Source organism: Helianthus annuus, chromosome 15 (genome assembly GCF_002127325.2).
Source record: "Helianthus annuus cultivar XRQ/B chromosome 15, HanXRQr2.0-SUNRISE, whole genome shotgun sequence".
Taxonomy (NCBI): Eukaryota; Viridiplantae; Streptophyta; class Magnoliopsida; order Asterales; family Asteraceae; genus Helianthus; species Helianthus annuus.
Genome location: NC_035447.2, coordinates 29353267 through 29425355, shown reverse-complemented (window position 1 = coordinate 29425355; position 72089 = coordinate 29353267). Strand labels below are relative to the sequence as shown.

At 36.8% G+C, this 72089-nt stretch overlaps 1 protein-coding gene and 1 long non-coding RNA gene across 2 annotated transcripts; one reads left to right on the top strand and one right to left on the bottom strand.

The window, feature by feature from the left end:
* The first annotated feature begins 38481 nt into the window (after window positions 1-38481).
* Window positions 38482-39162, top strand: LOC110909531. The gene is made up of 2 exons (XR_002575427.2): window positions 38482-38782; window positions 38864-39162. It is a non-coding gene; the product is annotated as an uncharacterized LOC110909531 (long non-coding RNA).
* An 8012-nt stretch (window positions 39163-47174) lies between these two features.
* Window positions 47175-57351, bottom strand: LOC110911168 (CRM-domain containing factor CFM2, chloroplastic). Its single transcript, XM_022155762.2, has 14 exons — window positions 56389-57351; window positions 55773-56265; window positions 54555-54685; window positions 53061-53372; window positions 52092-52248; window positions 51174-51466; window positions 50986-51045; window positions 50832-50885; window positions 50635-50730; window positions 49450-49644; window positions 48902-49094; window positions 48192-48322; window positions 47862-48105; window positions 47175-47454 (listed from the first exon to the last, which is right to left on the bottom strand). Exons 1-13 carry the CDS (start codon window positions 57085-57087, stop codon window positions 47872-47874), a joined length of 3048 nt encoding a protein of 1015 aa, XP_022011454.1. The 5' UTR covers window positions 57088-57351; the 3' UTR covers window positions 47175-47454; window positions 47862-47871.
* Window positions 57352-72089: the final 14738 nt, after the last annotated feature.

Here is a 72089-nt window from a genome sequence, read left to right as displayed (position 1 = left end):
AAAACCTAGTCCATGTGTCATAATAAGACAGGGCCATGATGGTAGTTCCTTATTAAGATGCAGATTCTTGTTAACATCTGAAAACATGTTAACACTCCTGGCAAAATGTGATTCGATAAAATCGCATAAGTCATCCTTATATTGGATTCTTCCAGTTTCTATTATTATATTAAACATCCAATAGGGATGTAATGCCTACGGGCTATACCCATTGTCATATAAGACAAAAGACAGTTGTGGTCTTCGACCCCCTGTCAAGAAGAGGTAATAAACTATGATTAAAACCTCAATACCTTGATCCTATAAGATCATGAATAAAAATTTAAAACTGTCCATGTGACTTGACCTTTTGTGCGAATAATATATTTTAATTATAACTAAGGATTATTATAATGAAAAATCCTGAATATATATGCTTAACAAATTAATCAAAATGGTTTCTTAAATACCATGATTAATAAATCATCTAGAATGATAGAACTGTTATAGACCTCTAAATAAATTAAAATCATTATTTTATGTAGCAATCAAGCTACATGCCTGGGTCAGACGAAGTCAACAGCCACCCCAGGGATAATCATGACACTTCCAGAGTCAACATAGCGGGAGCGGAATTACATGCATTGATAGATAATGCTATTACGCGAGCTCTGGATAGACAGTTCAAAGAATCCAGTGGTACCCAGGTCAGGATTCAGACAGTACCACACTCTAGAATTCATACCGCTCACAAGAGTGATTCTCATCACTCATCAAACCAGAGGAGTGTTCTATCTAAGAGAATTGTGTTAAATCAAGAACCACGTGCTAAGGGTTGCACCTATAAATATTTTGTCTCCTGTAAACCCAGGGATTTCACTGGGGAGAAAGGAGTTGTCGACTGTATGACATGGTTGGATGAAATGGACACCATGGTTGATATCAGTGGTTGCGCTGATAAGGATGTTGTAAACTTTATATCTCAGTCATTCAAAGGTGAGGCACTAGCTTGGTGGAGATCTTTGATCCAAGCCACTGGGAAGATCCCATTGTACAATCTGACATGGGATCAGTTTGTTGCTCTCATTAAGGAAAACTACTACCCTCAACATGAGGTTGAAAAGATTGAGGCTGATTTCTTGTCACTGGTTATGAAAAACCTGGATTGTCAAGCCTACCTTACAAGCTTTAACACGATGTCAAGGTTGGTGCCTTACCTTGTGACACCAGAACCCAAGCGGATAGCTCGTTTCATTGGGGGTTTAGCCCCAGAAATTAAGGCGAGTGTGAAGGCCTCTAGACCAGCTACTTTTTGGTCTGCAGCTGATATATCATTGTCTCTTACTCTGGACGCGGTCAGGCAGCGATCGCTAAGAAACACCGATGCTGAAAAGAGGAAGCGTGAGGATGATAACTCACGACGTTCAGATAAGAAACACAAAGGGGATTCCGACCACAAAAAGGGTTCTGGATCTAAGAAAGATGGTCAACAGACGGGTGACAAGCCCAAGTGTAAAATCTGTAAGAAGCACCATTTCGGGAAGTGCAGATACGAGTCGAAATCCCAATCACAGCCAAGGGCTTGTGGGATTTGTAAATCCTTTGAGCACAAGACATTAGATTGCAAGAAAATAAAGGACGCAACGTGCTACAACTGCAACGAGAAAGGGCACATCAAGTCCAACTGCCCGAAGTTTGCGAAGAAGGCTGAGGATGGGAAAAAGACCAATGCTAGGGTCTTTCAGATGAACGCACAGGAGGCGATCCAGAACGACAATGTGATAACAGGTACCTTCCTTAGTAAGCAAGGTCATGGTCCCTTCACGTGTCCGAGATACTCGTTTTATTTTAAAAAGGGCGTTACGGTCAACTTTTAAGTAATTAACGGAAATGCGTAAAAGACTCGGACAAACAACGAACCGGTCACAGAGGGTGATACCATCACGTGACCTGGTCCTAAGAGAGTCCTAAAGCATATCTACATGTCTAAAACGGGTCAGAGCTGAAGTCAAAGCAAAAGTCAAACTTTTGCGACATTCGGCTCCGAACTGGGTCAATATATCAAATGGCCGAATCAAACGAGTTTAGACAAGTTTATATACTTAATATCATGTTTTATGAGTGTTCAAACAGGTTTCATATCATCTATATTACAGATTATGCAAGAATCGCAAAAATGACTTTCTGTTGACTTTTTAAGTATACGTTTGACTCGGCATTTGAACTAGTTAGAGTGGTGATCAGGGGGAACCATTTTAGGGGTTTATTGCCCACATAAATACCAACACATAACTACTTTCAATTCGAGATATGACTGAGCCATTAAGGATTTATCTCGAAGTCAAACCGTAGTTACGACGGTTTGATTTTTAGCTATATTACTAAGTAAAACTAAACCACAAAAGCTTTAAACAACTTACAGAAGCTTGAGCACTATTTAGGATGATAGAATAAAGCTTGGAAGCTCCAGAGATGATCAAGAGAATGTGTTTTTGAGGTGTGGTGAACTTATGCATACAATAGGCTTATTTATAGTACACAACTTGCCTCTAGATCATTACAACACATACTACAAATGAGTATGGATGAATGGCAGGTGTCCTAAGGTGTTATGGGTCGAGTAGGGGACGCCCATACCTCTGGGAAACCCATTCTTAAATGTTTTACCGCTTTAAACAGCCAACAGCCAACTTTCTGTCGCTGGGCATCGCTTACGGACCATATGGCTTGGGCCTTGCGGTCCGTAAGCCTGTGGCGGAGACAAGCTTAATCATTCACCCCTTTACGGTCCGTAAGGCAGGACCCTTGCGGTCCGTAAAGGTTGTTTTTAAATCTTTTTCAATCGTTTTGTAATGATTAACAAAATCTTGTAATTAGTAACGAAATCTTTGGTAATTAATAACCTGACCTTTCGGGTTTGAAGGGGTAACTTTGCGATTTGGCCCTCGATTATTTACAACTAAGGGCCTCGTGTTATTTACCCGCACTGTTAAGTCCCCGGTTATCTTGTTAATTATTCGGAAAGCCTTAACTTTCATTGTTGACGCTTTTAACCCTTCTCGTACGAATTTGATCATAACTTTCTCGTTTTAAAACGGAACTTCGCGGAATTTATACAGTATATTCTAGTGAGCGTATTTTACTGTTACAAAGCCTCGGGTACGTCAAAGGGTCACTCAGAGGTATAATTAAACATGTTGACACAGTTAACCCCTGCAGCTTGTAATCTCTCACTTTCTTCCGCGTTTCGCTTCCGTACGATCCATGATTTATTCGTTTGAAGGTACGAGCATCGTTTAGGGTTACTATACAATATACTTACCCTTGTTTGACATTTATAACCCTCGAATTTACATACTTTCACGGTTTGTCAACATTAGTCCTTTATTTAATATTAAATGCCACGTGTAAACTCAAGACACGTGTCAATACATTATTGGACACAAAATTTCGAGGTGTTACATCCTCACCCCCTTAAAATAAATCTCGACCCGAGATTTACTCAAACAAATAGGGATATTTCTCTTTCATCGTGGATTCAACTTCCCACGTGAATTCGGGACCTCTCCGGGCATCCCATTTAACCTTTACTATCGGTACATGCTTTCTTCGAAGCTTTTTCACCTGTCGGTCTTCAATCGACAAGGGCTTCTCCACAAACTTCAAGCTCTCATCTATATGCACATCTGTGTGTGGGATCACTAATGATTCATCAGCGAAGCACTTCTTTAGATTGCAGATGTGGAACACATTATGAATTCCATTGAGCTCTTCCGGTAAGTTCAACTTATAGGCAACTGACCCGACACGTTCGATAACCTCAAAAGGTCCCATGTATCGCGGGCTCAGTTTACCCTTCTTACCGAAGCGCATCACCCCCTTCCAGGGTGATACCTTTAGAAACACTTTTTCACCTACATCGAAGTGAAAATCCTTACGCTTTGGGTCAGCGTAGCTTCTCTGCCTATCACGGGCAGCCTTGAGACGTTCCCGAATCTGGACAATCTTGTCCGTTGTCTCGAAAACTATCTCTGGTCCTGATAATTGGACCTCTCCCACTTCCGCCCAACAAACAGGCGATCTACACTTCCTACCGTATAATGCCTCGAAAGGCGCAGCCTTTATGCTGGTATGGTAGCTATTGTTGTAGGAGAATTCGATTAGGGGTAGGTTCTTATCCCAACTACCACCTAAATCGATAGCACATGCTCGCAGCATGTCTTCTAACGTTTGAAAAGTACGCTCACTCTGGCCGTCTGTCTGAGGATGGTAAGCCGTACTAAAGTTCAAACGTGTGCCCAAAGATTGTTGGAAACTCTTCCAGAAATGTGACGTGTATCTAGTATCTCGATCAGAGATAATAGACACAGGTATGCCATGTAAGGCGACAATCTTATCAACATATAACTGGGCCAATGTATCGGAGCTATAAGTCTCCTTGATGGGTAAAAAATGAGCTGACTTAGTCAGTCGATCGACTATAACCCATATTGTGTCGTTTCCTTTGCTCGTTTTTGGTAACTTGGTGATAAAATCCATAGTTACGCACTCCCATTTCCATTCAGGAAGTTCAGGCTGTTGTAGCAAGCCAGATGGCTTTTGATGCTCAGCCTTGACTTGCGCACAAGTCAAGCATTTGGCTACATAAGCGGCTACAGACTTTTTCAAGCCTATCCACCAATAGTTTGCCTTTAAATCCTGATACATTTTATCTGCTCCAGGATGGACAGAATATTTGGAACTATGGGCTTCCTGGAGGATAACATCTCGTAGTCCTCCATAAATAGGAACCCATATCCGCCCATTCAATCTCAAAAGTCCATCCTTGTGAAGAGTTAACTGCTCCTCAGTTACTCCTAACTTTTCCTTACGATAATTAGCTTCCAACACAGCCTCTCGCTGTGCAGCTAATATCCTTTCAATCAAGTTATTATTTACTTCCATTCTCCTAGCATTGATTCGGATGGGTTTCATCCTTTCTTTCCGGCTCAGGGCATCAGCGACTACATTCGCCTTGCCGGGATGGTACTTGATCTCACAATCATAATCGTTCAAGGTCTCCATCCAACGGCGTTGCCTCATGTTTAGCTCCTTCTGATTGAACAAATGTTGAAGGCTTTTGTGATCTGAATAGATCACAAACTTGATTCCGTATAGATAATGCCTCCACAGTTTTAGCGCGAATACAACGGCACCCAGCTCCAAGTCATGGGTGGTGTAATTCTTTTCGTGCACCTTTAACTGTCGTGAAGCATAGGCAATCACCTTGCCTTTCTGCATGAGCACACACCTCATGCCAGTGTGTGACGCGTCGCAGTAAACTACGAACTCTTCGGTACCTTCTGGTAGCGTCAACACAGGAGCGTTGCTCAGCCTTTGTTTCAAAATATCAAAGGATTCTTGCTGCTTAGGGCCCCAAACAAACTTTTCCTTCTTCTTGGTTAGAGAAGTTAAGGGCGCAGCGATCCTTGAGAAATTCTCAATGAATCTCCTGTAGTATCCTGTCAATCCCAGGAAACTACGGATCTCTGTGGGCGTCTTTGGCTCTTGCCAATTCATGACCGCCTCTACCTTAGCGGGATCCACCTGGATACCACGCTCGCTTACGACATGTCCAAGAAATTGGACTTCTCGTAGCCAGAATTCACATTTAGAGAATTTGGCATAGAGTTTCTCACGATGCAGCAATTTAAGAATACATCGTAGATGTTTCTCATGGTCAGCTTCGTTCTTTGAATAGATAAGAATGTCGTCGATGAATACGATGACGAATTTGTCCAAGTACGGCTTACAGACGCGATTCATGAGATCCATGAACGCAGCCGGTGCATTTGTGAGCCCAAAAGGCATCACTAGGAACTCGTAGTGACCGTAGCGAGTCCTAAATGCTGTTTTATGCGCGTCTTCATCTCTGACCTTCAGCTGATGGTAGCCCGACCTTAAGTCGATCTTCGAGAAATAGCTAGCCCCTTGCAATTGATCAAACAAATCGTCGATCCTTGGCAATGGGTACCTATTCTTTATCATGACTTTATTAAGTTCACGATAATCGATGCACAGACGCATCGATCCGTCCTTTTTCTTCACAAACAGGACAGGTGCTCCCCCGGGAGACGAACTAGGCTTGATGAAACCTTTTGCTACCAGTTCATCCAGCTGGGTCCTCAATTCCTTCATTTCAGTCGGTGCTAGCCTGTAGGGTGCTCTAGCAATGGGAGCTGCTCCAGGGATGATATCTATTCTGAATTCCACTTGCCTATCTGGTGGCAACCCAGGTAGATCTTCGGGGAAAACTTCTGGATACTCCGAAATGACAGGAATGTCCTCTATCCTTGGTTTGGGCTCTTCGATAATCATTTGTGCCATGTAGATGACAGCCTCTTTTTAAGCATCTTGAAGCCTTGAGCATAGTTACGTTCTCGGGCAATCCATACTGTGTATCCCCTCGAATTGTGAGCGATTCACCAGTCAGGGTCTTTAGCACAATTTGTTTTCAATTGCAGACGATCTGGGCCTGGTTGTGTGATAACCAGTCCATGCCCAGAACGATGTCAAAACCAGCCAGATTAAAGGGAAGTAGAGATAGAGGAAAAGAATGGTTCTTAATGGATATCATACATCCCTCTAATATAGTGGAGACGGTTTCTACAGTGCCGTCTGCTAGCTCTACCTCGTATTTCACATTTAGGCTTTTGATAGGCATGTTCAGTATTTTGCAAAATTTTTGATCTACAAAGGATTTATCAGCGCCTGAATCGAAAAGTACTCTTGCAAATATATTATTCACGAGAAAAGTACATGTGATTACGTTGTCGTCCTGCAACGCTTCCTTCACATCCATTTTGAAGACTCTAGCGTTATTCTTTTTGGTTTCTTCAGTCTTCTTGGCGATCTTGGGGCAGTTGCTCTTGATGTGCCCCTTTTCACTACAGTTGTAGCAGGTCGCGTCTTTAATCTTTTTACATTCCACAGTCTTGTGGTCTCTGGACTTGCACAGCCCACAAGTATGCGTCTTTGACTGGGACTGTGAGTTCGGCCCAAACCTGCATTTCCCAAAGTGGAATTTTTGGCAGTTTTTGCATTTGGGCTTCTCTCCGGTTTGTTGCCCATCTTTTCTCGATTCTGTTCCTCTCTTGCCATCACCGTTCCCACGGTGCTTCTTTCCCGACCATCGCGAGGTATCATCCTCACGCTTCCTCTTTTCGGCCTCTTTGTTCCTCTGTGATCTCAGTCGGACCGCGTCCATCGTGAGGGACAAAGAGAGGTCAGTCACAGACCTGAAGGTCGTTGGCCGAGAGGCCTTCACACTAGCCTTTATCGCGGGTTCTAACCCCCCGATAAAACGAGCAATCCTCCTTGGTTCCGGGGTGACTAGATATGGAACCAATCGAGACATCGTGTTGAAGCTCGTTAAGTAGGCCTGGCAGTCCAGATTTGTCATCACCAATGACACAAAATCGGACTCTATCTTCTCCACCTCATGCTGAGGGCAGTAATTTTCTTTGATGAGAGAAACGAATTCCTCCCACGTCATGCTGTAAAGCACAGCTTTTCCCGAGGCCTGAACCAGCGCCCTCCACCAAGCTAGGGCCTCGCCCTTAAACGACTGCGACACAAACTTCACTACATCCCTTTCCGCGCAGCCACTGATGTCCACCACTGTGTCCATCTCATCCAGCCATGTCATACATTCGACGGCACCCTTCTCCCCCGTAAAGTCTCGGGGTTTACAAGACACAAAGTACTTGTATGTGCAGCCCCTGGCACGGGAAGCATCAGTATACTCCCTTTCGCGACGAACACTATTTTCGTTTGACGAGTGATTGTCGTCGTCCTTCTTGGGCTTGGACGAGTGGTTATCGTCGTCCTTCTTGGGTTTGGATGGTGGTTTGCTGTGGGATTTTGATTGTGTCTTTGGTTTTGATGGTGGTTTGGAAACTGTTCTGCTTCGAGATTCTGTATATTGTAGATCCAGAGCTGCTTGCACAGCGTTGTCGACAAGAGCCTTGAGTTGAGCGCCCGTTAGATTTATTTGGGCATTATCATAATCATCTTCATTTGTATGACTATTTCCTCCATTAGGATTCGCCATAGTAGCTTGTATCTGCTGCAGAAGATAATGAAAATTCTATTTAGGAGTTTATTATTGAATTGTCTTTTATGGCAATTCATTAACCATGGTAACGAAGACCATATCCGGTTAATCTGTTACTCACTTTTATTTAGGATTTGAACATACTTATCCTAATCATAATTAATATTGCTTGTGGCATAAAAGCCTAGTCACGAGGACGTTATTATAATATTAGCCGAGATTTCGGAGAATCAAGGTATGAAGGTTTGAACCGTAGTCCTTTTACTCCTTCTGACAGGGAGTCCTAAACCACCACTGTCTTTTGCCTTATTATGACAATATGTATGGCCCGTAGGCATTACATCACTAACGGATGTTTGATAGTTCGGCCCGTAGGCGCTACATCGCTAATGGATGTTTAAACGAGTGATCATATTCATTGATGATTTAACCCATGATTTACTATATCATTAATTTGGGCTTTGGAATCCTTTTAGAGGACTCTTGCATAAGAATGGCGTGTGTAATTTTAACGAATCACATCTGCCATGATTTTTAACATGCTTACAGAGGTTAACAGGGGATCTGAATCTTTTAATTAGGTCTTACCATCTTGGCCGGATCTTAAAAGACACCTGGCTAGGTTTCACTCTGAAGATTCTTTATTTGGGCAGATCAAATTAAAAGGAATGATTTTGATTTATTTCATATATAGTAATAACAAAATGAAATTCATAATATAACATTCCATAATTTTAATACGATTACACACCGCCCTAAACGGGACTTTTAAATAGTACATACCTACATAGAGGTTTTAAAATAAGTGACAAGTCCACGCAGGGACTAATACAAGATAAGTGTCCACGCAGGGACTAAAAGATAAGTCCACGTAGGGACTGAAATACGATAAACGTCCACGTAGGGACTTATTTAAAATAAACATTACATTAGAACATACATAAGGACTAATGGTCACGTTTCTTCTTCTTGCCCTTCAGTAGGTTTGCTAAGCCCTTGAGGAATCCTCGGTGGCTCTTACGTTCTTCCTCGAAGTCTCTTTCCACACGGCTCAAACGGTGGAGTATTTCTTCTTGTTCAGGAGGAGAGAAACGTGGTTGTGGCGCCTGTTGCGGAACTGGAGGTCTGGGAGGTGTTGGGTACCCATGAGCTGAGTAGTCCGGTACTCCCATGTTTCCATGAGCTCCGTCGGGATAGCGAGCATTATACCTAGCCGCTACCACATATGGGTCGCGCTCATAGTTGTAGTTGTAATGTGCTTGCGATGATGGTTCGAACGGGTTGTAAGTCGACGGACCCATGTATGCAGGTATTGGGTGGTCATACCCAAATGGTGGCGAAGCTGGTGCAGCCGGTGCGGAGTTCGCCTCCTGTACAGGACTTGAAGGTCCTTCTTCTTGTAGTGGCGGGTACTGGCTACTACTAGAGTGTCGAGGGGTGCTGAAGTGGAAATCCCCTCCTCCTCGTGTGGACATACGGGCATTTGTCCTCCTACGCCTTGGCGGATCAGGCATTACTGGCTGTACCGGTGGCGGAGGTGGTGGTGTAACTGCCACGAAACGTGGATCCTCGGAGGGATCTTGCGGATGTTGCGGCTGTTGTGATGTCTGTGGCGTGTGGTACCACTCGTGTTGATTAAACAACGCCATGAAGCTATCTGGTCCCTGATAGGGTGTACCATGAAAGGATGACCCATCAGAGATTTCTATTGGATGCGTGGGCGTACCACGAGCAGGTTCTGTCGGATCAGTATCCTCGTCCATATGATCTTCGGAGAAGTGATCTTGTGGTCCTAACGGAACAAAGCCTGAAGGTTCCTGGATGTAGTCAGCTGGATTAAACTGACCTCTGAAGTATGGAGTAGGGTCGTCAAAATTTCGGTGCGATACCGAACGCTGTAGAGGTATGAAGGAGGGTTGCGGGTTGTTGGGATCATTTTCGGAATTTGGCCCGAATGAGTGCCGGTATGATGGCGTCGAGCTATGCGAGGTGGAATGCCTCGCAGGTTCATAAAGGTCTCTTCGCCTTTGCGGTTCTTCACTCCTTGTGGTCGAAGGAGCTCGCGTATTTGAAGGTCCAGCTTCGTGATCGTGGTGAGTAACGATCTCCCCTCTGCCTCTTCTTCCCCTTCCTTTTCCTCGGAAAATCACTGGCGGCATATTTCCTGCTTTTTAAAACTTTAAATAACAATAATAAAAGAAAAGACAACTTGGAATAACAATTCGAATTTGTCCTATGTTCTTGTCTAGACTCAAGTATGTGCAATTGTGTCACTGAGATTAAACACATTAGGATAGTGTTTAATTCACTCAATGTTGGCTCTGATACCAACCTGTCACACCCCGATTTCCACGTGTATCACCCGTGGGCCCGGTGGGGGATTATCGTGACGTAGTTGGCAACAATATAGTCAAACCACAATATATGAATGCACAGCGGAAGCATAAAGATAAATATAATTCAACCATTTACTGTAATATCGAATGTATCACAAGTAGTTGAATAGTATCCACAGGAGGAATCAAAATAAATAAAAATGTTGTTCAACAGATAAGACATCAAGCTTGCGAGACTTCTTAAGATGCTAAGGAGCTATTGCCAGCCGATTACGTATAGTACCTGCACTTAATCTTTTTGGGAAAATATGTCAGTTTACACTGGTAAATACATTCAACCGACACTTTTGTAAAATGTTTATTAAAATTGATTTGAATGCACGAGGCACAAATTCTTTTATAACTTGGGAGAATTATTTAAAATTATAACCTTGTGAACGATTTACATGTTCCTTCTTTGCGTTCAGTAGCCGGGATCTATCCCGGGTTAAAGATCAATAGACACACCACATTGCGTAAAACCGAGGTGGGTAAACCATCGGCTACGTCTTTTAATAGTATAGACATAATACCGGGTGTACGCCTACACCCGGGTGTCGAGGTCGTAGCCATTTCGTAAAATGATGCCTAGGATATCCGGGACATGGTCATTAACCCCCCAAAGGCTTTTAAGTAACAAGACTGTTTAAATGAGCCGATCAAATTATTCAATTAACCACCTAAGCGATGGAAGATTTAATGCTCAATCAAGCGGTATTTTATATACCGTAACCCAAGCCCGTATAAGGGAAAATAAGTTAAAAGTATTTACCTTTGCAAGTATTGTCCTTAATCAGTTAAATCACAGATATCTTTTACTGGGGCTCCTATTCTGGAACGAAGGTTTTAAAATAACCTATTAGAATCCTAACGGGTCTTTATATTAGCCGTAGCCTAGACCGGTTAGTTTCGAGGGATAGATACGGTTTAATCGTGTGAAAGGCGAAAACCGAGAATGGAATGTGATTCTGACCCAACAAGTTCGGAGACTTGTTTTATACGGGTTTAATATTCACACTCTGAATCTTGGGGTCAAAATGATATGGTTTGACCCGTATCGGCTAATTTATGTAAACTAGTTACATAAGCCGAACCGTGCGCGCAATAGGCGCAACGGGTAACCGTAGGAGTCCTACACTGTTTTCCTAAGTAAATATACTTTAAGGAGGTTGTGGTATCAGTATGATACCTTCCATAATGCCCGTAACGAGTTTTAGTTCATTATACGCCCCGTAGGGGTTTTCCGGTCATTTTAAAGACTTTTAAAGGGATTTCTGAGTTCTACAGGAAACCTGAGTTTCCTGATCAGTTTAATAAGTCTAAAATATCTTATTTATTATTTAAAATCAGTAGCAACTGGAATCGGGTCAAAAGACCTTGTAGAACTCAAGTTTTGGCCGAAAAGGGCATATTCGGTATTTACCGAACCGTAGCCATAACCGCAGGTTATGAGCAGCTTAAAATTAATTAAAAATCTTTAAAAATCCCAAAATATTATTTTACTACAGTGGTTAAAAGTTTTGGTGACGAAATCTTGGTTTAGGTAGGCGTTATGATAATTGCGCCGTTTATTTCAAAAGTTTCTTATAAATGCGCTATTTAGCATAACTCCCATTCTAGACCTTGGATTGGCGTGAAACTTTAGGGACATGCTTAGAAGTTAGTAAGCAAGGTTATGGTCCCTTCACGTGTCCGAGATACTCGTTTTATTTTAAAAAGGGCGTTACGGTCAACTTTTAAGTAATTAACGGAAATGCGTAAAAGACTCGGACAAACAACGAACCGGTCACAGAGGGTGATACCATCACGTGACCTGGTCCTAAGAGAGTCCTAAAGCATATCTACATGTCTAAAACGGGTCAGAGCTGAAGTCAAAGCAAAAGTCAAACTTTTGCGACATTCGGCTCCGAACCGGGTCAATATATCAAATGGCCGAATCAAACGAGTTTAGACAAGTTTATATACTTAATATCATGTTTTATGAGTGTTCAAACAGGTTTCATATCATCTATATTACAGATTATGCAAGAATCGCAAAAATGACTTTCTGTTGACTTTTTAAGTATACGTTTGACTCGGCATTTGAACTAGTTAGAGTGGTGATCAGGGGGAACCATTTTAGGGGTTTATTGCCCACATAAATACCAACACATAACTACTTTCAATTCGAGATATGACTGAGCCATTAAGGATTTATCTCGAAGTCAAACCGTAGTTACGACGGTTTGATTTTTAGCTATATTACTAAGTAAAACTAAACCACAAAAGCTTTAAACAACTTACAGAAGCTTGAGCACTATTTAGGATGATAGAATAAAGCTTGGAAGCTCCAGAGATGATCAAGAGAATGTGTTTTTGAGGTGTGGTGAACTTATGCATACAATAGGCTTATTTATAGTACACAACTTGCCTCTAGATCATTACAACACATACTACAAATGAGTATGGATGAATGGCAGGTGTCCTAAGGTGTTATGGGTCGAGTAGGGGACGCCCATACCTCTGGGAAACCCATTCTTAAATGTTTTACCGCTTTAAACAGCCAACAGCCAACTTTCTGTCGCTGGGCATCGCTTACGGACCATATGGCTTGGGCCTTGCGGTCCGTAAGCCTGTGGCGGAATCTTTGGTAATTAATAACCTGACCTTTCGGGTTTGAAGGGGTAACTTTGCGATTTGGCCCTCGATTATTTACAACTAAGGGCCTCGTGTTATTTACCCGCACTGTTAAGTCCCCGGTTATCTTGTTAATTATTCGGAAAGCCTTAACTTTCATTGTTGACGCTTTTAACCCTTCTCGTACGAATTTGATCATAACGTTCTCGTTTTAAAACGGAACTTCGCGGAATTTATACAGTATATTCTAGTGAGCGTATTTTACTGTTACAAAGCCTCAGGTACGTCAAAGGGTCACTCAGAGGTATAATTAAACATGTTGACACAGTTAACCCCTGCAGCTTGTAATCTCTCACTTTCTTCCGCGTTTCGCTTCCGTACGATCCATGATTTATTCGTTTGAAGGTACGAGCATCGTTTAGGGTTACTATACAGTATACTTACCCTTGTTTGACATTTATAACCCTCGAATTTACATACTTTCAAGGTTTGTCAACATTAGTCCTTTATTTAATATTAAATGCCACGTGTAAACTCAAGACACGTGTCAATACATTATTGGACACAAAATTTCGAGGTGTTACAAACGACATATAGTCTTTCTGTCCGTAAGTTAAAATTTTGGTATGACAATCATAATAGGCCCATTGGTAATGAAATTACAGACGTATAGGAAAAAGAATCACTAAAAACGGACTTACGAATCACAAGTTATGGCCATTTTAAGTTGGAAATTGAACAAACATGGAGCTAGGTATGTACAACATCAGCACAAACAACATTCTGTGAAAACAAGGGCTAGGCGTGACGCCTAGGCCCTTGGCGTCACGCGGCGCCCCCCCCCCCATCCGAAAAAAAAAATAAATTTTGACTTTTTGACTCTTGGAACTTGTTTATATCCATCCTAACTTTATCAAAACTAACATTTGTTGTGGTTTTGATCTTAGGTGATGTTGGAAATTAACCGGAAGATGATTGAGCTAGCTTTTGAAGAACCGAACACAATTTACAAGCTTCCGCAATATTTTAACTCTTAATAGACTATGTTATGGAATGTAATCAAATTGTTAATCAACTTTTGAATGTTTTAACTTGGTCATTAATTGACTAAGGTTTTTGCTACTAATTAACTTGACTTATGAAATCAATATTAATTAGGCATCTTTTGTATAAAATGGCATGAATTATTATTAAATTCAAGTAAAATTAGACGGGTGTTACAATTTGACCTTTAAACCCTATGTGAAATTATCAAAACGCCCCTTCGGTGCATAATTTGGTTATAAATGATAAATTTCACATATATGTAATACCCTACTGATATAACTTATTAAATTGAGTATTTTTACTGATTATATCAGACCTGGAACTCAGATTAATATTTAAACCCTTTTATAACCTTTAAAATGACCAAAATACCCCTACGGGGCATAATTTGAGTTTAAATTCGTTTTGGGCATAATGGAAGATATCTTACTGATGTCACAACATATTTAAGGCATATTAGCTTAGGAAACCTGTATATGATTCTTATGGTTACCCGTTATGCATTTTTGGCTTTCGGTTCGGTTTATGTAACTAGTTTGCATAAATTGACCGAAACGGGTCAAACCTTATCATTTTTGTCTCAAAATCCAGAATGTGTTTAGTTTACCCATATTATACAAGTCTTCAAACTTTTTGGGTCTAAATCATGTTCTATTCCGGTCTTCGCTTAATCGTGCGTTTTAACCGTATAGCTTCCTTTAAAACTAACCGGTCTAAGTTTAGGCTTAATTAAGACCCGTTAGGAATCTAATAGGTTATTAAAAACCTTCGTTCCAGATTAGGAGCCCAGTAAAAGCTACTTGCACTTTCTGTTTGTGATTTATACTTGCTCGAGTAAATACTTTTAACTTATTTCCCCTTATACGGGCTTGGGGTACGGTATATAAAATACCGCTTGGTCGGGCATTGAATTTTTAATCGTATGAAGGTTAATTTATTGAAAAATGATCCGTTTAAATTGTTTTGTTTGCTTAAAGCCTTTGGGGGGTTAATGACCATGTCCCGGATATCCTTGGCATCATTCATAGAATGGCCACGACCTTAGCACGGGGTGTAGGCATACACCTGCCAGTGCATATATATATATATATATATAAAGGTATATGTTTTGGTCAAAAATTACCGAAGCAATTAAGTGATCAAATTAGTTAAGTGAGGTAGTGTTCTAAAAAGTGTGTTGAAAATATGCTAGTTACGTTGTTCGGAAAAACAGTGTTCAGGATACAGCTCAGGATATTGAGCTGTATCTATGATCAAACAATGAGAAAAAAGTAAAGGGGGTTGACACGAGATGTACGAGGAAAGCCCTTGATCAATCTAGATCGCCGGCATAAAACCTCGGGAGCTGATAATCGCAGCTGCCTAGTTCTTCTTATTGCTTCAAACTTCAGGATACAGTGCAGGATATTGACCAGATCGCTAAGTGTTACAACGATTTGTGTAAGAGTGCAAGTTGCGAGAGAACAAGTGTGTAAGTGTAGTGAGTGTAGCTGTGGTGTCCTATTCGATCCGGTATACCCACCTATTTATAGTAACGAAATACAAACTGGAATTCCTATAATTATGGGATGCTTTCGAATATTCCATTGTTAACGTTGTAGACCGAGTAATGCGGCTTCAACGTCTTCATTTGAACGACTTGGACCGAGTCTCCTGGAGAAAGGGTCTTTATGAACGTTGGGCACCTGGACGCGTACTCCTGCACACAACCCGTTAGTAATCCTGAGGATACCATTCAGGATGTTACAAATATCCTGAATGAGCATCCCGGATATAAGCATATATCATTTAATCAAGATATAACTCAAGATATTTCCCAGGATATGAGGAGCTCAGAATTTTACCCATAACAGTATACCCGCCGGTTTCGAGAATAACTCGCCGCGGGACTATATCATGTGGTATGTCTATTAATCTTTAACCCCGTGTTCAACCCGGGCTACTGAACGTATAACGAACATGTAATTCTTTTACAAGTTTATATATAAAGAATTATCCGAAGTTATAAAATATTTTGTGCCTTATGCATTCAAATCAATTTTCTTAAACATTTTCAAAATGAGTCAGTTAATTGTATTTACTAGTGTAAACTGACGTATTTTCCCAAAAAGGCTAAGTGCAGGTACTAATCGGAATAGGCTGGCCTCTCCTAGCTTAGATGCCTTTAAAGTCTGTTGAACAATGATCTTTTTATCTTTTGATCCGCCTATGGATCCATTACAGTCCAGTTGTGATACTTTGATATTACTACTTATTCGGTTTGTAATGTGATTCATCTTTTGCTTCCGCTGTGCATTTAAATTGTGTTGTTTTGACTATGACAATATCAACTACGTCACGATACTCCCCACCGGGCCCACTGGTAATACGTGGAAATATCGGGGTGTGACAATACGGTTTGTAAGCGATGATGTTATCAAGATAATCTTTTCTCAAGCTTTCATCTGCTCTTTTTGATAGTTGCTGACAAAGTTTTTTTGCAAACTGCTCCAGTGTTCTGACTTAAGTTAGCAGGTATTGATAGTATCTTTGTATTTCCTTATCAGATTTACCATGTGAATTCCTTTTAGAGATATCCTCTGCTTGTTGAGCTTTTAACCTCATATATTCTTCAATATTGTTTGGCCTAGGATATCCTTCAAGAGATGGAAAACTCCTTTTAGCAGGGTCATCTTCAGTGTAGAAGGATTTAATCTCCTCTCTAACTGCTATAAGCTCTAAAGAGTACTGAGCACTTGCAGGAGTGATGGCAGTGTTTGGTTTTTCAACTTGAGCTGAAGAAAGAGGAACAGGGTTTGGAATAGGTACAACTGGCAGTAATTGTGTGGATGTTTGTGGTGGTGAAGTGTCATCATCTAGGACAACATTGGTTACCGTTCTCCTTTTGGGTTCAGGAGAGGTTGGTGGTGATTTGATGGATTGAGTGGTAGTGATTTGAGTGGAAGGTTGCTGACTAACAGTTGTTGGAACAACTGGTGTTTCAACCACTGTTGTCATTACAACAGATGATGTGTCATCTGAAGTCTTCTGCTTTTTAGTAGGAGATGATGATGGTGATGAAGTTGTTTTTGGTGGTGAGGTGATTTTTGGTGGTGATGATGTTTTTGGTGAGGTAGTGGTTAAAGTGGGAGCAGTAGTTGTTGGAACAACTGGTGTTTCAACCACTGTTGTCATTACAACAGATGATGTGTCATCTGATGTCTTCTGCTTTTTAGCAGGAGATGATGGTGGTGATGAAGTTGTTTTTGGTGGTGAGGTGATTTTTGGTGGTGATGATGTTTTTGGTGAGGCAGTAGTTGAACTGCGAGCAGTAGTTGTGGTGTGTGTTGAAGTGGTGGCAATTGTTTGGCTAACAGCTGTTGAAACCACTGAAGTACCAACAGTTGTTGATACAACAAGAGTTTTAACATCTGTTGGTTTGGGAGATTAATGTCTAGTGGGCTGCTTTCTTTTGACCTTAGGATTTTTTTCATCCTTTGGTTCTGAAATACCCTGCTCATTCATTTCCATAAAAACTCTCTTCTCCTGTTCAAACCTTGCTTTGTCCTTTGCCTCCATATCCCTTTTTACCCTTGCCTTTGCATCAGCAATGGCATTTGTGGTTACATCAATCTTTTTGGAACCATCTGGCTAAGGGATGTCTGTAAGCATATTTGAATTGCCTGGTGCAATGTACACTCCATCTTCATATCCCTTCTTTGTCAACTGCTTCATTTTTCCCCCTTTTTGGCATCAGCTGGTGGTGGGTTGTCCACAAAGATAATAGAGGGAGGAGCAGTGCCAGTGGTGTTTAGTAAATAGGCCTTGATTGCCTTGATATCTGCCTAGGTGTCTTTAAACCTTGCTTCCATGAGATTTCTGAACTTTTGAACTTGTATCTCATGTTGCCAACCAACTAATTCTCTTTGCTGGTGTAGCAGAGGTTGAAACAAACTCCACAGCTCATTTGGAGTGGGAGAAGATGAAGGAGCAGCTGCTGAAGTTGGTGCAGCAGTGGGTGGTACCTTTTGTGCTTTCAACAACTGTTGCAGCATGTCTTTGATTTCTGCAACAGATGTATCAAGCTTGTCAACTCTATTCATCAATTCTCGATACATTAAACCATCACCCAACTTAATGGGATCATCTGATTTCCCACTAACAGTGGTTGTATCAGTGGTTGCCTTAGGAAAATTTCCCAAAAAGGTATCCAATGATGCCCCTTGTTCTCGGTATTGAGGACTTCTTTCCTCAGTAATTGATAACCTTTTAAATGTACCAGTGGTTGGAACAAACACACCAATGGTTATCAGAGTTGCTGCAGAGGAAATTGCCTTCAAGGAAGTCTGATTTATGAAACAACTGGCCAGGTGTAGATCAGTACATCCAACACCTATAGTTGCTGCTTCGCTTGAACTACTGACAGGAAGTACTTGTACATCCTGCAGTGTAACCTCCTTTGCTGTTGTTGGTGGGTTAGCAATGATAGGGAGTTCAGACTCACTCACTTGTGGTGGCATGCACTCAGTGATGGGTGGTTGAGAGGAACTGATTTCTAACTGAGCTATATCCAGTGTTGTAAAAGTTGGATTCCAAGGTCGAGTACTCGGCGAGTACTCGGTCCTCGGAACCCCTCCGAGGCGACTTCCTCCTAGGCGGACTCAATTAGTCGGCCTCGGTCAAACTCGGTCAAACTCGGCGCCTAGTCGGCCTAGTCGGACGTAGTCGGAAAGAGTCGGCCTAGTCGGTCTAGGCGGTCAACGTGGTTTGTTGACTTTTAATTAGTCAAAATCGGTCAAAATCGGCCTACTCGGATTTGTACTGAGAATATTTGAACTTTAAACATGTTTCATTTTAAATTATACTCAGTTGACATGAATTATGCTTATTTTAACATATGTATAATATTTAACAATTAATTTTCTTTATAGTTACCATGTCCGCGTACTCCCCGAGTACTCTCCGAGTACTCCGATTACTCCCAACTGCCCAGTCGGCCGACTAGAGACCGCCTAGCGACTTTTATAACACTGGCTATATCAACTGCATCCAACAAAAGTTTTGTTTGTGCAGCAATTTGAGAGGTGAGTATGAGTGTGGAAAGAGAATTTGCCCCGGGAAGTGGGCTGTGAATGATAGTATCAAGTGATTCTAGAGCATCATAATTTGGTGTCTTGGTTCTTACAACCTGTTCTTTTTGAGAAGAAGCAGGAGGAGTTTGAGGCTCGGGTTGAGATCTTTCTACCATCTGCTGTGAGGAAGTAGCAGCAGTGGTTTCTGGTGACTTTGTTTTAGGTTTGGGGGGCTTTTGTATTTTCTTTTGTCTTGGTCTTTTGGTGCATTTAGGTGTGGATTTCACAGCAGTTGTTTTTCTACTGTGATCACCTTGAGCAGTGGGCTCAGCAGTAGGTGCCTGAGGAGCAGTGGTAGCTGCTAAAGTCTGCTCAGGAGCCTCTGCTTGTGTTTTGGACACTTTTGATAGCCTTGTAAATGTTACAGGTGTAAGGCCATTTATTTGAAAAGGTTTACCCTGCATGAGTACATGAGCATCATCCTTTCCGAATTTCTTTTGAAAATAAAAGCTTAGGAACCTTGGAAATAGTAAAAATGATTTGCTAGTAACATTTTTGACCAAGTTATCAAAGATCTCATGGGAATAGTTAAAGTTTTCCCCATGCAAGATAGCATAACCCAGGTATTGTATCTTTAATGGAATTTCATTGAAAACAGTGGTCTTATTAGAAACACACATTAAGAGGGTATGAAACAAAAACCTTGTGGCAGGGGGAAAACTGCCTTTTTGCAAAGTGTCTTTTTTCATTTCCTCTGTAAACCCTCTTTCTAAAAAATCTGTTTGATACTCTACTTTTGGGAAAGAAGTTTTACCTAGAAGATCATTGAGTTCAAACACTTCAGAGATTGTTTGTGGTGTGATTTTAACTTTAACACCCTTTATTGAGGAATTGATGGCTATGGGTGTTTCATCTTGAGATTCAAGTTTTGCATTTTTCCAAAATTCCCTCTGGGTTGCCAAGTAAATCGGAGCATCAGAAGTCAACAAAGTTTTGTACTTTGAAGACGAAAGAGCAACTATGACGGAATTGAAGGTTTCAGTGTTACTTAGTTTTGTCAACAGACCCAAGTAGTTATGGGGAGCTTTGTATGGAATTTCTATGGCCTTTTGAGTGGATTTCTCAGATGATGAAGACGGTGATTTTGCCATTTGAGGAAGAAGGACGATGAGGAATTTTGAGAGCAATGGAGGATAACTGCTTTGAGAAAGGAATTTTGAAATCGATTCGACAGTAAAAACCCTGTTTGGGGGGTTTTGATCAGGGTTTTATAGGGGAAAAGTGAATGCTGACGTGGCAGCGGTTACAAAAGTTCTAACCGCTATATACTGTCCACGAGCCAACCCCTGATGAGTAATGGAAGACAGTTGTTTTATGAAGCCAGTGATGAAATAATATCAGTGGTTGTAATGGATACAATGAAAACAGTGGGAGACTTTAAGCCATCAGTGGATAGCCTATCAGTTCTGATGGTGCAATGTTGAGATTATTAAAATAAACTATTACAATGGGATTTTTTGATTTCCTGAAAACATTTTGATGCTTATAATTCATGAAAAATTTTCATTTTAACTATTTTTAAGATGCATGTTGAGATTATTAAAATAAAGTATTACACGCTAGAGTTAACACTTGTTAGGATTTCGTAGGTAAAATTGTAACGATTAGGTAAAATTGTAATTTCATTGTAATTCAATTTTTTTTAACTATCAATGGATAGCATACATTGATTGAAACACAAATGTTTGGTCACTCAGTGGTCAACATGAAAAATGAAAAAACAGAGGTTGTCTTTCAAGAGTGGATAACATTTAACAATCAGAAGTTTGGACCAAAACAGAGGTTGTAACTATTTTGAGGATGTTTGACGTTAAACAGATATTTGACCTTAAAAATCTGTTTGGACGTAAACAGATGTTTGCGCTTAAACAAATAACCCTTTGAGAGGAAGCAAGTGTCCATCTATTCATTTGAGAGGACTCAATGCATTACATCCCTATTGAAATACAGAAACCATAAATTTAGGGAAAATGGATTTGATGATAACCCAACAGTGCAGGATCTCATTCTACAGCTCCGATCAATTCAGGGGTATTCTCAAATAATAGTTCCTAGATGTATAAAGAACGACAAAGACAGCCAAATGTACACAGTGCTGCTTCTTTGAAAATTTGTCGGTCTTCAAACATCTGCTAATCTACGAAGCATTATCTCATTGGAATGTAACGATTAGGTAAAATTGTAATTTCATTTTAATTCTAGTTTTCATTTGATAATTTCATTCTATAATTAATTAACCACATCAACAATAAAAATGTGAGCAGTGGATGTTTTTTAGGTAAACCAATGATTGTCAATATCAGTCGATGTCAACAATAAAAAAGTGAGCCGTGAATATTTTTTAACTATCAGTGGATAGCTAACAGTGACTGAAACACAGATGTTTGGCCAATCAGTGGTCAACATGAAGAATGAAGAAACAGAGGTTGAACATCAAACCAATCCTTCACAATATTAAACGTCTGTTAACTTACCAAACAGATGTTCAGACACAATTCAACATCAATATAATCCAAATCTTACTCAAACACTACATAATAAGTAAAAATAAAACACAACTTATATTCATAAAATTAAATTTATTCATTTATTCATGATCTTAAAACTAAAAGTCCAATAATTACATCACATACTGAACAATATTAAAGTTCAAATCTAAGAATAACAGTAAGAATTAAGAAAGTTTAGTTTCAACTCCAACGATTGCTGAACCTCTCAATGTATGTCCTTCAGCATCGCCATGAACTGCACGTCTCTATCACCGCACTCTATATTACTGACAACACAAATAAGAAACAAACCTAAAATGAAAATGTCTCTTCTCAACTATTGTAGCACATCTGAGTTTCCACAATATTGGATGAATCTATACTTTCTATAAAAGGAGAAAATCTTCCTGACGCAAGAAAACCTAACTTTCGATTTAAATACATATCGTCCGTTGAAGCTGCAACTTTTCACGATAGAAGATACATATCGTCCGTTCAAGCTGCAACTCTCACATCAAAGAAGGTAGCACGTGCAACTTCTCACGATGTTGCAACAATGATACTACAGCATCGATATTGAAACGTTGATGTGGGATGCGAATTTTCATTGAAACGACGATGTTGGAACAAGGATACTAGAACGATAACATGTAAACATAAACAACAAACATTCGAACAAAGAAGTGTAATCGGAGATTAGCAGCTGAATCACGAGAAAGATGCATTTTTGAGAGAGACAGATACGCTCACATATATGAGCGAGCGAGATTTGAATGTGACACCAGATAATTATATCTTATTTATAGGATTAGAATATATGGTTTGAATTTTGAATTTCAAAATTACTGATATTATCAGTAATTACTGATCTGATTTGAAAGCAATTGTCATGATGTTTATTGGGAACTGAAAGGTAAGTAGTGTATATCCTTATTTCCAGCTTTATTAAGCTAAAAAATATTAGAAATGAAATGCAAAGTAGGAAACAAAAGAGAGAGAACATCAATTTTAAATTACCATTTTGCATATTTTGAATTTCAAAATTACTGATATTATCAGTAATTACTGATCTGATTTGAAAGCAATTGTCATGATGAGTTTTCTAATTTTTATTTTAACTTTAGTTAAGAGATAATAACCATCAGTTTGAAATTCATATTTTCAATATTTTACATGTCCAAAGCTCAAGAAATTGTCATTAATTACTGATTTCATTTACAACAAATAGTCATCAAGATTTTTTTTATTTTTTAATTTAACTTTAAATTTTATCACGAAAACAATGTTGGAGGAACTCTTATCTCATTGGAATGTAACGATTAGGTAAAATGGTAATATCATTGTAATTCTAGTTTTTATTTGATAATTTCAATCTATTACTAATTAACACCATCAGTAATAAAAATGTGAGCAGTGACTATTTTTTAGGAAAACCGCTAATGGTCAATATGAATGGATGTCAACAATAAAAAAGTGAGCAGTGGCTATTCTTTCCTATCAGTGGATACCCATCAGTTTTTTAAACACTGATGTTTGGTCAGTCAGTGGTTAACACGAAGATTGAAGAAACAAAGGTTGTATTTCAGCAGTGGAAAACTTTTAACAATCAAATGTTTCAACCAACACAGTGGTTGTAACAGGATTTTAAACAGAAGTTGGGCCTTAAACAGATGTCTCGCCTTATATATCAGTGGAATGTACGATTAACAGAAGTTTGACCTTAAACACATGTTTGCCCATAAACAGAAGTTTAACCATAAACAGATGTTTGGCCTTAAACAAATGTTCGAGCTTAAACAAATGTTTGCCCATAAACATCTGTTTGCAAAAAAAGATCAATTTCAAGAATAGTATACCCAAATAATCAAAATGAGGAGCTTAATAAACACAAAGACTGTTATATCAAATAACCTCTGCTCATAAAACAACCTCTGCTACCCATATGAATACAAAAGCATCTTAAAGCTAACATCTGCTGTTGAAACAAAGGTCTACAAAACATAACATCTGCTGATCATTCCACAGTATAAATTGCTAACATCTTCTGTGACTTAACAGTGATAAAGTTCAACAGAGGATTTCAAATATCTGTTTACACACGCCTCATGATGAACATCTGCTGATAAACACCGAGACGGTTCAAGCAAAGGTCTGCCAAAGAGAACCTCTGCTATGGACTAACAAATGAGGCAGTTCAACACAACATGTTTAATAGCAGTGCTTGAACAGACCACGATCAACAGATGATAATATAATAACAATAATATTCAAAGTGTAGCAATTACATTTTCATAAATCTAACAACCATCATCGAAGCTGTAACAAAATCTAAACACCGATACACTAAACACTGTTACATAAGAAAAACTGATACATAAATACTGATGTTGGATCCGCTGTAGACACTGAACCACTGCTGTTACTGAGCAGTGGTTTTCCTTTGGTTGATAAGGCCTTAGGTACATAAGTGCCTGTCTTTAACAGCCTTGTCCTCAACAGTGTCCGTCTATTCAATTGAGAGAAATTATTACATTACATCCCTGTTGAAAAACAGAATCAATATATTTAGGGAAAATGGGATTGAAAGATGATAACCCAACAGTGGAGGATCTCATTCGACAGCTCCGATAAATTCAATGGTATTCTCAAACAATGCTTCCTAGATTTTTGAAGACCGACAAAGACCAACAAATGTCCACAGTGATGCTTCTTTAGACATTTGTCGGTCTTCAAAAATATAGGAAAGATTATTTGAGAATACAATTGAATTTATCGGAGATGTAGAATGAGATCCTAAATTGTTGGGTTATCATCTTTCAACCCCATTTTCCCTAAATATATCAATTCTGCTTTTCAGACCTCCCAAATCCATCTATCAGCCTCCAAAGAGATCAAGACAGCTTGAAGCATAAGCTGGACTTGCTGTCAATAACCAGTTGAGTATTTAATCCAATATATACCACATTCAAATCAATCTACTCGTAATCACATCTTTGTTCAAAGACAAAATCAAAGCTACAAACATATCAATCAAATTTCATAGAATCATGATTTATTTTAAACACAAAAAGACATTACCTCTTCATCAATAAAATTTTGGCTCCATTTTATAACCTTGATCACATTCAGAAGCTCGGCCAACGAACTCTAGACTTCATCACCAAATAAGAAATCCAGCAAGATCTACCTGAAAACATTTAGCATACAAACCTTCAGTTTGTGATAAAAAGAAAAACTAAAAAAATATCTATTTTTAAACTACTATTCAAATCTATGTTAAATGCAACGCCTCTGTCATCTTCATCCTCTTCTCTATATCTACAGTTTTAGAGAGAGAGAGTTGAGAGAGAGTAGACAGAGATATTGAAAGGTTGATGTGTGATGGGAACCTTCATTGAAACGATGATGTTTGAACAATGATACTGGAACGATAACACGTAAACATAATCAACAAACATTCGAACAAAGAAGTGTAATCGGAGAGTAGCGGCTGAATCACGAGAAAGATGGATTTGAGAGGGAGAGATACGATCACAGATGTGAGCGGGAGAGATTTGAATGTGGAGCCAGATTATTATCCCTTATTTATAGGATTAGAATATATGGTTTGAATTTTGAATTTTGAATGTGGAGCCAGAATTTTGAATCTCACCAGATGTTTATTGAGAACTGATGTTTGATTATAAAATATTGAGGGCAGATGTTTAAACAAAATTTATTTGATATGGGCAGACGTTTCCTCTCAGCAGACCTTTGCATCTTAAATGTGGGCCACCTTTGAATTTTAAACTCTTTTAATATTAGGCTTTATGATGTAATAATGAGATAAGAAAAGGCTTGTTGGACACTCTCTCCTGCTGACACATCAGCTTTTCTTATGTCACTTGGATTTCTCCTTTTATAGAAAGTATAGATTAATAGAAACTGCTGATGAATAGTAAGTTTCTTTTAGAATATTAAAATAAGTTTTTTAAATTAACTGATTCACATTTCTTTAACATTCAATTCACTCATGATTAAAAAAAGCATCACAACTTTCCTTTGATTAACATATTACTTTCTTTTGCAAAATAAATCTCATCTTTTATGTACAGTTATAATAAAGTTAAAACCTATTTGCATATTTGTAAAATTTAAAATTGTGGGTATATAATATGTGATGCATACATTTTATAAAGCTGATACCTTAACATACAAATATATGATATTTAAAAAAACACAAGTGTGTTATTAACAAAAAGAAAATGAAAAAAATAATCATTTTACTCTTTTTGTTATTTATGAGATTATTAAAAAACGGTAATGACATGATTCAAAACGCGTGTATATCTATATTTTAGGATGTTTAGCCTACGGTACCGTCACAAATTGATCTGACTTTGACTAAACAACATCGGTAGTGGAATTGGTACCATTGGAATAGTTACCAGTTTTTGTTTTTATGGCCTTCGATCGATGTACAACGGTTGATACAAAGAGTGTCAATGTCCAAGTACCGCAATAAACCGAACCGATACTGACTATCACGCGAGAGAATTCTGCTAGTTTTATATTAGTCACACCCTTAGGGGGAATATTTTTCTCTACTATTATTTGTACTATATATTTCTTATCGTTATTTAGTTACATTGACTTCATAGTTTGTGTAGCTTTAATTGTAAAAATGAAGCACAAAATCTCATCATCAAAATGTAAAAGTGAAGAAAGAAGTTCTTGGTATGATTTTTGAAGCTATTGGTTAATACTAATCACAAAATCATTAAATTATGGTGTTTATCGGTTATGGACAAAAGACCAGAAAGGAGAATATCACTCAACAAGACAATAACTTCAACAATTGTGCATTTGTGCTTATCATCATTGGCAAGAAATATAAGGCTTTAATTCAACATTTTCATGTAATGTAAGGTTTATAGATAAAAATTAGAAGAATGATGGCATTCAAGAGACATTTGTGGTTGTATTTGTTGGGTCAGTTCTGTTTAGACATATTGGAAAACATGAAAACATACCTTTGATTGCATCAATACAGGCCAGCAGAGAATCCAGATGGAGACGCAACAATAAGGTTTGACATGATTGTCAGCTTGATCTGGTTCCTCCTTAGGGTGCAATCTAATGATGGTGATGATGAGAAACCGACAAGGGAATCGGTTATGGAGAGGAGGTCGATTGATGTTATGAGAGTAATTAGGTTATGTGTCTAACCTTGAAACCTCTACATTAGTCCTCCTTATATAAGCACCCTGGAGGAAACCCTAATCTATTATATATAATAAATGTGTTAATTTTTGTTGATGTGTCAAGCTAGGAGCCCTCTAGATTTTGCTTTTTGGCAGGAAAATCCCGGGTCCGCTTTTTTCATTAGTGAAGCCCCGTTTTGCTAATCCGACCCATTTTATGACCCATGTATATAAACCATCTAAAAACCCTAACTCTCTCAGACGCCTCATTCTTCTCCTTCACGCCAGAACCCTCTTTATCAATTCCGCAGCAATCTTCGTTGATATCTTATTTACAATCATTAGGTAATTTCTATCATTTTGCTAATTGTTAATACACCTTCTAATCGGTTCTCTTTGCTTTGTTTTTTCCATACGATTTGTTGTAGAACAACTTGATTGCAGATTTATATCCTTCGTAAAACCCTAGGTTTCACATTCTATGAAGAAAATAGTCATGATCTTGAGTCAACGATCCTGAATCATCAGGTATTAAATTATTTTGTTCGTAACTATTAATATTGTTGTTAATTTTGTTCTTTCTAAAACGTAGCCCTCAATATTCTTCTCCTTTTGGTTTACCAGTGGTGACACATTTAAGATTGTTGATTACAGGGGAAGATTTCTCATTGAAACCCTAGCCACCTTCAAGCATCGCACCATTCGTTTTCTCACTGGAGTGTAGATTGCAAAAGCTTTTCCAGTGCGGTTATATCGATCTCGCTGTTCAGTAGAAAAATCGTCTTTTTTGTTTTTATAATAATTATTTGTCTCGATTACATAGTCATCTACTGATGTAATGAATTTATTATTCGTTTATCGTTTTATGATTGTCGTATCAGTATGATAGGTACCAGGTAGGACTCAAGTTAGATCTAATTTCTTTCTTTTTTGTTCATATGTGTTTGATTTGGGAAAAGCCATTTAAGCATTGAAGAACAACTGCAACAATTGAATCAAAGATCGAGAACTAAATTATTTTGCAATAGGTGCCAGACTTGTGATTGATTTGAGTTTTTTTTTATTGGCCAGGGATTCCGGTGATCTAGGGCTTAAACAAGCTTTCTCCGGCTACTTGGTAAGAACCAACACCTGTAGAATCGTTTATTTTTCTGATTCAATCATTTATCTTTTGATTATGAAGGAAGGTGACCTATGCAATTTGATCATTATCGTCCCGTATGTAAGCTATTAAATGACCGACTTGCTAACTAAGTACTTACTAAAAATGATATTTTTTATAATAGATGCTTAATGCTTTGTAGTTGCACTGAGCTTATCTGTTTCTCCTTTATGTTGCTACTGAATGAGAGTATGGGTTACCTGTGAATCAACACCTGTTTTGAAGGAGGTCAATTATTTAATGATTGGAGGTACAATAAACTTGCATGTCTCCCTCCATGTTTAAGCTACAAAAATAGGTTCTGACACAGTTTTGAGCCAAATAATTTCTTTGGTCTATATGACGCAAATGGCAAAAGCTCCTCTTCAGAAGTTTGCCGACTTTGGGTATACACATCTTAAACATTGTTACACTCAGATGCATATGTAGCCTACTTATCCATGCTTTTATTGGTCAGTTTCAGGTTTCATGTCCCTGTGCTCTTGGCCTTGCCACGCCAACTGCTGTTATGGTTGCAATTAGGGTCGAAGCCAACATTTGTGTATTGATCAAAGGAGTAGATGCATTAGAGAGGGCTTGAAAGATTTGTCATGTGATATTTGATAAAACTGGGACTCTAACTCAGAGTAAAGGTGCAGTTACCACTGTCAAAGTGTTCACTAGAATGGACCGTGCAGAGTTTTTGACATTGGTTGCTTCTCTTGAGGTATAAATCAAATCGTTATTCCTATACAGTATACACACACACACACACACTCATATATACTTTTCTTATATATATTTTTAAGCAACAATGAACAAGTGTGTGTAGACAGTGAAATTATCTTAATAAGTCATGTGATTATCTTAGGGTAATAGTGAGCATCATATATCAAAAGCAATACTCGAATACGCTCCTCATTTCTTTTTCTTTGAGGATCCTAGAGTAACCAAAGAATCTTTAATTGAGATAAGGGATGTTAAAATGACTGGATGGCTTCTTGATACAATTGGTTGTAAATGGGTTGGACGGGTTAACCTTATAATTTTTTTTATTTTCTTTATGTAAAGGTGTAAACGGTTAACATGACCATGACACCTGTAAATAAATGGTCAAATAGATCAACTTGAACACACACTATTTATTAAACGGGTTAGGCATCACAAGTCTCAACCCAAAAGCTGATTTTTTTCGAGACTGGCTTGTGTCGATTTTTGCTCATGTCAGGAATTACCATATTGCTAAATGAAGATTCTGCACATGTTGCTTATATGCAATTATATTGAACAGATTGCAATTAGATTCATACATCTTGTAAGACCATGGTGGTTGGCATATTGAAGATTTGAGCTCAAGAAAACTTCTCTTTGCAATGAGCTCTTATAGCTTCTCAATTAAGTTTAGCGTTTTTAGCCACCGAGGGCTCAACATGCATAACTTGAAAAGGTTAATAATTTCAAAATCCTTATAATATTGTATTTTTTTTACTTTCTTTTGTAATTGTTGGCAATAAAGATGATACTTGACGATGATGAAGTCTACGCAAAATTCACTCTTCTTTGTCTACCAGAGGTACTTTGGATTCTTAAATCAATATAAGTTTTTATTAAGTTTAGTAATTTAAAAAGATTTCGTTTTAAAATTTCTATACTAATACTATGGAAATTTTGTGGTATTCTCTTTTATATTCCAAGAATTGGGATGCTTGCTCTTACCGGTAAACAGTTGAGTGTGAGGTACTAAAAGCTATTGAAGTTATCCCCATAAGTGATGCTCAACAACATGTTCGACAAAAAATACAAGAAACATGTCAGATATCAGTGGTATGTTTTTTTGTTTGTTTGTTTTGTATGCTTTCTTTTATACTCTATTTTAAAATGCAATAAAGAGTGCGTATGTTATCATCATATGGTTGGGTTTTATTTATTTTCTTGAAATTAGACTAGGGTTTTTCTTTAATTTTGATATTTAGATCTGTGGCTATCACAAGTTTCTGGTTTGTTTAATTTTGACATGTCCATATGGATAGTGCATGTTCTTATGACACATGGGTATGCAAATATGGACAACATGTCAAGTAACTTATTGGTTTGTTTATGTTTTGTCGATGGGCATCCAGAGATCTTTATCCGTATCATTCCTGAAGATACTAGCAGTTGAATGACCAAAGCTGGTGAGTAACAAAAAACTATTAGCTATACACGGCCTTTTATTATGTTAGCTTCTCTTATCTCTATCCATGGTGAATATAGGGTTTATTTTGTTAGGTTGCATCATGTATGTTTGGAAGAAGAGAGATATGGCAAGGGATGGCAGCGAAGATATAAGCTGCGATGGGTTAGGTTGCATCAGGTATCTTAAAAAAATCTAACCACTCTAGCATAATTGGATTTGGACAAAACATTCATATCAACAATAAACTCCAAGAGTTTAATGTTTGCTAAAGGAGACTTTGTAGAATGGAATCTCTCTTTATTGGCCAAAATAAAAGAGATGACAATAGTTATCTACTTATTTTTTTTTTTCCTTTTATGCCTGCCTTTTAGGAAAACTTTATTGTTTATTGCTTTTGCTTAAAATTGGTAGACTTGGAAGATCAACCACAGGAGGATATGGCGACAGCAGGAGTTTAATGTTTGGTCATGATGCTCATGGTTCTTATAGCAGCAGTCGCCAGGGCATGTCATATGGTTCAGGCTCTTATAGACGTAGTGATGGTGTCAATATTTACTCATCAAGCTATGGCGGCCATTATATCTCTCGTGGTGGTGATGTTTGTATCAAAATTCACTTATTTAGTCTTTTTTTATGACCTTTGGTCGATTTGTATACCTATTTAGTTCCAGATCCAATAATGTTCAAGTTTATAATGTTTGTGTTTGCAGGTTGGTGAAAGCTCTTAGTCATCATCAATGTATTCGAGTCGGATCGTGGGCCGCAATAGTGAAACCAAACTAAAAATTTATGGTGGAGAAGGGAAAGAGGATACTTTAGAGGTTCAAAGTGTTATTTATGTACTTTTGTTTATTGTAAATTAATTTTTCCTAGCCCGGGAATTTCCCGGGTGATAGCCTAGACACTAAACGTTCGAACTTGACGGGCTTTCTAAAAGAGTGCTCGTGTATATGTTTTTATATTTCATCTAACTTACTCTTGATTCAATATTTTACTCAATAGGTATGGTTATTTTTTAAATAGAAATGAATCAGTGTGGTGAAATTTTTTATTAATCTAATTTAAATTTCCTACCCGGGTATCTACCCGGGGAATAACCTACTTAGTTAATAAGGGTAATTAGGCCCATCAACAATTACCAACTAATTATTTAATAGGACTGTTATATATTTTGATCCATATAATGTAAATGATTATAATGGCTACTAGATTAAATATGACATAAAATATATTTAATCTTACATTCTCCAACTTAGCCTAGTAATCATTTACTATGAGTATTAGATAAGCCTGATCAGGAGTTAACACTCATTTTAGCCTTAAACAAGTACTATAGCAGAGAAATACAGTCGTTGAATCATTATGCGACTCAGGACCCCCATTAGTCATACTATAGCCTTAATTTAAAACCTAATCGTCATGATCAAAATACGCATAAACCCTTTGTTTGATTTGTAACTTTATTTGTCTATATGCCATTATGTCGACTTGACATATTCTTAGAGACATACAAAATCAAACTGATGAGGAAAAAATAACTAATACTTAGTCATTCATAGTACGATATGCAATTGCGCATGGCCATTAATTAATACCTGTCTATGAGCTCTCTTAATAAGACTTATGGGTAATAGCCCTTCAGATATAGGATCCTTAAGCATATCATGAATGTATTCGATACAAAACTTAGTTTCCTCAATTCGTTCATAAACGAATAATTAATTGTGTATCGAAATTTAATGCAGCACCTCTTGAACTGTTACTGTTCAAGGAGTCATGGTAGCTGACTTTATCACACTAAGTCTTCAAACACATTAATTATATGGAGTTAAGGAACTTATGAGTCCACTGATAAATTTCCAACAACATTTAGTGACTATATTATGTCGTTATAACTTAGGTTGTTGATATCAGTCCATTATGACTCCTCCATGAGATAGGTTTTGTCTGCTGACATAATGATATACCCGAAATTACATTTTGTCATATTTGAATATCACAAAGTTAAAGTAATAAACCGGTTTTAATTCTCACTTCTTCTTCAAATTTTAGCCTCTCGTTTCTTTAAAGATATTGTAATACTCCATTAGATACTTCACACTAATCTAGACATATCTAGTGTGTTGCAATGTGAGTAATATCTAAACGAGTATAGACTTAAACTTACATAAGGCTTCTAATTAATGAAGCATAAATAAATAATCTCATTTACCATATTATCCTCTAAAGGAGATCAATACTATTTGTTACATATGTAAGGACCCATTTAATGTTAAACTTATGGAACGAAACTAATGTCCTATTGGGTCTATCTCAGTATGTTACGATGTCAATCACGTAAGAGATATCTCTGAGATCTATTATATCAAAGTTTGTGTTAACAATGCTTTGACTTATGTAACATATACTTGTCAAAAGAATATCATCTATATAGACAAGTTTAATTTAGTTGCTCCCACTCATCTTGAGGTAGGTACATTAATCCACTTGATTGTTGATGAAAATAAATACGTTAAGATTTCATCACATTATGATGTTTGCATTAACCCATACATGGATTTTATTAGCTTACAAATAAAGTGTTCTTTAACCTTCAGTTTGGAACTTTCAGGTTGTTTTATGAACATGTAAATATATCAGCCATTTGTTAAGGAAAATTGTTTTAATGTTCATCTAATGTAGCTTTAAACTATTATAAGCTACTAGAACAGTGATGATCCTCAAAGAAATCTTTTGATAATTTATCTCTTCCTTAGTATAACCTTTGACAATCAATCATGCTTCTTAGTGTCTTAACGTTTATATATTAGGATTTGGTTTAGTTCTGAACAATCTTAGGTAACTCAATCAAATCCCAAACGTTATACGAACACATAAAATCAGTTTTACTAGAAAACTGTTTTATTCCATTTAGAAGATTGATTGACACTAATGGCTTAATTAGAAGAGATAGGATCAGTAAACATTTCCAAAATCCATTTCAACTTCAGATAGGGAGGTTATGTAATCATCAAAGTTAGTAGGTTTTTAAACCTAGATGACCTCCTGAGTTGATTATTGGGTTCATTAGAAGTTTCAGTTTTATGGATTATCTCTTGGTTAGGTTGCTATCATTTTCAGGATTCTAAGTCTGTAAGAGTTGGTGCAGTATGGTGTACAAGAGGTGTAATCGGAGTTAAATTCAGAGTGAAATTTAATGACACTCTTCCCCCCGCCTCTTGTATTCCTTACAAGTCATGATAAGGACTTTGACTGCTCCCACTGACCTTAGAAATCTTTGGGAACTCAGCATGCTTAGGGTCAATATATAACGACCAACAAATTCTAATAGAGAAACAAGTTAGTGATGTTAGTCGTTGTGATTTCTTTTGTTGAAGATTATGTTAGTTTAGGTAAGAAATCTAAGTGTGCCCACAATTAAGCAACAATGAAACTTTTGTAAGAGTAGCATCAGATTTTAAGGAGACAAGTTTTGATGGAATAGTGTCATGATGGAGCAGTGTCTTGTACAAGAGGTGTAAATTGAAATAATGTGAAATTTTCACTCCCCCACCTCTTGCAACTATTGCAAGTTATTATTAAGACACTTAATGCTCCCATTGATCTTTAATATCTCTAGAATGCTACAAGAGAAGTTTTAATGAGCTACTTGACGTGGGAACCTATCACATATATGTTAGACTTTATTTGATTTCTTTAATGTCCAGATGTCATAAAAAAACTTAGGGACATGTTTAATAGAAATCTTATTAAGTATATATATATGAATAGATTTCTTCTAAGACCATGGGCCATATGCGACAAAATTTAGATACAAGTTGAAAGTCTTTAAATGATAAATGAATTATGTCTGAATATTCCATTTGGAATAAGTTCCATGAATGTCAATGAATGACTTATGATGAACCCATACTTATTCCTTAAGCCAAGTAATATTTAGGGCTGTAACGTCATGATTTAAGATCACTTAGAATGAGATTAGATGAAAATATCATCCTCATTAACCATGTCATGATTTCTCATGAATTTTGGTTATAATGGATGAAATTTATAAGTCTCATTTTCCTTTTGTCAAATACTCATTTGCATGATGACAAAAGTTGTGAAAATGTAAGGTATCATCTAGTTTTATCTTAGTAATGTTTCTGTCCAGATATTTAGAACAAATAAGATGAGAGTTTAAGATAAGTGTGACTTTATGTTGACTATGCAAACCTTACAACATTCATGACATAGCCTAAGTAATGATACTGTATTCTGATTAATCTTCAGAATATGTAAGGTATCGAAAAGCTTTGTTAAAGACTGCTTATTATGGTTCTTATAGCCTTAACAATTAGTTTTGTCACTAACTCTCATGTTAGTTATTTAACGAGTTCTGGTAAGGAAACGTATGGAACTAGAGTCAAATAATCATGTGTTAATTGGAATATTAAAATTACCAGACTTAAATATCATTAGTAAGTGACTATTTAATTAATTTATCCAACTGTTCTTTAGAATAATGGATAGTCTCGTTGCTTATGTCTAGTCTAATGGCATAATTATGCAGTGAGATTTTCCCTTGAAGAACCTTAAAATTGGAATTAGCACTTGTAATTTGTCTATGGACCTTAGAACAATCCTCTTTTAAAGTTTAAGTGGTTGTAAGGTGAGTAACAACTTATTTTCCAGCTTCAAACATTTATTTCTTTGTAAATGTGTTGCTTATCAACACACTCATTATACTTTGGTACTTTTTAGTGTTATAGTTGATTTATAAGGCATCAAATTGTACAAGTGAAAATCTTAGTATGTAATGTACTGGAAAAATGTACTTATTTCCATGTGTAAGCCTTTAACTTTATGGGTCATGGTATTGTACATTATAATATATTCACATACACCACTTAACTTTATAGTTTATAATTTTAAATGAAGGCATGCATCTTAGGAATTCTTGTGATTATTCCACAATTATAGATTAGTCTTAGGAAAGACTTAATCTGGAATAGCTTTTTAGTGACAGCACTTATGTTAGAGAGTTCTTGACTATCACAAGAGACATCATGTTTGATTTGTCCTATTCATCATACTCTACTTTTCTTCTGTAGTGCTTTATCAGAAGAGAGCAGTAGGATCATCGTGTCTTAAGATTTAATCAAGGATTTAATTTTAAGAGCTAATTCTTATAGAAACTTTAAATAAAGCAAAACATTTTAGATTTAGGAATTAGAGTGGATGAGATATAGATTTATAGAAGAAAATTACAGTGAGTAACATCATGGGTACTAAAAAAATAAGGCAGGCGAAATGATCATAAAATTAAGGAAGGATCATTGATATAAGGATCATTATGTGAAGAGATTGTGATATGTCTATTACTAACATCAAAATAATAGACTATTTAAAGTTCTACTTAAACGAAGACAAATCAGCTTTGGCCAGAAGTGTAATCATTTAAGCATGTGTGCAAAGTGGTTGTAACAAATCAGCTTTGGCCAGAAATTGAGACAATCACTTTAGTTATGCACTTGTTAAGTATGCCATCTATGAAGGAATTAAATCAGCTTTGGCCAGATATTAAGACATTCATGTTTATGATGCACACTTAACATAGCTTTCGTAATACTTGAACGATAAGTAGATGTGTCAAATCAGCTTTGGCCAGAAATGATACATCAGAAGCTCATTCAAGTTAAGCCATTTTGGTTTTGTAAAACCATTATTTGATCCTTATTAATTTTCTAAGTATTTACAAAACCAATCATTTAATAGCAAACCACCTGTTAGCGCGGGGGGGGGGGGTGCAGGGGGACAGCGTGCCCCTTGCACGGGGTTTGGGGCGGAGCCCCGAGCTATATTTTAGTTCACAATAATGGCCTAATGTAGTAATGAGATTTCCGAAAACCTTGATATTTTGAGAACATAAGTTAGATTTCGGATGAGACTCGTATTATGCGACATGGTGATGTCGAATGCATTTCGGATGAGACTCAAAATTAATCCGAAATGGCATTCCGGATGAGTCTCGGATGAGACTTAAAGTTAGTTCGAAATGGGCATCTCTAATGGATCCGAAAATTGTTCTCCAAGGTTTCAAATTCTCTAATCATGGCAGTTAGTTGTGATAAGTTTGAAATTCGAAATCTTACGGATCATGGGATCAAATTTTCCTATTTTAATGTTGATCTAAATATACCAAATATTTCGAAAATATTATCTGTTTATCTCATAACAGATTTCAAAAACTTTGACTAAATAAAATCGATCAAAACAAGGGAAACATCCAATGATCCGAAATGCATTCCAAAATAAGGGAATTTTTTCGAATTTCATTATGAATTTATGATGAGCCCTAAAATAAAACATTCAAAACATTCATCCGAAATCTGGAAATTTTTATAACACATTTTAAGCATATCGATTTCGGAACAGTAAAAATTTAATGAACTTTCATCCGTAATGCATCCGTAATGATGAAACCCCATATCCGTAATGATCCGAAATGATCCGTAATGATCCGAGATGCATTCGAGATGACAAAACCCAGATCCGTAATCATCCATAATTATCCGTAATGATCCATAATGATGATTTCGGATGGCAAAAACGGAATTTTATTAAGGTTTTCAAAACTGTTTTCCTGTTTTATACCAGATTTTCGGATACAAAACAGAACCGACTAATCAACATATGCTCTGATACCACATGTTGGTCAGTTCTGTTTAGACATATTGGAAAACATGAAAACATACATTTGATTGCATCAATACAGGCTAGTAGAAAATCCAGATGGAGACGCAACAATAAGGTTTGACATGATTGTCAGCTTGATCTGGTTCCTCCTTAGGGTGCAATCTAATGATGGTGATGATGAGAAACCGACAAGGGAATCGGTTATGGAGAGGAGGTCGATTGATGTTATGAGAGTAATTAGGTTATGTGTCTAACCTTGAAACCTCTACATTAGTCTCCTTATATAAGCACCCAGGAGGAAACCCTAATTAGTTAATAAGGGTAATTAGGCCCATCAACAATTACCAACTAATTATTTAATAGGATTGTTATATATTTTGATCCATATAATGTAAATGATTATAATGGCTACTAGATTAAATATGACATAAAATATATTTAATCTTACAGTATTAGGTTATTAGAACACCCGTAGTGGGGGGGGGGGGGTTGGTCGTTTTTTCCCCCAAAAAAGCCCCAAAACGCCTTCTAACCGCCCCTAGGTGTTATTTTCGAAAAAATGTGTTCGGCGTTCCTTTTTCAACGCCTCTTGTTCAATTTGTTGGCCAATCACAGTCAATCTTCTTTTTGTTTGCCCAATAACATATTTTGGATGATTTTTTTTCTTTAATTGTTTAACACCCCTTTTAACATAATGCCCCACAATGCCCACATCCTCACTACACTCATTTTAGAAAAACACCCCATAGTGCCCCATTGCTGACTAGACTACCACATGATGCAAAACGTTCAAATGTGGGGACATTATTTGTGTCTTCCACTACACATGGTCTTAGAAGAAGTATTAACCGGAGACGTTAATGATACTCAAAACGTACAAGTTTCTTACTCAAGCATTTTTTTTATTTTGTTTTATACTATGTAACCTAAATAAAAATAAAATACCATTTAAACAAATTTTAAAAAATACAAACCAAGTTTAAAAAATATTACATAACCACAATAATAAAAAAACCACTCGTTCTCGTTATAATCATACGTTGCAACCATAGATGTTCAATCAAATCCGCTCAAAGATCCAAGTGTCTGTCCATTCTTCGTATTTCAGTCAGATAGTTCCTTCTCGGCATAAGTTAGAATTGGGTTTGATGGCTGAACGATATCATCATAGTCGGCACAAATGGCTCCGCCTGTGTCCTCCAAAATCATATTATATATCTATACAAAAAGTAACACACACCCTTTTGTTTGAAACTCATGCCCCTTTATTTACACCAACCCACCTTTTGTTTAAAACACATACCCCTTTATTGACACCCATTTATTTAACACACATACCTTTGTTTAAGATACAAACAACACATAACCTTTTGGAATAGACGAAAGAGCAGATACCGCTTCGCCAATTTTTCTCGCCTACGTAATCTTAATTCTTTTTTCTGATATTTTCATTTAACATAGTAGGTTCAGTAAATTGTTAAAGAAAAGGATATCCTCTTAAAATGAACCTTTATTAAATTGATGATGCGTTGCAAGAAAATAATAAAGGTATGGTTCTGTATCATGCTTCGCATGAAACGGTATACAATTAAAGAGTCACACCGTTTCGAAGAGGTTTTACCGTTTACTTTTACGCTACTTACTCGCCTATATATACTAACCCTTTTCTTTCATGGAAAACCATCTTGAAAAATATGAATTGTAAAGATTGCCGGAAGAAACAGAGACAACAATTACTACGAATTGTTAACGGCGATACCGTTATGGACGAGGGTGGTTTGTTCAAGGTTTGATCGGAACGACCCGATTGAATGTGAATAGTTTATCCATGAAGAAACCTTCCAGTTGTGGCGATCTAGCGGTAGGCCGGTTCGACGGTCGGATTATTAAGTGTAAATATCTCTTTTCATTCTTTTACCCGAATCACGCATGAGATCCGGTTCGATTTTAATGTAAAAGTGAAACAAATGCAGGATTTAAACTTCTGTTAAAGATGGCGACGGTCTTATTTTAGATATGCATTCCATTTGCCGCCTGCCAAGTATATAAATGATGGTGAAGACGAGGACTTCGATGGTAAAGTGAGAAATTTGAAAAGTTGAATATGAAGATAAAGAAAATATGCAGGAATGAGTGTTTAATTCTTTTATCAGTTACGAGAAAATCTTCAACCAAGAAGAACGTAGAACAGGGCATCCCGAAAGTTGCGTGCCAGACCCCTGTTATGAAAAAAGTCACAATAAAAAACAAAGAAAAAATTGAATCTTTATAATTGATCATTAAACCGACACCAAAATATCATATTCAGTTATAGACTAAACCGGATTGTTCAATTTCGAAGAGTTCCAAGAAAGAAAATGATGAACAGGGTATCGCATGGCTTCTGTGACGGGAAATACTGAAAACAAAATGGAAATCGTTTTGGCTTAATCAAAATGCATCAAAAGGAATTATGAAGAACCGATCATTGGAAATCAAAAGTTTTGTTATGATAAAAAGATATAAGTTTTATTTATTTGTAAGCAGAATCTTGAACTTTTCAAAGTTAAATACATATATTTTTTCGGAAAAGAGAAACTCAATGTTTGTTTAAATATAAATTTTTTTGAGTATTATAAAATCAGATTTGGTTTCCAAAAGTATTTAGTTATGATATTTTTACATACATATATACCATGGTTTTTTTCGAAATAAAAAATTCTATTTTGTTTAAGTTTGTTTCGATTTAAACATACTTTTAAAAGATTTTAATATAAGTTTATGATATTTTCAAATCATAATTAAATCAATTGATTCGGAACGTATAGAAAGAAAATTAATTCGCCACAAAGAAATCCCATTGTTAGAAAAATGTCAATAGTAAAATACATGTTTTAAATAAAGAACATGTCTATTTTAAAAACAATAGCAAAAAAAAAAAAAAAAAAAAAAAAAAAAAAAAAAAACATGTCTCTTCTAAAAATTATGTCTATAATAATAATACAACATTTTAAACAAATACATAAATTAAACATTATACAATTAGAAAAATATTCATCCTAAAAATTACCATCATATTTGGTTATTTTATTCTAAACCGTCATTTTGATTAAAAAATAAATTGTTTTAGTCAAAAACAATTTTCAGAAGCTAAGATCATTACTCAAGAATAAAAATGTCGTCAATCCGAGGCCAGCTAACTTGGTAGAGGCATATGCCTCTTAAAGCAAGGTTTTAGGTTCACACTTGGGCAAAAAGGGAATGTTACTATTATTGTTGTGAAGTAGAGTAGAGCAACATTTGTTGCTAAAAAAAAGAACAAATAGGTGTGGAAAACAAAGTGATCTTAATGATTTTAACAATCAACATCCCGCAGCAACGCGCGGGTGACGCTAACTCGTTGTGTAATATAATGCAAATATACATTATATTTCTCATTTTTTTTCCTTTTCCACTATATGTGATGGGTGGGCAACGATAGTACATGGTTTCTTTAACACATCAAATGCCCGTTCAATATCTTTTATCGTCGATTCATGTTTTTTTTTCTTGTAATACAATCGTTTTTCATCATTAGAGCAGATTCAATAGTGCCCCCAATAGCATTTGGGAAATGGTTGAGAGGACGCTATTAACTAAAAAAGTGTTGAGCTGGAGGCATGAATGCTGATTAAAAATCATATAAAATAATTCAAATGTATATAGCCGTATAAATGGCAACGGTTATATGGGTTGAGGCAGCCAAGGGATTTCAATATTATACATATGAGTATATGTAAAACGGTTATATGCGTAGATTGTTGGTAGAATGTGAAATATGATTTGCATGCGAATATTGGTTTTGTCCAAGATATATTTGGACACATTGTCTCTATCATGAACTCATCACCATAAGCTGACCATTTTTTTTTTTGTATCTCAGGAAATGTTAGAAAAACTTCATAGGAGTGGGAAGGAGACTTTCAATTTTGAAATGGAATTTGTTGGAGATTTCTAATTCTAAGTAGGGATGTTCACGAGCCGAGCCGAACTAAGCGGATTTTTGTTCGTGCTTGGTTCATTTACAAACCGAACCGAGAGGAGGGGCTCATTTAAAACCGAGCCTTAATCAAACGAACATTTTTCGAGCAGTAAATATTCCGAGCGAGCGTCGAGCGAAGTTCGAGCGATTTGGACAACCGTGTCGCCCCATTTAAATTTGCTAAGATAGATAGTGACAATGTTTGGTCTCCAGTTTTTATGTCTTTAAAAACATACACATTTCATAACATAATATTTTTCTTATGAATTATAATGTTGTGGCCGACGAGGCGACGATCATATTACACAAACGAATACATTGAGAGCAGGAGACGATCGACTTAGGGTAACATGATGAAACAATGAGGCGACGAGCAGCCTGTCGTTTATCGGTTTAGGGTTTAACTTTTAGATTTGATATTAATTTTTTATTGGCGTGGTTGGGGTAGTATGTATAGATATAGTTGTAAACTTGTATATAGCGGACCAAAATCTAATAGAGTGGTATATATAAAACTATAAATTTAATTTATATTCAAGTATATATGTATGTGTAATGTGTGTATATATAGGTGTGTGTGTGTGTGTGTATATGCGTGTAATTGATATTTGTGTATATATATGTGTATATACATGTTTATATATGTATGTGTATATGTATACATATATATATATATATATACTAATTAAAAATAATAATTCGAGCCGAACCGAGCCGAGCGGACCTTTGCTCATGCTTGGCGCGCTTGCAAACCGAACCGAGCAGAGCGGCTCGTTTACAACCGAGCGTCAAATCGAACGAGCATTTTTCGAGCAATTTCCGAACGAGCGTCGAGTGAGCGACGAGCGGCGAGCGATTTGAACGGCCCTAATTCTAAGGTGTTGTTTGTTTTTTCAGAGGTAAAACGTCTGCAGTCTGCGGACTACAGCTGTAGACATCTGTAGCAGAAGAGGTGGACCAAAACATCTGCAGTCTACAAGAAGAAGACTGTTTGTTTTTAACTTTTGCAGTGCAGCTGTTGAAATAAACTAAAATATAAATAAACTGATTTATGAAACTTAAAAAGAGTCACGTGTCTTTGTTCCATTAGCCAGCTCTTGTTTAAATTCCTTGTAATGATCCTATTATAATAAAGTAATTTCTGCTGTTAAAGTCAACTTCTCCCATCTCATGACCATCAGATTTGCAATGTGTAGTTATTTTAAATTTTAATCCTATATATCATATTTCTTTTTCAAAGTGGCCAGGACCTACACGTTGACATCATAAAAAACCATCCTTATATTCCCTAAGCATATAATATAATTATATGTGCACATGATAAAGAACCAAAATCTATAATCCAGTCCGTATTTTCTTTTAAAAAACATTCAGGACCATAAAAATTCCCAAAACCAGACTGTAAAAGCAGGCTTTATTCTTTTTTGGTTCTTGTTTCATGTTGTTGCTGATTTCAATGTTAGGCTAGACGGTGTGGTTTAAAGCCTTAGGAGCGTTATTACGCCACGTAGGTGACACATATATATTACCCTAGAGGGCTTTATCGCTAACTTATATGGTGTGGAATAACGTCCATTATAAAGCCTCTTTTAACTATATTAAAAAGGGAAATTGGCCTGTAATAATCCCACCTAGACCTTATCGTGTTCATGTCCGAATTGCCAGCCCTAACTTATATCGTGTCTTAACAGGTCGTTTCGTGTGACCTGTTTATTAACAGTTTCGTGTTCGTGTTTGAAAAATCTGAAACGATAAGATTTCGTGTCGTGTTCGTGTTCACGTGTTTCGGGTTCGTGTCTTAACAGATCGGTTTAACCCGTTATGCCAGCCCTAGATGAAGGTGAGGCCCCTTGATATCTTCCTGTCGCGCGCTATTCTTTTAACGGAAGCCAAGGATAGCGCCCCCTTTAACGGAGGCTGGGTGGTTTAGGGCGCCAAAGGGCGCTAAACTTCATGACGTGGTGGAGGAGCGCGAAGCCACACCCTCTAGCCTAAGGCAGTTGATTCTTTGGTACGATACAAACCAGATAAGCTAATATGCTGCCACCTATGAAGCACGGGGATGTCCGGAAGCAAGGAGCACCCGTCCCGGGGACGTTCCTTAAACATTTTCAGATATTGGGGGACGGCTGCTAAACGTTTCTGGAAAATGGGGACGACAATTATAGGTTTCGGGGACGGCCGCTAAATGTTTTCCGGCGAGAACGGGCGGTAGCGAAACTGGTATCGGCGGAGCTGTGAAAAGGATGAAGAAGATGCCTGGAGTTTGGACGACTTTTATTTGATTATAAGATAAAAGAGTTTACTATTTTAATATTATTATATTTGCTTTTTCAACACTAGTGTACAGTGAATTAAAAATTGAAAAGTCATTGCACATTGGATTACTAAACCATCATAAATTTTAGTGGTCAAAAAGATAATACGAAAAGAAAAGGGTCGTATTATTGGCACACCTTGGATTATTAAATCGACACCCCCAATAAGCATCGTATAGGCCTATACGATGCGTATTAAGTTGGTTCAAACTTTTAGGTCAGTCAAAGGCTGACAATGTCTCCCCGGGCAACCCTAATGAGCATCGTATAGGCCTATAATTTTTGCCCTTAAAATTACACAACTCATGACTTAGAATTAGGAGCAATAATTTTTGCCCTTAAAATTTGGAGACATTATCTGTATGGTAGTAAGTTTACTGTCTTTACAGATCATAAGAGTTTAAGATATATTTTTGGGCAAAAAAAATTGAACATGAGACAAAGAAGGTGGATGGAAATCTTAAGTGACTACGACTGTGATATTCAGTATCACGAAGGAAAAGCAAATGTAGTAGCAGATGCCTTAAGTCGTAAGTATCAAGAGAAACAAAGACGAGTTCGTGCTCTTAGGTTAAATCTGCAACTAGATTTGATGGAACAACTGAAAAATATTCAAGAAACATCAATTAAGGATGATACTGAAGGAATGAATGGAAGAATAAAGGAAACCTTTAGCATGGAACGACTAGATAAGTTATATGTGGATGAGGTAGTATCACTACATAGAGTTCCACTCTCCATTGTATCTGATAGGGATAGTCGTTTCACTTCACATTTTTGGACAAGTTTCCAACAAGCAATGGGGACACGATTAAATTTAAGTACGATATACCATCCCCAGACTGATGGACAAAGTGAACGGACAATCCAAACCTTAGAAGACATGTTGAGGGCATGTGTTATAGATTTCGGTGGAAATTGGGATGACCATTTGACACTAATAATTCTCATATAACAATAGTTGTCACACAAGCATCAATGCTGCCCAATTCGAAGCACTTTATGGACGAAAGTGCCGAACTCCAGTATGTTGGGCAGAAATAGGAGAAAGTCAATTATCAGGTCTCGAAATTGTACATGAAACCACCGACAAGATAACTCAAATCAAAGAAAGATTGAAAACGGCACGAGATCGCCAAAAGAGTTATGCCGACCATCGCCAAAAACCGTTAGAATTCCAAGTTGGGGACAAAGTACTATTAAAAGTTTCTCCTTGGAAAGGAGTAGTCCGATTCAGTAAGAAAGGAAAGTTAATACCAAGATATGTCGGACCTTTTAAAATCATCCAACGGATAGGACCAGTTGCCTATCAGTTACAATTACCAGAAGAATTAACCGGTGTACATGATGTATTTCATGTAAGTAATCTTAAGAAATGCTTATCTGATGAATCACTGGTAGTACCTCTTTAAGATATAGAGGTAAAGGAAAAGTTAAAATTTGTTGAAAAACCTCTACAAATAGAAGACAGAAAGGTCAAGAATCTCAAAAACAAGAGATTGGTTCTGGTCAAAGTAAAATGGGATTCAAAAAGAGGACCTGAATACACGTGGGAGCTAGAATCAGAGATGAAAAGAAAATATCCTTACTTGTTCCAGTAAATCTCGAGGACGAGATTTTAAACAAGGTGGGGAGGATGTAACAACCCACAAAAACGCCCTAAAACGCTCCGTAAGTAAAAACCCGAACCCCTGTATCTTCCCTTTTTATAAAAATCCAAGAAAACAAGAACTATTAGTCTGTCACGGCCTGCGACAGATTTAGAAGGTGCCTTCGCGGGGAGCGAGCGCCCTAGGGTTCCGGGTAATGATGACCGACACGTGTCATCCACGTGTCGAGGCTAGGTGGTGACACGGCAGCCCTAGCCGTAGCTAGGGTGTCCCTCGCGGCCCGCGAGGGACTTCGCTAAATTGGTCGCGGGGCGCGAGAACGCTGCGAATCGGCTATAAATTGAGCAATTCATGGACTTGAAAGTTGTTCAAAAAATTTGTTTCTTTCTCTAATAATCTGATCAAAATAATATACCCGAGATACCAACACTCTGCTACGATAACGGGGTAATAACTCGATCACTGCTACGGTACTATATCCGATCGATTAAAACCGATCCGATGAATGTTTAAGTGCTACCCAAATTGGGCTATACTTTGTCATTCGTCGTGAGGGTTTCGATCTCGCGATTATCGTAAATGTTGAATTAAGTTACTAACCTAGTTTCGTTTGCATTGTATATTTAACTAGGTTTACCAGCTTAACTAGTGGGCAAGCTTTGACCGTTTAAACTTGCAATGCGAGTCATTCTATTTTTATTTAGAAGCAGAGAAAACACTGTAAAAGTGAAAAAAGAAGAAGGAATATATCACGGAAAATATTATTAAGAATAATAGAAATTCAAACTTTTATTTAGCAGCAGGTAATAAAATTTTTTTCCCCATGAAGGGTTTCGAACCCGAGACATTCACTATATTAGAATGTTCATACAACCAACCGAATTGTGAAAGTTTTTCTTAATACTTTCGCGCAATAATAACAATAATATATACATAAAGCGGAAATGGACAAAAATGTAAATTTAAATTGAGGGCAAAATCATAATTTGGCTGGAAGGAGATAACCAAAACTAATTGCAAAACTGTAAATTTAAACGGGGCAAAATCGTAATTTTTAACCGAGGACAAAATTGTAATTTTTAGTTGTGGGCAAAAGCATAATTTTATTTTGAACTCGGGGTAAAAGCGTAATTTCGAACTGATGGTAAAATCGTAATTTTAAAGCAGGGATAAAATCGTAAATTGGTTGGTCCAATGGGGGAGTTCCAGGCAGTTGTCTCGCACTATGCCCCCATCTTGTGTCTATACTTATACACTGTGGGCAAAATCGTAATTTGATAGGGAAAGCAAACAAAACCGATAACAAAAATGTAAATTTAAATTGAGAGCAAAATCATAATTTACCTGTGAGGAAGAAAACAAAACTAATGGCAAAACTATAAATTTAAATAGGGCAAAATCGTAAATTTGAACCGAGGGCAAAATTGTAATTTTTCACTGGGGGCAAAAGCATAATTTTATTTTGAACTGGAGGTAAAATGTAATTTTAAACTGATGGCAAAATCATAATTTTAAAGCGGGGCAAAATCATAATTTGACTGGGAAAGCAAACAAAACCAATGACAAAAATGTAAATTTAAATTGAGGACAAAATCGTAACTTACCTGAGAGGAAGAAAACAAAACTAATGGCGAAATTGTAAATTTAAAGGGGGCAAAATCGTATTTTTGAACCGAGGGCAAAAGTGTATTTTTTTACTGAGGGCAAAAGCATAATTTCATTTTGAACCAGAGGTAAAAGCGTAGTTTTAAACTGATGGCAAAATCGTAATTTTAAAGGGGGACAAAATCGTAAATTGGTTGGGCCCCAATTTCACAGTTAAGGGCATATTTGTAAATTCGATATTTAAAATAATATATATGTACTATTCATCACACTTCGTAAATATTATAGAGTAAATTCGCATGTGCATGTTGACAAATAATTATAATTCACATATGCATGTTCATTTCTCATTTCCATTTTCATGTGCATGTATAATAATTATAATTCGCATGTGCATTTTCATTTCCAAAGAAATGGGAAATGCATCGCATGTTTAAACTAGTTTCGCATGTTGATATTGAATTGCAGAAGAGTTGGTTGGAGAAGAAGGTACCGAACGAAATTACCGGGATTTTGATAGAGAAATTATCAATTTTATCCTTCACGGTTGGTTTTATGTATATTAATTTGATTAATTTAATGATATAAATTAGTTTCGCCCGCGTTTGATGGATTGAAGATCGTACAGTTGTGGGCATCGCGTACATAATGTAGGATAAGAAGTATTGTACGTTAACCGGCCTCTACATGTTTATAGTCGAGAACCACCGTCAACTCTCCTCACTACCGTGCATATGTGAAAACTGGTTAGTTTCGTAAAATGTGAAGAATATATATATATATATAAATGAAAACAAGTGATTCGGCTGAGCCTAAACCAATCCACAAAATACAAACTAGATGATTAACCTATTTCTCGGTTCAGATCAGTTACAGTTCATCTGAGACGGAATGTATGCCTTGTCAATATAGTCTGACCATCCAGATTCGACACAGATCTGCCATGCATGATGAAACGGGACAATGCGCCATCAATCGCTAGTCAATAACAGCTATCAATAGCCAAGATATACAAACTGAACGTCACAAACCTGGATCACATAAAGTATAGCGGTTAGTTTAGGTTACTTTTAGTCTCAAATGGGTCCATTTTAGAGAAAATAGCTAGAAGAGAAATGGGTCAATGGGCCAAACGGGTTAAATGTTGCCCAAAATGTACTTTTTATAAAACAACCTTCTAAGTCACTTAATTCAAAAAGTTCAGATCATCACTGTAATAATATTGTTTCTGTTATCATACTTGATGCATTAACTATTTGTTAAACCAAATTAAAAAATGGGCAAAAAGGCGTTTTTGTGGTCGACTGGTTCCAATCCATACTAAAACTGACCCGTTACTCTACATTCCTGATTTGCCCATCTTGCCACCTCTAACTCACAGTGACATCGAAAGTCGTGCATAAAAACAGAACCTGAGAGAGAAAAGTCAAAATAATACCGTTATCAGCCTAAGAAACAGCTTCGCTCTCTTGGACTTTGTACTCCTGCAATCCGCATTCAATTCTAATTGCTGAAATGAGTTCTGGAGATATGATTGGCTTAACAATATCTTCACGCCTATTCGGTTCTCGTTTCCCACTAGTCTGGTTAGAATTATGTGTAACAGTAGTAGTAGCCCCCCAACCCCTGTATAGAATGATTTTATTCGGTTCTTGGGAAACCAGAATTGCACCTGTTGCTTCCTACAAGAAAAACAATATGTCCATTTTAGCTATTAACGGGTCAGCTACTGGTTTATACGCTACAGGTGTGAAGTTGTGATGCATACCTCTAACTTTGATACCAATTCTTGTGCTGAAGTCCCTTTGGCTCGGCCTTTAATATTCACAATAGCGAGGGGGTATTTCTGGAAATGAGTTTTAATTGTTTTAGCCACCCCGCTAACGATATTGCTTCTCCCTGCAATATAATAGTAGTAGTGTTAGTATGGTTTTGAAAAGCAGACCAGACAAGCTGGTTCAGTGTAAGGATAAGTGGAGTGTTGTTTAATTTAAGCTTATGATCATATTATAATGCTTATAAACACATATTTCATAAACAGATAAACTAAGCCAAATCCAAAATTTTGGTAAACCATTGGGACCATCCGTATACTTTTCGAAAGCTAGGGACCAAATCCAAAATTTTGGTAAACCATAGGGACCATCCGTGTACTTTACTCTCATTTTTATAAAAGAACAATTTAATGAAGAAATTGATTGAATATTAAATAAAAGATGCGAGGATTAAAATGAACACTACAAAAACTTTTTTAAAACTAAAAGAGTTGCAAAAATAGAATTTGTATAAAACAATTGAACCAAAAAAAAAAAAAATCCATCATTATGGTATAGGTTTTGTAATTATATTCAATACAACTACTTATTAAAATTCAAAAGGATTTAATCGGTTCTCACCCATCATGACTTTTATTAAAACTTTACCCGTAAGCCACACGTCCACTTTTTCAAATCTGCTGTTATCACATGTGTAACTTACCAACAGCTAGAACAGGACGTTTTTTCATCTTTAAGGCTTGTTTCCTCAAAAGCAGCCTTTCTTGATTGGAAAGAAGAACAGATCTGCGAAGTTTCCCATTTGACTCGTTGACTTGAGGTTTGTTAGCTGGTGAAAATGGCACCTCACTCCTCATGACAGAGACACAAAGGTCAGCGCTTGATGTTTCTTCTAGCTGAAATAGATTTGATACATCACAAACGAAGGATAGTAATACTAGCAATATTAATAAAGGTTTTCGGCCTTTCGGGGATGCTTGGATATCAAATAATCAATTGTAGATAACCAACTACGATAAAACACAGTCACAGTGTAAGAGGTAGTTTGGATGAAGTCTACGGTTGCAGCTATTGCCAAACCGATTATTTGACCCTAGTCAACCTACGTAATCACATAATCATAAGCAGAAGTATATGACTCAAACATTAAAGACTAGCAATACTACTTGATGTTGCAAGAATCAGATAACTGTTGGAAAACACACATCCAAACACGCCCTCAGATTGAATTGATAAGCAATTATTATATACCTTGAAAGCATCCGGAGAAATTGAAGTGCTTTGTGTCTTATGGTTCTCGCTTTCATTCGGACCTTCCACTGATAAGCTTGAAGGATCTGAATTAGCTTCTGTGAAGTCACTTTCATTGGCTGGATTTTCTTGAGATGCGCTTATGCCATCATCTGTATTTGAAAAATCTATAGCACCTTCCTGAAGCTCTCTTGCCTTGAATGTTGCAAATAAGTAAAAAATAGTTAATTGACACTAGAAAAGGAAAGGTTACATTTCAAAGGGTCTACACTCTACATATTTGTCGTTTCTTTTATGATAAAATTTTGTTACTAAAGCAATTTAGGAGGTTGACTTTCTAATAGTTGGACACATATTTTTAGATAGTTTGTAAAGTGTTATCCTGTTTTACCTGTTATTAATAAAATATAGCACCCCATTTTTATATAAATGGGTTATAATTACTACCCTTAGCAGTTGCTGTATAATAGAAACAGATTTACTCCAACAGCGCCAATTATAATGTCATAAGGGGAATTTCAACTTACATTTATAAAATCACTTGACTGTTACAGTGTTACCACTTTAAATATATATTCAAGAGTAGACAACTTTGACCCGTTTACAATCGAACTGGTTGATTTAGGTTGTGGTTTATTTCTAATGGATAAACAGGTGAACGTCGTCCGAAGGGTATACCTTATGCTAACAATATCCTTATATAATTAAAAAAAAAAAGAGTAAATTGCCATTTTAGTCCCTGTGGTTTAGGCCATTTTGCCAGTTTAGTCCAAAGGTTTCATTTTTAACATCTGGATCCAAAAAGGTTTCATCGTTGCCATTTTGGTCCAAGTGACTTAACTCCATCCATATCTGTTAAAGCTGCCAAGGGCATTTTTGTCATTTTATTTTGGTCCAACTGACTTAACTCCATCCATATCTAACAAAAATGCCCTTGGCAGCTTTAACAGATATGGATGGAGTTAAGTCAGTTGGACCAAAATGGCAACGATGAAACTTTTTTGGATCCAGATGTTAAAAATGAAACCTTTGGACTAAACTGGCAAAATGGCCCAAACCACAGGGACTAAAATGGCAATTAACTCAAAAAAAAAAAAAAACAGAAGATCACTTTAATAACATACTTTTTGCAAAAATATCAATGCATTTACCATATAAAAAAATTAACACGTGAATACTCCTCACCTGCCCGTTATCCTGATCTGTAGGATTTGATTTATAAACTTCAAGATCAGAGTCAGGTTCCGTATATTCAGATGATGGGCTTATAATATCCTGTTCCTGTACATAACAACAACATTACTCCAACAACGCCAATTATATGTCATCCTTAAATAGTTACAAAAATAAGAAGGAAGTGACATATAAAAATGGACACTCACCAACTGAGTATTCTGATCTTTTTGGCCGTGTATACTTATTTCCTCACTTGTGGCCTGGTTCAAGACAAATTGAATAATTTCGTTTAAATTTGCAAGTACAAACAGACCGATGTCAACCATGACAATTGACGGATGACTACATTTGAACACTCACCAACTTAAGCTTTAATTCTTCAACATTTTTTCCAAGCTTCAATACATGAAGTTTCAAAGACTGCATCATAAAGGTAACAAGAAATCAACAAAACCAGAAAAAAATAGTGTGCTTCCATATTGAATTAATACATATGGAAATTAAATTATAAGTTATGCAAATATAAATACAATTTAGTATTTAGTTACCTCTCGACGTTGGGCTTCAATGGAGCGTTTTAATGCTTCTCTTTTATTAAGGAGTGTTTGTGGCCTCAAGCTAGCAGGTCTTTTGTAGTTTTTGCCACGATAAACAATAATTGCATGACCTTTACGCATACGTTCTACTGCAATTAATACACCACCACTTTCTGATTCTAATGTTCTTGCTATTGCATGAACCTCGTCAATGCTGGTTTCACCACATAATATCCTCACAAGTTCCCTATATTTCCAGTGAAGATGCATATTTTCAACAGTGCCATCAAAAACTCCACGTCTTCCTGAAAACAGTAAGGTCTTAGTTAGACACTTAGACATGGCAAGCTGAGCGGATTGGTAATGGGTTCAGGTTAATTTGGATCACTTTTTAGCACGGGTCGAAAAGTGACCAATAAACTCTTTTTGTCGACTTTGAATGATAATAATGATTAATGAGATCTTTGAATAATAATGATATAGGAGGTGGTGTGCACTGAAACTAGACTTCGGGGACTTTTCACCCTATTACCCATTTGACTTCTTCCCTTTAAGCTAATTGTTTTGACCTGTTGAGATCCACCCAAATCGACCCGTTCACTAGTAAATGGGTCAAAATTGCCACCTCTCCTAAGGATTAAGGTGTTGTGTTATAAAAGAAAAACCGAGACTCGTCCAACAAAACAAACGTGCGGATGGCCTCTTGGCCTAGTGGCAGCTGATGTTTATCCCCCACCAAAGTGGCCATTTAGTAAAATTTCAGGGGGGGGGGGGGTGGAGTTGTTTTTGTTCAACTTGATCCCTATTAAGATGCTTTGTTATTTGACCCGTGACCCGTTTGAGATATGAAAGAAACTGAAACAACCCGTTTACAGGTAAATGAATCTTAGGTTTGAAATGTTGTGCTATAAAAAAGAAAATGAGACTCACCTAACAGTAAAAAAGGCCTCATTTTCATGCCGACTTTTCTCAGCATAAACCGTTCCTCTTCAGTGATACCTTCTTTGTCTGCTTCAACTTGTTGCTTGGTCTCTTTCTTCTCCAGCTCTTCTAGAAGCTTCTCTGCCCTTTCTTTGTCCACCAATGCCTATCATTATCAACTTCAAATATATCATATAGTGGCAAAACGGGTTGATTAGATAATAGGTCAAAGTGGTCGTGGACCCACCAACATTCTTTAGTCATTTCTTTTAATTTTATAAATAACTAATATGATTACAAAAGCTACACTATCAAAATAAAAATCTTTTCGTGAATAAAGATATTTAGGAGGTTGTAAGCATTTTAAGCAGTTTGGGAATTTTTCGACCCGTTCAGCAAATTCGATCCGTTGGAGAGCAGACTGACCCACATTTGGTTATTTGGTCAAAATTTCTACCTCTAAGAACTAACTACCCAGTAAATATCAGAAAACAATGTAAAGAGTAAAATGCCATTTTCATCCCTGAGGTTTGCCTACTTTTGTGACTTTCGTCCAAAGGTTTGTTTTTCCGCATCTGGATCCAAAAGGTTTAAAATCTTGCCATTTTCATCTGACTCGTTAAATCTATCCATTTTTAACGTTAAGTCAGGGGTAATTTCGTCGTTTTAGACATTTTGTGATGATTAAAGGGTTTGGGTGGGGAGAAAGTCGACAGAGGTGGATCTTTATTTCTTATAGTGTTTTTTATTTTGATAAAAAATGTCTAAAAAGACAGATATGCCCCTCATTTGACAGAGAAAAATGGATGGAGTTAACGAGTCGGATGAAAATGGCAAGATTTCAAACCTTTTGGATCCAGAAGCGGAAAAACAAACATTTGGACGAAAGTCGTAAAACTAGCCAAACCTCAGGGACGAACATGGCATTTTACTCTATCAGAGAACAATATAAATGTACCATTTGATCTAAATTTCTACCTGAGACAATTTGGAACTAGTTTTCTTTATAGCGGCTTCACGGGACCTTTGTTTCCTTTGCTCAATAGCAATTTCCAGTTTCTGGTCTCTAATTCCATCAGTTACAGCAGCAGAGGGATTCTCAATTTCCTTATCTTTATTTTCTTGCACGTCAGATGAGCTGGCGGCACTCTTCTTTCTTTCAAGGGCATCGACTCCGCGGTCCCTTCTCTGTTCTATTGCGGAAGAAACTGTAGCTGGCAAAAAATCTTTACCTCTATATAGAACGATATACTCCCTATCTCGCGTAAGTAGTGTTCCACCGGTCAACCACTGAAATGATTAACTTTTTGTAAGGCATAAAAGTAACGTTGGAAAATTTTTAGAAAATACCGATGATATTCAAAGGCTGAACTATGAGTTACATTATTGTAATGTATAGTACCGATGATATTCAAAGGTTGAACTATGAGTTACATTATTGTAATGTATTGTATGATGAAGATAAGATGGATTCCAAGAGTTCAGTACTACACATTTTTCTTGGTAAGTTATTTAAGAATCCAGCAATCTTAAAATACACAAGGAATATGAAATAACTGAAACGGCGTCTTTAACCTGTATAAGAAAATCCAGCTTACTTAAACCGCTCAAAGATCGCATGAGTGAAAAAAATGGGGTTACCCCTATAGGTGAAAAAATTGGTGACTTGGCAAGTTGGATAATGGGTCAAAAGTTTTTGGCAGGGTCAAAACAGACAGCAGTTTGTGGCTTTGTTCATGTTTTCATAAGTAATATACTAAATATGATTACAAAAAGTATTGTTAAAAAAAATAGACTGATTTTTTGGATATAACAAGAGTTAAATGCCTGGTTGGTCCTGTGGTTTGCAGATTTTGCACAGTTGATCCTCGTGGTTTCAAAATTACACAGTTGGTCTCGACGGTTTGGAAAATGTTCACGAGCGGAGTGGCCCGATGGTTGCATTTTCATAACATGAATGATCATAACCAGCTAACCCCGTGAACATTTTTCAAACCATAGGGACAAACTGTGTAATTTTGAAACCACGAGCATCAACTGTGCAAAATCTGCAAACCACAGGGACCAACCAGGCATTTAACTGTTCGACCCCATTGACTAGCTTTTTTAGCTTTTCTTAATCTTTACGTGTTTGACCTGTTAATAATGAAAATGACAAAACAGACCACGTCTTCACATAACTGAGTTAACAAAATGCAACCAGTCGCTTCACCATATAAATACGTCAGTAAGCTAATTAATGTACCAAAACGTTGAGAAATTCACATGAGTACATGACGTTTGAAAGGTTTAAAAAGTTAGTGTGATTAAAGTATTTAGATTTAGGTCCAATAAATGAATGTTTCAAATCGATATCAATTCTAAGCAACTAAACTTGGACACTGACCTTTAACAAACACGTTAAATTTGGGTCCAATATATACAGTAATCAGACTTGTAACTTGTAACTTTAACTTAAACTTGTACACTGACCTTTAATTCTTCAGCCATCAGGACACTGTTGGTATTCTGTACTCCTTTTTTAACAGCAATCTTTGCAATCTCACATTTCTCCCAAAGTTTTAATATCGCTGCAGCCAACCCTTGTAGTTTCCTATTTCTACCTGATACAAGGAAAAGTCAAAAGGGAAATGAAAATAGATAATGACAAATGGTATCTGTGGCAAAATGGGCGGATCAGGTTTGACAACAGATCAAAACGATTTGGGTCGGGTTGACCCACCAATACTTTCCTTTCTTTTTTATATTTCAAAAACAGGAATATATTGAATACTGTTACATTTACTATTTAGAAAAATGATGATTTGTCCCGATTTAAGAGGATGTGAACACTTGATTATCATAATATATAGCCGAGATTATAAGTGCGAAATTTGGCTCATTTATTTATGAATGGGTTGATTCAGGTCATCAACATCTCTCTTAACAGGTCAGTCGAGTTGAATAATAAAAGTAGCTAAAATTAAAATGGGCCAAATGAGTGGACCAATTCAATCAGGTTGAAATGTATCTTCAATGCAAACAACCTCTAAAATCATATATCAAGAAATTAGATTATTATTGCAATATGTACTTTTATTAGGGGTGCTAAACGGGTCGCGTCTGAGGGTTGGCGGGTCCAAACCGGCCTGAATATTCGCGGGTTGACCCGAACACCACCCGTTCAACCCAATTTTTTTTATTTTAATTTTCTTTTCTCAAATTAATATGTTAAATTTAAAATTTCACGACAAAAAAAAACAAATGTATATAATAAAATTACATTTCTAATTATAAAATCTTATTTACAGTTTTTCACTATGAACCCGACCCGTTTAGCTAAACGGGTCACGGGTTCAACCTGAAACTGACCCAAACCCATTTAGACTAAACCCAAACCCACAAATTTCGTGTTAGGTTCGTGTCAGAAATTCACACCCCTAAGTTTTATCATAATAATCTTTAACACTAAGTATCGAGCCGGGGTCTCGCTGGAAGCAGCCTCTCTATTCCACGGGGCAAAGGTAAGACTGTCTACATCTTACCCTCCTCAGACCCTACCTTAGCTTTGCTATTGGTGAGATTTACCGAGTATGATGATGAATCTTTAACACTAAGAGTTCAATAAAACTAAAATTCTATACAAAAAAGTGTTTTAGGCCACCGGTAATTAACAATAACAAATCGAATTATAGTTCAAGAGTCACTGACCTAAAGCAAAATGACATGGTAGAGGTCTCCCAAGTCTTCTTAGCGTTGTCATCTCGTCATTTGTTAATTTTGGTTTAACTCCAAAAGGAAGGAGCCGAAACGGCTTCCTGTATCCAGGAACAACTGCCGGTAAAAGGTCAGCATCAACTGGTAACGGTTCATATCCATACCAATCAGTGAACCGTGGACCAAGTCCATCCAAAAGCTGGTCAGCTTCTTCTGCAAGTTGGGCCTCCCCTGGCAGCTGAAACCGGACCCTGGTTCGAGAACCCACACCTTGAATCAAAGGTGGTTGCGTTTCTTTTGAGCCGATTGATTCGCTTTCTTCACCACCACCCTCTTCAGAGTCTGTAGATGGACTCGTTGGGTCATCAGCAGATGCATCATTTGGTTTTTGTTTATTAATAAAGAAATAAGGATACTTGTAATCAGCTCCTCTGTACAATATTATGATACTTCCGGCTCTCCAAATAACCAGACCCCCGGTTTTGCTCTGCGAAAAATGATACAAAATGATTACAAGAGGATGTATAATTTCTCACATTGAAGTATGCTTGAAGCTCTTTATTCACAACAATGATACACTACTAAAAACAACACATATTACACATCTAACCTCAAGCAAATCATGAGTCCTCTTCATATTCAACCTACACAAATCCTCACAAACAATCTTCACAAGCTCAGTCCTCCTCCACCTCTCATGTATCCCATTAACAATCCCCTCAGTAATCCCAGCCTTCCCAATCTTCAACCTCGTCTTAATCGCAATCCCCAAACTCCTCAATCTCCTCAACTCGTCCGGTGCCAGCTTCAATTCCGCCATTGTCGGCACCTTCTCAGTCTCAGTACTCCCCTCCATCCTCCTCTTAACTTTCTCCTCTTTCTTCTCCTTCCACACCTCCCTCCGCAGCTCATGATACCGCCTTATTGCGGTTCCGGATCCAGGCTCCGGAACCGGATTCTCCGGCGTACTCCAACTCGGGTCGAGCGTGTGCCCGACCCGGTGCTTCGGTATCCGGTCAGGTAACGGAACAAATATTTCGCCAGGTGAGGTTGTTAGGGTTTGTTGCTTATTATTATCATCTGCAGTATCTTCAACGTAACCTAAGCTGCGAAGCTTATCAGCGATCCGTCGAATCGCCGATTGCGGTAAGGTTTTGGAATCGGCGGCGGAGGCGGAGGCGGAGGCGCGTAGGATAAACGAGGTGCGGCGGTTGTGGTAGGGAAATAGGGGGAGAAGGTGTTTGGGAAGATGATTGTGAGGAAATAAGGGTTTTGTTAGGGTTTTAGGTGAAGGTTGTTGAAGCAACATTTAGGGTTTGGATTGTGAATTGTGAAGTAGTGGCTAGAATTTAAGCGAATTGTTGGTTATCTGTGGCTGGATTTGTTTCGATTGTTCTTCAATTTTGCTTCCAAATTGTTCGATTAAGAGCAAAAAGCAGTTGGTTGTTGTTGTTTGGAAGAGTGGATTTGGCGCGAAGTTGGACCTGTAACAGAAATTGAAAGAGTTGCAGGTTTATCCTCTGTACATTAACAAGAAAGTGGAAGAAGGTTTGGCAACCATATCTAAAGGAGCAGAATGGCATGTAACAACGATAGACGTACACCTTTTTTTTTTTTTTTTTTTTTTTTTTTTTTAGCAAAATGCAATTTGGGTAACCTGAGCCCTTAAATTCATTTTTTGGTTTTTTGAGCCACTGAGCTTATAAATTCATAACAGTTTGAGTCACTCCAACAGTGTTCCGTCTGTTTGACTGTTTGACAATTGTGAAATGTCCTTTATACTCTCAACTCTTAATGATAAACATATATGAATGATCAGAACGATCACACTTCTCAAGAAACTCACTGAAATATTTTCTCTCAAGTCCCAAGACCGATCTTCATCTTCATCGGAATCATCTTCATCTTCTGTAATCTCCACCGATCATCATCTTCATCTTCATCTTCATCATCTTTATCTTCTATAACAATCTAAGGTAAAATCACATACCTAAAACATGATCGACACTATGTTTTTGATATGCTAGAATGTAACAGGTTTTGTGTGAAAATATTGTTTGATTCTTGTGGGTTTTTGTCTCGGGTATTAAAACAGAGGTTTTGTTTGATTCTTGTGGGTTTTTGTCTCGGGTATCAAAACAGAGGTTTTGAATGTGTTTTGGGTTCCTCATATGAGATCAACTGTGTTTTGGTTTTGATTCTTGTGGGTTTTTGTCTCGGGTATCAACTGAGTATATTGTTCAAAATGTATCATTGATTTCTATAGTTTCATGTGATCATTTGGCTGATTAAAAACAATTAGAGTATAGATCTAGGTTGTTTTTTGAAACTGTGATACTTGTGTGTTTTAATTTCTGAATCAAATGCGAAGAAACAAATGATGGAAATTGATAAAGCGCATCAATGTGTAGTTATTTGAACACATCAATATTGATACTTGAAATGTGAAAATTGATTTTTGGTAAATTTCGAATCGTTTTGGTTGGTTGTTTGAGAACTGTTTAAAAAGATGAACTAAATCAGAATTAAATTTTATACAAATGAACTGATCGGATCAGTTTTGGATTAATGTGTTCCTCATATTGATTTTTGGTTTGATTCGATGATTTGGGTTCCTCATATTGGTCATTTGAATGTGTTTTCTTGTACAGAATGGTTGCGGATGTAAAGATACGCAAAACACCAACTACGAAGGCGAGAATACTTGAAAACCTCCTAGAAGATGGTGCGGTGCACATAAGGAAGTGATTGATTAGAACTATCAATTGCATATGAATGAATATAACCCCAGTGGCAGATATGTAATCAGCTACATTCCGAAGTGCACCAGTCAGTAAAGATCCACAATTTCTTTCTTGTTATGACGTTTTGTCTCTGTATTGTATGTTACGGTCTTTTGTTATCGAGTCTGTAAGTTCCGTCAAGTCTACCAAGTTGGATATCCTTCTATCTTTCTTAGTATGACGTTTTGTCTCTGTATTGTATGTTTGATGCTTAACTGTTTAACTTAGGGCTTAATACAGAATTTTGGGGTAGTTAATTGTTATATATTCCATTTATATGATACAAAATGAAACCATTTAATTATTAGATTGCATTTATTTAAAGATTAGTTAATTGAATTGTTAAATTAATGATTTCTTAACAAGTATATAAGTTTATATTAATTATACAATTGAACTGTTTGAAAAATGAATGCAATTAATACAAACGTTGAATTTAGGGGCTCAGGTAGTTAAGTTTATATAAGTTCATTTAAAAAGAGTTAATTTGAATTATTAAATCATTGATTTCTTAACAAAAAAGCAAGAAAAGAATTTAGGGGCTCAGGTTGATGTTTCACTCATACCACAGGGACGCAAAGTGTTATTAATATATGCCAAAAGACGGTCTTACCCCTGCTCAAACAGTCAAACAGACGGAAGTGTGACGGAGGGACTCAAAGTGTTATGAATTCATAAGCTCAGGGGCTCAAAAAACCAAAAAATGAATTTAGGGGCGCAGGTTGATGTTTCACACAAACCACAGGGATGCAAATTACATTTTTCTCTTTTTTTTAATAACACATGGTAAAATCTTATTTTAACATGGTGTAAACGAGCCGTATAACCGTATACGCCCATATCACCATTTAAAAATAAATTTTGGTCGTATACGATAGTTTTATACAGGCCGTATAAGGTTATACTGTATACATCAGATTTCCTTTTTTTGAGTTAATATTCACACATTAGGGTTTCGATTTCCTACTTTTTAATATTCACAAAATTCGATTTCCTATGGAAACGGTGGCTATGGAAAGAAGGCTATTAGAGAGAACTAGTCATTCTCATCTTTCACCAACAAGATCCAAATAGTCTATGTTCAATACCAAATCTCATTTGACCAGCAATCAAGATGGTGGACCACAACACCCGGGTTCCACCAATTTCCCTTGCGCCGACCGACAAAAGGTGACTTTTAACTATCAAGGGAAACTGGTTTCAGTTTTCTTTTTTACTTTGAAACAAATCTCATTTCATCAAAGAGAAAGAAAACTCAGACAAACGACCAGTTGATAAACATAAAGCAAGCATGGAAGACTCAATAGCAGCAGTTAAATCATTATGATTGTACAGTTTCAACCCGTTCAACAATCAACAAGCATGGAAGACTCAATAGCAGCAGTTGAATCATTATTATTGTACAGTTTCAACCCGTTCAACAATCAACAAGCATGGAAGACTCAGTAGCAGCAGTTGAATCATTATTATTGTACAGTTTCAACCGTTCAACAATCAACAAGCATGGAAGACTCAATAGCAGCAGTTGAATCATTATTTTAACAACTCCCAAAACACCTTATAAGGACTCCTGATCGAAGCGACGGACTTGTACGGCGCAAAGCAATACGAAAAACAAAGAAACTAGTAACTGGACTCCCAGGAGGCACACGGAGGATACCCCTAAATCTTACGCGACACGCGGGGGAGTACCAGGACACGTGTTACCCGAGCGCGATGTGTGGCAAGGCTATACGTGAAGACGAGGCTGATCTAGCCCTAGTGGTGGCTACCATGGCACACGGGGGGTGCCCCCATGACTTAACCCGAATGAAGTAAATCAAGAAGTTCATGCTAATAATAATAACGAAAATCATATGGATAAAAGTGCTATAGAGCATTTAGTAGCCCAAGGGATAATCGATGTCATACCATTTATTATTGAAGCTATTAAGAAACCTATGTCTGTAAACAATAATACTAATATAGGCAGTAAACGTACTCACATTGAGCCTAGTCACAACGTCAATGGAGACAATGGCATTCTTATCAAAGCTCTATTTCCGAAACGAAATAAGACCATCGCCTATGGTTGTTCTTATAAAGAGTTCTTATCATGTAAACCAATCTAAACGAAAGAAGACCATCGCCTATGGTTGTTCTTATAAAGAGTTCTTATCCTGTAAACCAATCGAATTTTCTGGTAATGAAGGAGCCATTTCAGCCTTACGCTGGTTAGAAAAGACTGAAGCAGTTTTAAAAATTAGTAAGTGTGATGAAGAAGATAAGATAATGTATACTTCTAACCTATTCAAGGATGAAGCGTTAAAATGGTGGAATACCATTCTTCAATCCAAAGGGAGTGACATGGTTGGTTACTTAATCAAAACTCATTTTTTATTCGTCATCACATGAACGAATTACCGTTTTACCCATTTTTACCATCAATTATGGTTTCTTATCATTTTCACTTGTTCCGACCCGTATTATTACACATCGGAACATCATATTTCAAATACTAATTTACCTTATTCATAACCAATACAATAAATAGGTATTCTACTAAAAGGGTGCAAGCTTTACTTACCTTGCATCCGATTATGCTTTTCCCGCGTACTTGATCTGTTTGATCCACTTCTTTCCCAAGCTTCCACCTAGCTTGTCAAGCTTCACACTATCATTTATCATTCGCAAGATGGTTAGATTAGTCATCATTCATTATGACTATTCCATCTTACGGATTTTATATCAAAATTATCATTCGATCTTATTATAGGTCAGTTTAACTTTTAAAAATCAACTGCCTATTAACACATATAAACCCACAAATAAGTTCAACAACTCATTTATGTATTTTGTTAATTACCCGGTAGCCACTATTTCTAGGCCACCGTTTCAACTAAATTTCTTTTCTAAGTTCATACAATTGTTACATCAATTTAACATGAATATATCATCATCTTCATCAAATCATATTAAAACCCGTTTCATGGCAAGTATGAACATGTACTCAAACTCATAAATTGTTCAAGTATCTTCTTATTACTATCATGTATGATGATTCTAAACATAAGTATATCATCAACTTCATCGTATAATCAAAACCCACTTCATAATCTACTTGTTAATCACTTACAAGTAATCTTACATCAATTATCTCATAATTTCATTATGTCTAACAAAATTAAGCATACATATACACTCAATTTCACCTTTGGATCATAATCTAACAATCTAATGACAAGTATTCTACTTGTCTCAAGTTATGCCTTTCACCAATCTAAGTTTTTCCACATACCTTATGATCCTCTAGTTTAGGTGATCGATAATTCAGGTTCATGCACTAATTTGAGCTCTAATTTGTCTTCAATTTTGATGATTTTGGATGAACTAGGATTGCACCCTTTTCTTTTCTCCTGAAGATCGATACACACACACTAAGTGTGTGTTATGTCTAGTTTCTTTGTTTTAAAACTTCAAGTTTCCTTTTTGACATCTTAGTTCTCTCAAGTTTAGTTTTTGTTTAAACTCTCATATAACACTTACTAGCAATTAACCATTATTATAACTAGGTTACAACCCGATTCAATTTAAATCCCACTCACCCGAGCCTTTTTATAAACTTTTACTTACTACAAAGTATTTATTCTCTTTAACTAGTGTTAGCTTTGATTATTTAAAATCCTAACAATTATCTGGTAAATATTTTACCACTGATGGTACCAGTTCTCTAATATTAACGGGGTTTAGTTACCAAACCTGTTTTTGGGGTGTTATAGGGGAGCACCTGTGTTATTCGTTAAGAAGAAAGATGGATCGATGCACATGTGTATTAACTACAGAGAATTGAATAAAGTCACAATAAAAAATTGGTACCCACTACCGAGAATTGATGATCTATTCGATCAACTTCAAGGAGCTCGATTCTTTTCAAAGATTGATTTACGCTCATGATACCATCAATTAAAAGTACAGGAAGAGAATATTCCTAAGACTGCTTTCAAAACTAGATATGGTCATTATGAGTTTACAGTCATGCCATTTGGTTTGACAAATGCTCTAGCTGCATTTATGGACATGATGAACAGGATATGTAAACCAAACTTGGATAAATTTGTAATTATCTTCATAGACGATATACTTATTTATTTCTAGAGTAAGGAAGAGCATGCCGAGCATTTACAGGTACTTTTGACATTATTGAGAAAGGAAAAACTTTATGCTAAATTCTCAAAATGTGAATTCTGATTGCAAGAAGTACAATTTCGTGGACACCTAATTAATCATGAAGGAATTCATGTGGATCCTACAAAGATCGTGGAAATTACCAAATGGAAAGTCCCTAATTCACCAATAGAAGTAAGAAGTTTTCTTAGATTGGTAGGATACTATAGATGTTTTTGTCACATCCCCAAAATACCACACGCGGATTTCACCGCAAGGCGTGTGACGTACCAGGATATAGCCACTAATCACATTGAACTAACAGTAAAATGATAAACGTGTAATCTTATTCAATATGAAAAGTGCATTTCAAAATGTCTGATTTAAACAAGTATACGTTCAGCGGAATCAATTGAAATTGTTATAAGCATTTGAAATAAACTGTTTATAAAGCATAGCATAACATTAAATGTTTCAATAAACGGCAGACCCATGATATCCCTAGCTCCTCCGATGCACGTTCCGATCCATGAAGATACCTAACGACCTGGAAGCATTCAGAAAAGTGTGTCAACATAAAGTTGGCGAGTTCATAGTTTTGTTTAGAAATCATGTAAGTGTTTAGTTTAAAGACATCTTACGAATAATAAACTCGTTACCGATTGACTGTTCTGTTTTTATGCCCTCATCAATGTCTATCATCATTGATCAAAGTGTTTAAGGTCATTAATTAGTTCATGCCCAGCTCCCAGCACGGTGTGAGGTTTGTCAAGCCTAATAGCACTATCAACTAATACCCCGTTGCCTCCAAGGTAACTAGCTCGGTATATAAGTAGGGACTTTCGTGATAGAGTTGAGTTTATTAACTTACATCGAAATTAAACCAAGACATCTAAAAGTATTCCTCCCAAGAATATAAGTTTGTTTGCGCCCCCTCCCCCCCCCCCCCCCCCCCGCGGGGACACATGCTTGTGAAAGAGAAAGTGAGCTCACCTTAGTTTGCTCGGTATGACAACGTGCTTCTAGTGTTAATAAAGAATAAAGTTTGACTGTTCATAAGTGATGGATTTCACACGAACAAGTGAAACGGGTCAAAGAAATAATAAAGTTTGATTGTTCATAAGTGATGGATTTCACACAAACAAGTCAAACGAGTTGAATAAATAATAAAGTTTGACTGTTCATAAGTGATGGATTTCACACGAACAAGTCAAACGGGTCAAATAAAGAATAAAGTTTGACTGTTCATAAGTGATGGATTTCACATGAACAAGTCAAACGGGTTGAATAAAGAATAAAGTTTGACTGTTCATAAGTGATGGATTATAAGTGGGGACACAAACTATAAATAAACGGACTCGGTTAAAGAGTCATGATTGAATGGTTTGGAATTCTTAAAAAGAATTCAGATTAATCAAAGTGCGATCTTTGAAAGGTCGAACGGGTCAATTGTCACAACCGCGAACTGGATAATGGTCGCATAAAACACAAGAATAATACCCTGGGTTATGGGGTATAGTCGTAAAAATAATGTTCTTGCAAAACGATGTAACATCTGTGAGATCGTTTGCTTAAACATGCAAACGGATCAATTTTTTAATATATATATATATATAGATATATATATTGGAATCAATAGCATAAAACAAATTTTGTGAATCCGTATCATGGGTTCACAAGTTTGAAATGTGGGCAAATGTTTTACGAACACATAGGAAAAAGTTTCATGCGAAACGGATAAATATTCGGAAAGTTACGCAATTTTTCGTAAAAGGGGCAAGTTTGGAAAAGCTGCAGACCAGCTCAACCATAACCTATGGTTGGCAACCGTAGGTTACGGTTGAGACCTGCTATCCAGGTTGTTTTATGTGTGCCGTAAGCTATGGTACACCAACCATAGCCTACGGCGGGCTTCCCAAAATTAATTTTGATTGTTTATTTGTTGTTTTAGGGTTATAAATCCAAGTCTAAGCACCATATAACTAACATATGAGTTGCTATTGGTGTATAGGTGATAGCTTGGACCTTACGGATGATGGTCAAGCATAATGGATGAACCGAACATAACTGAAGTTCAAGCTTCCGCTTAGTTTTGTTATTTTACGAATTGAATCATATATGAACTTTGTAAGGGTTTTATATTTTATGAACGTATTAAGTTCTAAAGTGTTAAGTGTTTTAAACACTTACGCACTTTTATTAAACCCGAAACATTGTTTGAACGTCTATTTGCATCATTTGTATAAAACACAATTTTTTTTTTATAAATTCCCAGTTACGTAAGCTTTGGTCTTACACACATGCAAAACATGTGAGGGTATTTTAGTCTTTTTAAATCCTTATTTAAATAAAGGTTATTGTTTAATAAACTACAAATCAATACCTTCTCTCATCTTCAACCTATAACCACCAGCACCTTCTCTCATCTTCATCCTGTTATAACCACACTACCTCCTACCACAAATTCACAACATCGACCACCACCGTACACTGCTCCGTTTAACCACCACATCCACACGTCACTACCATCAAACCCTGTCTTCATCACTTACACCAAAACACCCCCGTTCTGAACTAAACCCGGGATTAAAATAGTATGTGTAATTGAACCAAACCATGTCAAATCATGAAACATCAATATCATTATCTTATGTAGCCTCTGGATGGTAAACTTGAACAAATATTTGGAGTTTCCTGGTTCACCTTTTAACAGATTTCCCTATATTTATAGATTCAATAAAATCCAAAAAAGCTAGAATCCCTAATCTCTACAACTATTTCCCAATCTTCCATGCCCCATCGTCCAAAATCTAACCTTGTTTAACACTTCCGCAACAGTTCTACATCACTCAAAAAAAAAAAAACCAATATATAATCATATATCATCATGAAAAAAACTAATATAAAAATATACATGAGTGAAATATATAATTGTAATAATACAGTGCATAAGTTACCAAAATTCAAGTTTCTGCTTAGTAACAATTTTTGGCTATATCAATCCATGAAAACAAAACTTATAAAACTCAACATATTATGATAAACATAACTAAATAACACAATTGAATAACCTATTAACATTATACTTGTTGCCGGCTTTCACCATCCTACCAGGCGACATCTCCGTTGTCGGCAATCACCATCATCACTGGGACTGTAGATCAGAAACACAACACAGTTGCCACCATTGTCACCCCCGAACCCATCACTTTTCTCATTTTCGTCACTGGTGATACGACCATCATCAGCAATAAGTCAGTAACTTCCGCCTCTCATTGTCGCATCATCACCGATCATCTTCCTCGTCATCTTCGACCACCACAATCTCCATCCGGCTATCTTTAGGAGGTTGAATCAATGAAAGAGGGTGGTTGCAGGTTTACAGAGAGAAAGAGCCAGAGAAAGTGGGTGAAGGAAAAGAGTTTTTTTTTATATAATTATAATTAAGGTGCTGAAGAAAGACTAAAATGCCCTCACATGCATTGCATGTGATGTAATTTAACCAAGAAATCTAATGGTGTTAAGGTTAAAGGTTGACCCCTGTATCAAAACATGAAAATAAAGGTTGGTTTTGCCGATTTCATAGTGAAAAGTACGAATTGCAGTTTGGGTATAACATAAAGGTTGATTTCTGAAATTTTGTCTTTAAATTATGTGGGCGTGGTGAGGTCCTTATGGATAGTAAGCCACCATCCCTTATGGTCCGTAAGGGGTGAGCTGGCAGAATGCAATTGGCATGGCAGCAACCTACTCTCTGCCACCTTGGTCACGATTTTGGCCACTTCTCTTCTCCATGGGACACCTGGGGTGCCACTAATCCTTCCCTAAACACCTCAAAGAACACTTGGCAAGATTTGAGGGCTTAAGTTCAAGTACAAATAGCCATGCCTTTGGTTCACTTGAACTTGCACCTTCACAAAATCTTTCTCTCTATCTCCTGGAGTGTTTCTGATCTATAGAAGCCTCCTACTTGAAGCTTAGTCTTCCTTGAACACTTGTTAGTGTTCTCCCTTAGTCCTTTTTCATTAATAGGCTAGTTATTAGCTAAAAGTCAAGCAAATTAACTTTTGCTTTGACTTTCGGTTATGGCCATTTCGGTCAAGCCAATGTTTGAATAGAACATGGCTACATGATCGTAATAATGTAGATGTTAATTCCCTATGAGGGCACCTTCCAAAGATCACGTTAAGATAAGTTAGCTACTGATTTGAATTTGTATTATGATCATATTATTGTATGGAATAACCCTCTGAGGTTATACCATTTGATCATATCGTTTTTCAGGTTTTTATGCAAGTCCACATAATATGCCTAAATAATGACTAAAATTCCCTTTTTACGCATAGAACGATTTTGAAACATAATGAACATGTAAGCTGAGTTTGAAATAGATGTAACATTATATTAAACATGTTTTAGCATATTGGACTTAACATAGACCCATCCGATCACCCGATGCCGCCTATACGTTTACGGTTAACTTATATAGCATAGTTTATATAAGTTAGCCGAATCGGGTCAAAACCTTTCCAAATCAGTTCTAATCAGAATGTATGATTGTTTGACGCATATTATATGAGGCATAGTACTCGTAAGGATGCAAATCACATTCTATCCAGTCTCTGCTTAATCTAGAGAACCGTACCTATTTATTATAAGTTAACCGGTCCAAGCCATATGACTTGAATAAGACCCGTTAACATTCTAATAGATTATAGTTCCATCCATTCCAGACTAGGAGCCTCCAGTAAATTGCACTTGTGTTAGTTGTCTTGATTAACGGATGTGCTTATATATCTTTCATTGTAAAGATAAGCTCAGGTAAATACTCTTAATCTATTTTCCCTATACGGGCTTGGGATAAGGTAAAATTATTTGTCGCTTGGTCGGGTATGGGATCAATGACAAATGAGTCCAAAATCCAAATAACCCATTTTAATCCGTTATGCTTGATAACTTAAACATTAGAGGTTAATGCGACCGTGTCCTGGATATCCACGACTCACTTAATTGCAAGTGGCCACGACCTAAGCGTGGGGTGTAGGCATACACCTGACGCTAATGCTATTATAAAATTTTCTTACCCAAATGGGGATAAAAGCGGTATGTCGGTTAATCATGTATCAGAGTTTAGTTCCGGTCCCCATATGTATTGACAAGCATGTAATACTGGTAACAAGAGATATAGTTTGTCCCAAGTTATTTATGAAATTGATATACCAAATGGTATAAAAATGGTTTTGAAAAGATTTTCAAAGCGTGTCGGTTAATTGTATTAACCAGTGAAAACTGACGTATTTTCAAAAGACTAAGTATAGGTTAGCAAGTACGGAATAGGCTGGAGCTGCTCGGTAATTGCATATTGGAATTTGCGACTCCAAGCAAAAGCCTAGTAGTCTAAATGTAATCATTTTTGTAAATTTCGATCCGCCTATGGATCTATAATACACTCTCAGTCTGTGTATTATTTTTTGAACTTTTGATCATTTGTACTTCGTAATAATTATTTTAATCCCAAGACTTTCATTGTGCTACATGTGAATATCTATATCAATCGTCAAGCATAAACCCTAAGTCCGGGTCCACCGGGAATTTAATGTGTGACAGTAGGTACGTTTACGCAAATACAGATATACATCCAGTTGGGTCCGATTTTGTTGCAAATACAGAAATACATACAGACACGAATCCATGATACGAGAAAAGACTTACATTAGGGGTTCTGATTTGCTTCCGTTTTTTGTTGCGTGATGGCGGTTTGGTTGGTGTTGTGCGTTAGGGTTCCGACCAGTTGGTGTTGTGCATTCATTTGTGTCCGCTTTTGTTGTAGGTTAGTGATGGACGAGTGGTGGATGATGGTTTTGTGTTATGCGAAGAACTGAAAGGGGGTGGGGGTGGAAGCGAGCGACGGTGAAGGATGGAAGCGGTGGTTAGAGGCGGTAGTTGTAGGCGATTATAAAGCCCTCAATATTATTTAACGATTTTTGTACAAATAATGACAATTAATATGTATTTACATATACACATCACATATAAAAATACGGGTTTATTAAAACCTTTTACAGTTTAAAAGTTATACAACATAATGTAATTGAGTTCGTCATTTAAAAGTTACGATGTAAGGCCGTGCGGAAGCTTTATCTCGTGTGTTCGGTTCTTCGATCAGCTTGATCTTCATCCGGGAATCCCTTGACATATACCTATGACCAAAACCAACTTAAAAGTTAGCTTTAGTAGTTAAATAACATGGTTAAACAAATCATATGGGTCAAATAATTAACATAACACAACTTGCCAGCAATATCAGATCTCGCGGGGCGCGACCGAGTAGGGGAGATGCCTACGCAGGCCGCGACCCTCTTCGCGTCACGCGATGCTTAATTGGCTGCGCGACGGCCTTGTTTTTCCAGAAAGTTTGTTTGTTTGATGCTGTATAATCCCAGCTCAACTAACTCAACTTGTTATGCATTAAAACGTGCATAACTTTCATTTTACAAATCCGTTTTTCATGATTCTTTTTCCCACGCATTCGTAATTAAATTCTCCATCTCATGGAATAAAAACCCGACATTTGAATTTCGCAAAATTTTAGATTTCAAGCTCTCGGGTTGAAATTCAATTATGACACTTTTTGACTCGTTCTTGATTTTATCCAACAAACTTGTTTATTACCTTAAAAATACCATGGACATCATGTTATATCAGTTTACTAATTTTCAAGGTTCAATTTACGGTTTCATATGCAATCTTAACCTGTTTTGCATATATACTTGCTTTTACCGGTTAAGGGTATTTAACATTTTCAAGCTTTAAATCACGCATCTTTTAGTTTACATCCTATCTCCAATTTTTATACGTATCCCTAGGACTCAATTTAACAAAACGCTTATCTCTAAACAACTCTTAAAGGTTGTTTGCCCTATTTACCCCTCAAGGGCTTTTTAGTCAATTTTAGTCCTTCATTTTGCGATGAAGGACTTTCGCTAATAGTTGACCAAAATATCGCTTCTAACTGCAATACAAAATATGCGTACTTGGCTCGGATCAACATATTGGCCCGTTTTAATACCTTGCGTCCATAATATGCTAATTCATAGCACCGCGAAATCACAACCGTTTTATCCTGTGCGCATAAGACTCAACAGCACTTATTAGTCATTATTTGTCAAATGATATCTACATTACCATTTGACCCATTTATGTCAAACGACTAAACATTTTGTGCTTATATTAGAATGGTATTTAATTACCATTTCATTAAATAACTCAATTCAGATTTCTCACCTATTTAGCTATGTCTCTTAAACCCCCCCTTTTTTTTCATTCGTTGAGGCTTACTTATAAGTAGCCGTTCGAAAACCCATTTTGTTTATCTTAGTCTTTTCATGACTAATTTACCGTTTCACCCTTTTTACCATTAAACATGGTTTCTATCATTTATATTAGTTCCGACCCGTGTCTTTTCGGGTCGGAAACCATAGTTCAAATATTGTCTTTATTGTATTCATACTTATAGAATAAACACGTATTCTACGAAAAGGTGTAAGTTGTACTTACCTTGTATCTGGTTATGCTCTATTTCTGCGCACTCAATCCGTTTGACCCGCTTCTTTCCCAAGCCTTCATCTAACTTGTCTAGAGTCAAACTTTCATCATCACAATTCGTAAGACGGTTAGATTAGTCATAATCATTTACGACTATTCCATCCTACGGGTTTTATGTCGAATTTATCATTCGATCATATCTTTGGTCATTTTGACTTTTTAGAAGTTAAAGTGCCTATTGACATATTCAAATGCACATTTGGTTCATTGAACTCACTTAGACATTTTCATCCGAACTCTTAGCAATTTAAGCTTTTGCACACAACTAGCAGGTAATATGATTTCTTGCTTCTATAACATGATTTTAATATCAACTTCTTCATATCATACAAAAACCCCTTTTCAAGTCATGTATGAACAATTACTCAAACTTACAATTTGTTCAAGTATCTTGATTTCATTATTCAATATGATGATTCTAAGCACAAATTTAACCTTAACTTCATCATATTATCAAAAACCCACTTAGCTAGGTGTGGTAATTCAACCAAACACCTAAATCCTAGCGATTTATTCTAAATCTTCACTTAGGGCTTGTTTCTAAGCAATCATACATCTCAAATTCAGCCATAACCTCTACGATTCATACATAGATCGCATCATTCAAAGTTAATAAATTTTCACAACTTCATGAATGTTAGAAATTCAACATACCTTATGATCCCATTGACTTGGTGATCGTTTATATGTATTCAATTTCGAATTTGGCCTTCGATTGATCCTCCAATTTGATGATTTTGTTGAGTATTAGGGTTAGAGCCCCCATGGAGCTCTCCTAGTCGATCTAGAACACGCACACACTTAGTGTGTGTGTGTGTTTTATTTTGTTTTTAATAAGTAAACTTTTCCAATTATCTAACTTTGGTCCCTCATGTTTGGTTAATTATTAAGTAGGTTACAACCTTCTTATTTCTAATCCATATTCCCTCTTATTAACCGGGTTAAGCATCCCTAGTTAACTTAGTAGGTTTGGGGAAGTTTATGACTAGGTTTATTTGAAGCCCCGTTAATTCGGGCCCTTTATCCACTTTATTTTCCTCAAAAGGATTTGTTCCACTTTTATTTAATATTAGGCTTATTCATTTAAATCCTAGTTTTTTTTACTGGGTTACTTTTACCACTTATGGTACTTTACCCGTCTTTTAGTATTAACGTGGTTTGATTACCAAACCCGTTTTCGGGATGTTACAAGTCTACCCCCCCCCCCCCCCCCCTTAAAGAGATTTCGTCCCCGAAACCTTATTTACGTAGTTCATTGGTTTAAATCAAACGAACCAAGTTTCGTTTTCAAGGCACCCGTTTCTTTTGGTCAAAAGTTTTCATTTATATTGACGCATACGTCTTTCATGTGTAAGGCCTCGTGGGCCGTTACTTTCAGCTTGTATTTCTCATTCTGGTCACTTATTTGACCGAGTTGTCATCTAATTACTCGGTCGTATTTATTATTCAACATGTTTACTTCTAGCTAATTTTTTTTATATTGACAAGAGCTTTACATAAGTCGTAACACTATTTTGACTTGAATGGTTTTTACTGGCTAGACTGGTTAGTCGCCGTCACTTTATACCCCGTCATGCGGGCATATCTTATTGCCAACCCGGCCTTTTGTGTGTTTTTCTGATTTCGTATCTCGTAACTCACGTTACGACGTGAGTATATTCTATATCACTTTTTGTGACCGTGATTACATCACATCTTGTTTAAGTTTATGTCGACTTTTCATTATCGAAAATCTTTCTTTCGAATGTATCGCCTTGCACATATCGGCGTTAGGATCTAT

Excerpts from the sequence above, each read along its gene's own strand:
- LOC110911168 (XM_022155762.2), bottom strand. The coding sequence starts at position 57,087 with ATGTTGCTTCAACAACCTTCACCTAAAACCCTAACAAAACCCTTATTT. Across the intron at positions 56,266-56,388 it reads GGACTCATGATTTGCTTGAG|AGCAAAACCGGGGGTCTGGT; the intron begins GTTAGATGTGTA and ends CATTTTTCGCAG. Across the intron at positions 51,467-52,091 it reads GAGGCCTTTTTTACTGTTAG|GAAGACGTGGAGTTTTTGAT; the intron begins GTGAGTCTCATT and ends TACTGTTTTCAG.